Source organism: Zosterops lateralis (assembly GCF_965231275.1).
Source record: "Zosterops lateralis genome assembly, chromosome: 6".
NCBI classification, from domain to species: Eukaryota; Metazoa; Chordata; class Aves; order Passeriformes; family Zosteropidae; genus Zosterops; species Zosterops lateralis.
The window spans coordinates 43,441,844-43,513,932 of NC_139761.1; the positions used below are offsets into that span (position 1 = coordinate 43,441,844).

At 38.7% G+C, this 72,089-nt stretch overlaps 3 protein-coding genes across 4 annotated transcripts; 1 reads left to right on the top strand and 2 right to left on the bottom strand.

The window, feature by feature from the left end:
* Positions 1–15,133: 15,133 nt before the first annotated feature.
* IFTAP (intraflagellar transport associated protein) lies at positions 15,134–46,518 on the bottom strand. Of its 2 annotated transcripts, XM_083863430.1 has the most exons (7): positions 46,420–46,518; positions 43,907–44,062; positions 32,072–32,229; positions 30,449–30,520; positions 29,451–29,505; positions 23,103–23,230; positions 15,134–16,570 (listed from the first exon to the last, which is right to left on the bottom strand). In XM_083863430.1, the coding sequence occupies exons 2-7, from the start codon at positions 44,013–44,015 to the stop codon at positions 16,409–16,411; spliced, it is 684 nt and encodes a 227-aa protein (XP_083719556.1). In that variant the 5' UTR covers positions 44,016–44,062; positions 46,420–46,518; the 3' UTR covers positions 15,134–16,408. The 2 variants fall into 2 exon arrangements, with proteins under 2 accessions (XP_083719556.1, XP_083719557.1); XM_083863431.1 differs by lacking the exons at positions 43,907–44,062; positions 46,420–46,518 and adding an exon at positions 33,785–33,862.
* An 8,615-nt stretch (positions 46,519–55,133) lies between these two features.
* RAG2 (recombination activating 2) lies at positions 55,134–56,987 on the top strand (the record flags this gene model as incomplete). The annotated part of the gene is made up of 2 exons (XM_083864413.1): positions 55,134–55,192; positions 55,373–56,987. Exon 2 carries the CDS (start codon positions 55,380–55,382, stop codon positions 56,985–56,987), a length of 1,608 nt encoding a protein of 535 aa, XP_083720539.1. The 5' UTR covers positions 55,134–55,192; positions 55,373–55,379.
* An 8,012-nt stretch (positions 56,988–64,999) lies between these two features.
* RAG1 (recombination activating 1) lies at positions 65,000–67,165 on the bottom strand (the record flags this gene model as incomplete). Its single annotated transcript, XM_083862618.1, has 1 exon — positions 65,000–67,165. The coding sequence occupies one exon, from the start codon at positions 67,163–67,165 to the stop codon at positions 65,000–65,002; it is 2,166 nt and encodes a 721-aa protein (XP_083718744.1).
* Positions 67,166–72,089: the final 4,924 nt, after the last annotated feature.

Sequence of the window (72,089 nt, forward strand, 5' to 3'; positions counted from 1 at the left end):
CAGTTGTGTGCCCAGAAATGATCAGGTGGCTTCAAAGCAAGTTATAAGTGTTTGCTAGGAGTGCTCAAAGCTTTAATTGTGGAATCAAGTTGTAGTAGCAGTAACAAAAAGCTGTTCAATACATTAGGCAATAAAAAATGTCATGGGAGACCTGCAGTTTTGGATGCAAGTTTGTTGATGTTCAAATCCATTGTATATATATATTTATAAAGTCTAGTCCAAAAAATAAAGCGGAGCCAGTCCTTTCTAAGGGCAAAAGACTTCTTGCTAAGTTGGAGAATGTTACTTACCTGCTGTGACCTCCTTGATGTCTGCTCTGTATTTTCCTGCATTCTCTGTGATACATTGATCTGGTACTCTGCCAAGGTGTGGGATAAATTTGGCATGCCCTTGCTTCTCACCAGTATTGATGCAGTAGCTTTTCTTACACTCGCTTTCCTGAAGGAATGGCTGTCCTCAGCAAAGATCTATTTCCTCCCTTTCTTGGTTTGGCTTTGGAATACAATCAAAACTTTGTTTGATTCTGTGGATTCTCACACATATTTATTTTTTTCCTCAGAAGTCAATTATATCTGTTAATCATAAAGAATCTGGCAATATTATGTGATGAATGTGTGGGGCAATATATAAATGTCAAGTCTTATTGCTGCAGGCTAGAAGGGAAATGCTGCTTATGAAATATGTTTATTTTATGAACAATGTTGAACATGAGGGCAAAAGTATGATTGCTCCTGGAACTGAGAATCTCAAAATAACAACTTCTGGGAAAGAAACAAACCCCCAGTGATCACAGTAAAGTGAGCCAGATACACTTAATCCCAGAATGACAAGAAATAAAACAGATTGAGTCACAAGCTGAGCAGTAAGGATTTTTAATAAATTTTCAATTTGGAAAATATTATATGACTACAAACAGAACGACTATTCCTTTATGGAAGGGGTAAAAAATTACTGCATGATACAGCTGGTTCACTACTCTGACCTCAATAGCAAACTAGAACAGATTTTTGAAGTAAGAGGGGGAAATGAGGTCTGCATTTTCTTTATTAGGAACTTATTTTCAAGATAATAGGTTAATATGACTGGACAAAACATCTGTCATAGAACATCATGGAAAATGTTGGAATATACTTTAAGCACCTTGCAGCCCCCCCATATTGCTGCATATGCCCAGACCACCCAAAACAAGTAGCTTCCACTAAGAGTAATAAAACATGAAAAGGAAGTTTCCCACAGACAACGCAATCTCAAATAGTGTTTGCTACAAAACAGATTGCCCAGTGATTGCAGCGTAGTAGAGAAGAATAAAGTGAGATAATCAGGATAGCAGAGCCATTGTCTCCACTAACCATTTTCTAGCCTGTGTCACTTCCTATGAGGACAAACTAGGTTTAGTTGCTGGACAGGCTGGACAATTGCATTTCCATGGTTCTGTCTGGACTACTCTGTGCCTTTGCCTCTAAAAGAGCTTATATTACATCTGAAACCCACACAATAATACCTTTCTATGATGCACTTCATGGAAACCAGACTGCTATTTCAGCATTTAAATGTGATATTTACACTTTTTCCATGTGCTGCTCATGCAGGAGAGAAAATATATGATGTACTATGGATTTTGTTGCTTGTTACCATCAAACTTTGACCAAGTAAAATATTATCAGAGTAGGAGAGTAAATATACATCTCTCAATTAATGATGAACATTAAATATCACAAGCTCTGTAACTTTCTAGCCTTCAATCAGTACTCTACAGCATCTGCCTTTACTATCTAGAGCTACTGCATTTCTCTTCAGCATGTTTCTCTTGCTGAAATACTTCTGGGTGCTCAGTGGAAATACATCTGCACAACAATGAAGCCTTGCTGAGACTGCAAGGGACTTAAGGCCTCAACTGCAAAAATGACACTTGTACTGGCTTTTAAAAAAGATTGGCAAAAGATGCTGCAGAAGATCACCGTGCCATTAATACAAAGTGGCAAATGCACAATTTTTTAGAGCAACTGGCAAATATTTCGGCTTTTAGCGCCTGTTAGAGATTAGCAAACAGATATATTACTTATGTGAGAGAAAATGAGCAAAAGCCAGCAAGTTTTTTATGGACCTTAATATCCTTCTTGCTAAATTACGAATGTTTAGCTTAGCTATTTCTCTGCACTTCCCAGATGATAATTTTTACAAAAGGGGTTTAACATTTTCTTACTAGTAGTGTTTGAGTTTGTTTCTGTCATTTTCAAGCTCAATTTAAAACCAAAACAGAAAGATGAAGGTGAACTAAATCTCTGAGGGAAACAGGGTGGTGCATTTTTTTGCCTTGTGACTGCAGGCAGCTGAGCCAAGGGCTCCTAATGAAATTTCACTGCATTGTTAATCTCCAGCAGTGTGGGCTGTAAAGTAAAGAGCACAGAAAATCACACAAAGTTGTTCAACCCCGACACACTATTGACAGGTGTTGGGCAAGTGGGACTTGGCAGATTCTGAATAGGGAGAAATTAAATTAAATAAAATTAGCACTGGGTATGGGAACTATCATAGCATTTCTGAGGCAGGAACATGGCCAGTCTCAAGAAGCTTCACCAGAAACACAGAGAGGGTGGGTAATAGGATTGAAAGATTAGGAACTGTGTCAGTCTGGCCCAGAGAGTCAGTCGCACAGGCAGCAGGTCTGGTTCATGTGCACAGGTTGAATTGGGACATTTACAGTTCCAGCTGGATCATTCAAAGATGACATATTTTGAGAAAATTCATTACCATGGTCATTTCTTCTTATTTATTTCTTTTTCTAAAAATATTGACAGTAGAAATAATGATCATAACATATGGGCTATGTTACACATCTGAAAAATAACTGTATGGCACAAAGGTTTCCCCATCAGTACATTTCTGAAGGCCTCCATCTTGGTTTTTGGATGCAAGGAGAGACAAGACATACCATAATCCTGATTAGCAGTTATTGGCCAATTTCCATTCCAATTTTTCCACTATCACTCAAGTTATCCCTCTTGTGAATAAACAAAGAAGACATTGAATTGTACGGCTCTTGATTTTCATCCAGAAAATGTACACCTAATAAAGGTCTTTGACATTGAAAAAACCATCATTTCTCTGCTATTGCTGCATCAATTACTTCAACATATTTTCAGTGGTTTTAGAAGGTTTTCATTTACAGTAACCTTAACAGCAACATGATACAAATATTTGTTTAATTTCTAATATTTAGGTTTTGATGGTCTTTGTGAACATGTGTTGCTCACAAAAATCAACATATCAACCAGTCTGAATGCACTTGTCTCCTAATAATTGAATCCAAGCAGTTGGTTGAGTGTGGTTTACCTGGAGTGCTTGCTCCCACACGTTGACATTTGCTTTTTGAAATTTTAGTTTACAGTTGTGTCTGATAGAATTAGGAGAAGGGAACAAAGCACGATATTGCTTGTTAGCTGAAATAACCTGTATTTAGCTTCTTACTCTATAAGAAGGTGTCTTGACATCTTGCAGCTTTGTTTTTCCCCTTGGGCTCTCCCACTCAGAGAGCAAGAAAGCAGTGTGGAAATACTCTGGGGATACCTGCTGACTTAATTGCTCCTGCCATCAAGATCCAGAGTTGAATCCAGACTATTTAAGGAGAATTAGAATAACCAGGCAGTGGCTGATACCATGTCTAGATCTAAAAAGCCAAAGGAACAGAAGGAAAAAAACCTCATTCGCCTTATGTTGGTGGAATGGAAATCAGGTTAGCCATGACAGCCACAGTGTCTGCCAGGGCAGAGATCATTAGAAGCACAGGAACACCAGGGAAGACCGTGGATTGGGAACTGGGTTGGTAGAGCTGCAACAGCACACCAAAAGTAAGACAAATATGAAAGACAACAGCCCCAGAGACCTGAAATACTCAGCAGTGTTGCCTTTGTAATGCAAGCACTCTCCTACTCGGTCTGCCTCTGAAGGGCCCTCCTGTCAGGCTGAACAGAGAAGAAAGGCAGAGGTACATGAATCCTTGGCTGCTCTGCTGCAGTGATCACTGAAGAGTTCAGCCAAACCACACAGGCTCTCAGGGGTTTGTGCCAAGAGCCATCCACAGCAACTGAACCCAGGAACTCACACTTATATGTGCCTGGAATTTCTCCAGCTAAGGAAAAGTTTCCTGACACTTCTTTGAAGACATTTAGGAAAGCTTATATTTTGGCTAGAGATATTTTTCAAAGAGAGAGTTGCTGGCTAGCTTGTTTAAATAGTAAAACCTTCTTCTGAAAGTGAGAAACCGTCAGTTTCCAATTTCTGTGTGATGGGTAGAGGGTTTTATTATCCTAAAGTGCTCCTCTAAGGTAGGTGTACTTGTTTTATGGAACAAAACTAAATTGTCATATGTTTTTCCAATACCAGCTACATTATTTCTGCAAAACTTGAACTGTATCTCTGTGCCTAGGACACATGCAAATAATACAGAAGTGGTAAAAAGAAAAAAAGAAAAATTATTTTTCCTATACCTTACTCTTTATTTTACCAGAAAACACAATCAGTGCTACCATGTATAAGTATAATATTCCCTGGGTAAAGCAGCACTCTACTGCATCTATCTATTTATTGCACAGTAAATGAATATGGCTTGGGTAAGTGCCACATGAGAGCTGCTCAGGAGCGGTGCAACATTGCCACCATGTGCTCTGCACTGAGAACTGGTTTTATGGAGTCAATGCAGTTACCCTCCTTTCTGCGTTATTTTAGAGAAAAAGAAAAAAAAAAAATAAGGCTAAGTAAGTAATTTTTTCCCCCAAAACAATTTTTGTCTTACTGTGAATTTAGGCACAGGGAAACTATGTCTGGAGCACTGCCCATCAGCCACCAGTCTCTTTACAGAGTCAGCCAGAGGCAGCGCACTTGGGAGTCTCCTATTGGTCTGTTGTTCTCGTGGGACACACAAATTGCATTAGGAATTAATGATCCCAGGCTTAAGTGGAAAATTCAGGAACCGAAATAGATCAGGAGGGACTTTTTTTCTAAAAATACCGTAGTTCTTTAACATTTTTGCTGAAACTGCCAAGGAGCATCTTTCCTAGAATAATCCAATGAAAATCACATTCTAGTTACACTGGGAATGATTAGCCATACATGATTGCTTTTCAGGATCAGTGACATTTTCAATCACCTTTGACACAACCTTGTTTTTTTTCAGAGGGGCTAGGTCTTGAGTAAGTGTGGTGCTGATCTCAGCACTAACAGAATTCACAAACAATCTATCTTTGCCTTTCAATAAGGCTAGAATGTATTTTCTTTCCTCTTGATGAAATAGGCTAAACATTAAGCATAGAACCTTAGTGCAATCCAACTACAGTAGAGTGAAGGCATGCTATGTTTTTGGTATTTTTCACTTGGGAGAACTGAAGAAGCACATAAATGTCTGGCATCTACAACAGTAGGAAACACAAATTTAAATAACAAAAAAGAAACAAGATTTTTTTGCTTCATAATCTCAGTTGACGGGAAGGTGGAGGGCTACATTGAACCATTCATGCCACATTGGAAAAAGCAAATAAGTGATTGTACCAGCAGTGTAGACACATTTACTGACTACACACAGTCAATTAAGCCTGACCACCACAGTCAAGCACTGAGAATACAGTCCTCAGCTGGTCCAGAAGACAGGCAGAAACCTACTGGAACCAGGGAGGGGCAGGTACTGAACTGGCCCTTTCACCCTATGGACACCCTCAGTGAGCCACAAGCAAATTTGAAATGCATCCACAAGGAAGAGAATCTTTATTGAATTAACTGGCACAAATTGCCTCTCTCTACCTAACACCAGGCATGTCGTGTAGCCATTCTGGTTCCTGGCTTTGCCATTCTGGTCAACACTAAATATTTTTGTTGGTTCACAAGACGAGAAAGTGCATCTGACAACACTCCTTGCTTACTGTTGTTTTTGCAGCCCAATTCTGTCACAATTCAAAATGTTAATTATGAATCTAACACTTCTAATTAAATTAAATCTCTAAATAATTAACATACTAAATCAGAATTTACCTGTCCTGTGGTACAGTGCTCACAGTCACAATTTTGCACCTCTGAAATTCATTCCTAGTACAGATTCTCCCTTACACTGCTGCTAGAAAGCTGCCCATCCCATCTCAAGTCTTTCCATAACCACAGTTACAAGATTCCTTTTATAAACAAATCCCTCATCAGCTGGCCCTTCTCTAAGAACCCAGAAAGGTCAGAAAGCATGCAATGAGAGTACTGTTCCTCTTTTGTACAGCTTGTTATTTTTGATTGTTTATGGCCTTGAGACATTAGAAAAATCTGTGATAGTATTTTATCTGAGTTTAGACAGTTACGAGTTAATTCATGAGACTTTATCAGGTGATGGAATCTTTCCTTTATTACTCAGCTCTTGGATATTTGATTCTACAGCTCACCAGAAAAGACCCAGCCCACCTCAGCATGAAAAGCAGGATGTAGGCAAATACATTTTCAGCAGACAAGATCCATCAGGAAAAGAGATGTGACCCAGTTCCACAGGTTCAGCAGGAAAAGAACATGTCCAACATCAAACAGACATATCAAGAAAATTCCTAATGTTATTTTCTTTCAACAATATACTGTAATATCATTATAAGAACATGCATGATTGGCAAAAAAAATCAACTGTGTTGTTTCTGGTTATATTTAGAATATTTAAATTAAAATTGTCATTCAAAAATCCTATTCTCAGCAAACACAATAAATGTAATTGTTTTCAGCTTGAGGTAAAATTGGTTTCAGAATCAGCTAGTGTAGCAACTACTCAAGATGCTACTACAAATTTACTACCCATTGTTCTTAGCTGCATGTGAGTTTGAGGATCATATCAGTACATTACTAACAGACAATCACTTCCACTCCTCATTTCAGTATTTCCATAGAAAATAGATCTGAAGCATGAATATTCCCAAAGTAGGGGCTGTCTCAGGGCTTGAAAGGCTTGGGTTCAGCCCCCAGTGGGGGTACAGGCTCTGAATTTTCACTGATTCTTCAGTGAAATGGGTTTTTTGTTTACTCCATTCAGCCTCTCTCCTATATAAAAGGTCCTAATAACTTTCATGTCACACACTCTGCGATGAATGGATAATTGCGTCAACCCAGCAAGAGCATGACTCACTAAGTGAGCAATATCCATTTTCAACAGGGCAAAAATATCAGTGTAGACCCACTTAATTGTTCCATGATACAATTTAGCACTACTATAGCATGTATTAAATTAATTAAAAGACTTTCCTTCCCGTCAAAGGTATAATCAAGGCAATTTGCTTTCAAACATAATCAGAAAACTATGCAAAGAAAGCTTTGCAATATGAGCTATTTTTTCATGTGGAAAGTTAATTGATTTTCTATCATTTTTCCCCTTTGGGATTCAAATGAAGCTTTACAAAAGTTGTTGCTCTTTCATGTGTAATTGGTGCACTTGAACTTTTAGAGCTTACCTGAAAGTAGACCAGCAAAGCACTTCTTTTCTCCCCTTCTTCTGAGAGATTGTATCAACAATCATTTAAAAAAATAAAAAAAATGCCTAGAGGTCAGAGAAAACTCCAGAGTGCTTAAAACTATTTAAAGCAGAGAAACTTTATGGTGAGGTAGCAATCAGTTTCCTCTCCTGTTGAATACATCGGCAAACATCTTTCTGAATCTTATTAATATATTTGGGCTTGAAGAATCATATTTTTGTTTCCTCAGTACTTGGCACCAGAGGAAAAATTCCATCTGGAAGGGAAAGGCTGGGGAAGGTGAACTGAAAAACAAAATTGAACAGTTAGACCAACAAGTAGTAATCAATCTAGATGTTGCTATTCTCCCCTAGTCATTCCTTTGGGGAGGGCAGGGTGAGGCAGGATTACACAGGGCCTTTTTTGTAACAGAAAATAAATAAAAACTCCATGCTCCTCTGGGGAGTCTCTTGGTAAGCTGCAGCTCCCTGGAAGTGTCCCAGAGAACAGGCAGCATTATACAAGAGCCAAACTGAAAAAGACAGGGAGTGTTCACGTGTTTGTTGTGTTGATTCTGACAGAGCCACAGTGGGATGGGAATATCAAGGGGAATTTGAAATTACCAAAAGACAATTTTGAAGCTGACTGAGTTTTGCTCTGTATTATTTCAACCAGCACCACACCTCTCTGATTTGGGCAGAACAAATGCCTCACAAAAATACCCGTTTACCCCAATATGCATCTATTCAAATTTACAGATGGTCAGCCAAAGGGTTTCAATGGCTTCTTCAGCTCTCAGTACAGCAAAGACTCCCTTTTCCTGTTGAAAAATGTAGCAATGCCATAGCTTGTTCTCTGTACCCTATATTATATTGATTGCTGTATAGTAGCAGCTGAGACCAATAAAGGCAAGGAGAGAAAACAGTAAAAGCAGCATGCCCTGCAAAATATATCTGACAGAGCTTTTGGATTCTGGAAAAAAATAACTTCACTTATTCCAAAGTAAGATCAAATGTGATGATATTTACTTCAGCAAAGAGCTCAAGGCTGAGCCATGTACTCATGAACCAAAGATATACATATAGACACAGGTTTTCTCAAAGCCCTGATGGGGTTCTGATCCAACATTCCACTTCCAAATTCTAATCTAAGTTGCTTTTTTAAGAATGTAAAAAAACAAAACAAAACAAAAACACACCAAAACCAAAAACCATCTCTCCTATCTTATTGCGCAATTGTAACGCAATGAGACTGTTAAAAAAAAAAAAAAAAAAAAAAAAAAAAAAAAAAAAAAAAAAAAGCAGAATATTTAAATAATATATCATTGCTCATTTTTGCAAATGCTGGCAGTGACGCTTCACAAATGGGCTGCCAGCCTGTGTACAAATCAAGAGCTGGTAGAGATGCTCCGGAACTAAACTGATCAGACTGAAGCTGCTTCACTAAACTGAGCCATCCTTTCTTCCATCACAGGAATTGGAATTCAAGACAAAAAAATCTTAACAAGCAGAATTCTTCAAACCTCAACTATTCATTCTCATGTACCTTAATCTTAGAGGAAAAATATTAATGAAATCCAGCTCCTGGCTGATGGACTACTGTGTCCCTAAAGCATATTCTCCAGTATTTATTTCCAGATTTCTTTTAACTGACCTTAGCAAAGCTCCATCAATTTCTCTTTGTGGTATACTTGCAGAGTCTAGAGAGTCTGAACTTCAACATGTTGTTTTTCCTAAATTTAACATTACTTAATTTTATTTCATTCTTAATTTCATCATTTCTGTTCAGAGAACTCAAAGTCGTTTTTTTAGTATCATCTTCGAAGGATGTCCTTGATCTGTTGATTCTGAGGCAGCAAGTCAAAAGTATCAGAAGAATATAGATTTCAAAAATTAAATTTTGGGAAATATAGAATTACAAGCAGTGCCAGATAAACACTCATTTGCACATTTGTGAGCAGAGCCCAATCCTGTCACTTAGTAAATGGTATCAGTTGCCAGCACCTTGTAAAAGATGCCCTGTAATGAATACTATTACCCTTGAAATTCAGTAGCCAGCTGAATTTGGTTAGCTTGCTTGCCAGGACCTTCATACACGGGGTTTGGAGGAGTGTTATTCAGCTGGCTTTTGACAACCAAGCTTCTCACACAAATATTGCAAAGAATCAAAAGTAAAATATTAAGCATCACATCCGGAGTACAGGCACCTTTGGCTGCTCAGCCAACCTCTCTTCCCACTACCTCTCTTCTTCCTGCTCTCAGCAGAAGGATATCCACTGGGTCATTGGGGATTTGTACAGTTTACATCACTAATGTTCATGAATGGGGAATAAATCTGGAATTCAGGCAATATGTCACAATCCAAAACAAAGAGCCTTGAAGGGATCACACTTTTGTTGTGGGAAATGTTCAGCTAATGAAAGCTGTCACTATTTTTGGCAGTCTGGATTTTGAAGTATGTTAGTTAACAGAATCCTTGGTGAGCAGAGGAGACGAAGTGTAAGCAGCTGATTTAAACAAAGGCAATTTGCAATTAAATTTTCATTCAATAAATAGGATGACCATTATTTGTATTTTCCTGAGTGTTTGTTTTGACAGCTTTGCAAATGCTAAGCTTGAGCATGAAATCCTAACCATGCTTTGATGCTTCCTGGCCCACATACCAGCCTTCCATCTTTTTTTACTTTAAAATTTTATCCAGCAGGAAAGTAGCTCATCGGATTAATGTAGTGTCAACTTCTGGAAAGCTATTTGCAAAACTGACATAGGAAAGACAAAATCAAAAATAAGGAAAAGAGGATGAAAAATGCACTCCAGCATTTCTCTCTCAAACGCCAAATGTACAACCTGCAGCAAATCTAAATGGCAGAATCAAGACTTTAGGTAATCAGTAGAATTTGTCCTCTTGCTACGTTATTCTGAGGAGCATAAGCAACACCATAAATGACACTCACTTCTTTCTAAGAAATATGCACATCATATTGCACCTTACAAGTTTTTATACATCTGGACATAAAAGAAGATAGATTCAAAAAAACTTAGAGCTTATTTGCTACAAGTACACACCTGCTCTCCAGAAACTACCACAAGAATCCTCAACCACAACAGCCACAGAAGAACAAACTTTGTTGTAACATATGATAGAATGAGGCTAAAGCCTTAATTTATGCTGTTGTGTTAGCACTGCCACAAAGTGTACTGAAGAATCTCACACAAATTTTAATCTCATTTTAATGGCTCAAGAGATAACTGTGTTGTATATCCACATGAATTACAAAATGATTACACTAATTTTTCAGCTGGGCATTCAAAGGCTTTCAACAAAGATTGCATGAAGTCAACAGAATATTTTAGTATGGTTCACTCTCCTGAAAAATAACATTTGTCATTTAATTCTACTATCTTTAGAGTTCTTTTATCCATTATCTTCATACAGAGTGCAGTTATGCAAATTTTTACATTTCATTGGTTCTTTTTAGATGGGCAGGTCCCTTACAGCTTTGGGTTTTTTAGTCCAGATCAGTACTATGTGGTGCCTAGAGAAATGTTTGGTTACTGATTTTTAAAGTTAAGCATCCACTTCCCCAAAATTTGGGAACATTCAGATCAAAGAGAGCTTTGAATAAGGAGAGAGTTTCTACAATCTGAAATTCAGTGTGAAGTTAGATTCAGGAATCTTATTCAGATCTATCTTTCCTCATTCTTTTGGAATGTTTATGTGGAGAGATGTACTGAACAAGACACCACAGAGTACATAAAATTATAGATCATAAATCAGGGGAATTTTATTATCTGTCCTTTTTGGAAGTTCTGTAAATGAGACAAATATTTCTGCATTTTCATAAGGCATTAAAATTGATTTCCATTTTAACTGTGGGGCACTGCAATAGCAAATAAAGTAGCTTGTCTATAAAAATGACAGTACCTTTTAGTACTTGCTTTTCTTCTTACAAACTCGTCACAGACAAGCACTAAAACCATTTTCAGTCTAATCTGTGGTATTGCACAGCCCATACACCTGCAACGTGTGCTTACAGTATCTTGCCAGCAAAACACAAGGTGCCACCTCCAACAGCCAGCAATCACAAACTTACCAAACTCATCGTCTTTTGAGATGTTCTACAATTTAGCACCATTACAGAGAAAGCCCTCTGTCTCATTTTCCCAAGGGATGTGCAGGCATTTAGCACCTGGGAGAGCCGCTTGTGCCCAGGATGGGCCAAGGCAGGCAGCTCTCAGTGGGAGCAGCCCGGGACAGATGTGACACCCCGGGCCCACCTGTGCTAACTGGCACTGGCCACAAGAAAGCGCCCCACGGTGGGAATGCCCTGGGCTGGCACCAGCGCTTGGCTCTGCGGGCAAGGAGCTGCTTCCTGAGGCCAGCAGAACCTTCAGCAGGGGGCTCTTCGCATCACTGGGGTGTTTGGAAAGGCTGGGGCTGAGCTGCAGCCTGGGAAGGAGGGTATGAGCTGCCTGCTCAGCACGGCCCAGGGATCTCTGTCCCAAGCTTTGTCAGCCACGTCTTCACAGCAGCAGCACATTCACCACTGCTGTAACACAATCTCTGCTGAACAGAGGTGAACAGCCACACTTGGCTAAACTGCACTGAGTGTGCATGGTGCCCCGGCACAAGAGTGCTCCACCTGCTCTGGTCAGTGTAACTCAATTGTCTCATCTCTTGCAGGGCTGTGAACACTCATACTCTGGTGGGGCTGAGTACTGCTTACATTCCCAAGTAAAACTGAAGGTAGAGGATAACAGGATACAAGTCAGCCTGCTACCCAAGCAGACACTTGTACACCAAATGTCTGTTTACCCACACTATGATGTAAACGAAGTTGCTGAGCAACCAGGAATTTGGTCCTATTTTTACTTCTGCATTTAGAGTTAGCATCACTAACTGAGACTCTACCTTTATTTTTAAAAGTGTATGTTTTTATAAAGGATGTCAGATATTTTAAAAAGAATTCCAAGATAGAGCAAAGTCCACTTCCAATCTTTGTCAATATGCAGAGGGAAAAACCACTTTAAAAGAGGTCAGAATCTTTAGTAGTTATGTATGTAATCAAGTTTCATGATTTGCACCTGACTTGAAAATGTGATATTTTTGTTAAAGCAAAAGGCAGTTTTCTAAGTACACACAACTACAAGAAACTCAAAAAAACCCTGTGTAGTATCTGAACAGTTACAAGATATGTTTTTTACATTTCATTTGCATTGGCTCTTCATTTAAATCTTTTCCCATAATGATAATGGGTCATATACATAACTATATATTCAGTGAAGTTAAATCAGGAATTGATTTGGCTCCATATTCTTTCAGCTAAGATTGTAAATACCAGACTCCTGTCTGCTCTGTATGAATACAAATGGCCTCAGTGGAGTTCTGCCAGTTTGTAGCAGCAGAAAATCAAGGCCAGAGGATCAGTCTTTTCCATAAGAACAGGGATTTGTTTCCACACCATCTTCTTCATGAGGTTCTGAATAATCTGGTAGGTACCCTCCATACTAAAATTATTTTCTTTCAGTGGCATTGTGTGTATCTAAGTGTATACCAGGATACCTCTGTGCATTAACAGAAATATGCCCATAACAATGTCTGAGTCAGGTATCTTTTCATTTCTTCAGCCTTTATCTCATTCTTCCACAACCATTATCTCAACAACTGCTCCTTTTACAATCATGAGAAGTGAACATTAACCCTGAACATTAACAATACCCCAGCTTTCACCTCAGCCAGCCAAGGAAACAACCCTTCAGGTTCCATCTCCAGTGGAAAGATTATTTATTTCTCCTAAAACTCCAAGAGTTCCTAAAACAAATAGTTTCTCCCCATAACTGAGGATCCATCAAGACTGTGGAGAGAAATACTCAGTATCCTTCTGGCAACACCAAAGGTAGCCACAACTTCAGCACAGATAAGCTCACTGATAAGGATGCACATCTCTGCTGCACTTTAGACATCAATGAAGTCATTACTACAAAGGGACTGGGGAGATGGATCACACAGCCTTCACTTCCCACGGGTCCACCAGAGATTGCAGTTAAAATCCTTATCAGTGTGGTAGGGAGAAAGCTGTTCCCTACTGCAGCAGCCCCTAAGTCAATCCCAAGTAGCACTTCAAGTTTCCTGTTCCATGTGAGAGTTTTGCCTTTAATTCTTTTGGAAAACAGGAAAAATGTTTAGAAAAGGCCATAAATAGAAAAGATTAATGTCCCTTGCCAACCCCTGCTGAAAATATTAAATATTAAACAGAAAGCAAGCTACAAGAGGAAAAGATATATATTATTCAGACTTCAAACCACCTCACAAACACTAAAACAATTCCAGGTAACTAACTCCATGAGCAAGTATAAAATTTAACATGCACATAAAGTATGTTCTTAAAAATGACAACCTGGTAATGGCTAAGAGGAAAATATGCCTCCTCTGTGAAAGGTAATCAAATTTGGTACAAGCCAAAAACAACCACAGGGGCAGGCCAATAAAATGTCATGTACAGAAAATGTAGCCTATATTGCCTAATCTTCACTGTGATATTCAGGCCTGTTAACAAAGAGTAAAAATCTAACTCATGAGTGGTGTAAATGTAAGTGAATTATTCCCATTTCTCTGCGGAAGATGAATGTCAGTGAAGAGTTCCAATTTTGTTGGGTATTCTGCAGCAAAGTGTTTCTTTATATCAAAGGAAACTATATAATGACTATACTGAATGACACTTATGGAGCATAATAGGTACTCCGAACATTTGGTAAGAATCATCTGCTTATAAGAGAAGGAACTGAATGGCTGGATGTATCCCTAATGTACAGTGAAAAATTGATAATGAAATGAATAGAAAATGCACTTAAGAGATTCCAGAGCTGATGTGGCCTGAAGAATATTATAAACCCCTAGACAAGTTTTCTCATTGACTCTACTGGCAATATGATTCCCACAGGACTGATCTCTACCTTGTGTGACTCACGCCTTTCTAAAAAACCACACACACAAAAAGCACTTAATTCACCATTCCACAAACCCACAAATGTTCACCTTTATGGCTGATACTTTGTCTTCAGGATAGCAAACCCTGTACAGAGATCTTTCAGACAGAAGGTTCCTTACTTTATCTTTGCTATACATACATATGTTAATGAGGTTGTCTCCCTTATTTTTCTGTTGAGGCTTTCAAAGGCTGACCTTGCTATCATTATACAGCACTTCTCCATTTCTTTCTCCCAGATTTGTTATGGAGCTCTTCCAGAACTTACTTCTTATCCTTCTGACTTATACACATTATCTGTGTCCTTCAGAAGACGAATTAATAATTAGATCTGTTCAGAAATTTTTAACTTTAAGGTTTCACAGGAAAACTTTAGTTGGATCTAAACCATTTAATTTAAAATACCTTGGGTCCAATGAAACACTTTATTGAATTAAAATAAATTCACAATTTAAAAAAGTTTCAGAAAACCCAGCAGAATTTGCCCCACATTACATTAACATTTTTTAAATGTACAGGTACACAATTGCATTTTTTAAAACATTTTAACTACAGGACAGGCATCTTTTTCAGTGTAGGTGTTAAAAAAAGTTTTCATTACCTTCTACCAGCAAGTTCCCCTACAAACCAGTTTTTCTATACAACATACTTGTAATTTTGTATCAGTCTCCTTAACTATCTTCTATGAGAGTTCTTTCTTTTCTGGTTTTTGTTTTTTTGTGGGTTTTTTTTTTGGAATCTCACTCTTAAATTATATCCCCTAATCAAGGTAAATACCATTCCTCAAAACCAATGCTATTCAGATTTCAATGGAGCAGGGTTATGGTTTACAAAATCACTGATCCAGAAAATCTCCTTTGCAGCATCAGAAGACCTTTCTTTGCTTTTATAAATTACTGACAATGAAGCAGCCAACCGGCCACCGAAAATCCATCCACAGCCTTTAAACAAATCTATGGTTTGGTGCCCTGTCAGTCTGCTCAGGCACTCTTCCCATATTTATCATGCTAACCACCCACTTCAGAAATAATAGAGAGGGGTCAAGGACAAAATGTTGGTCAGTAAAGTCCAGTGAATGCAGTTATACCAGAAAACAACCAAAAATACAATGCAGCATTGTGATGTTAAACCAAGCCTCAACAGCAAAACTTCTACAGTTAGATGAAAACAAAGGATTCCAAACTCTTCAGGGAAGGAGTACATACTATCTTGTGCCAGAGATGCACATTCTTCTCTCTCACCCATATAGCTGACCTTCACTCAACTCTAGCTTGCTGTATATTTCAGTGATGCAGACTGTAAGCTATAAGCTGTTATTTGGAACCATCTCTTGTGAAAAAATGTAAAATCTGACAGCCTTTCAATGCCAATTCCTTTAATGGATGAGATAGCTATTTTTTCCTCGGGGGGCGGGGGGGGGGGGGGTGTGTTTGAGCAGTTCCTGTTTTAATTTTAGGAGTTGTACCACGTCAATTTTGATCAACACTGAAAGTTTGTTGGAAACAGGAATATTTATTTTTTGACAAACTGAAGTAACTCAAAAGACAGAGAAAAAAAAGTACCCAGATTTAATCACTCACGTATCTCTATACATTAAAAGAGTTCATGGACTGGTTTTTCAGCTGCTTAAAAGCTCTTAATTGCATTACTGAAAGAATGAGGTAAAAGGCAGCTTTAGGACCAGCTTTGTACTACTCAGGAACCAAGTCAGTACCAGATATAAGCAAGAGTAGCCACAATGGTGTTCTGAAATCCACCAGCTTGTCTTGCTCCTATGGAGAAGTCACTCCAGCACACCTATCCTGAGCCAGTACAGATCCAAGGCACCCAGACAGAATAAATGGCAAATCTCAGGGATGCCATTTACTGACCCTGCAGATAAGAACACTAAGTAAGGGCACAACGAGGACCTACATTCATCCCATAAAAAGGTCATTCCTACAGCCCTGCACAGAACATCTTTGACTCAGTCTTCAGTTGGTGCTGGTTTGACATCTGTACCCATTTTCTCTTCAGACAACTCTATAATGGCCTTCAGCTCAGCTTCAGAGAACTTAGGGGTCAGTGCCACATTGTCATAATCAAATTCTTCATCAAGTGAGAATGGCTGAACATCATCGCCCAGTAGCTGTAATGAGGAAAAACAGATACATAAATAATATTGCTGCAAGTGATAATAAGGGAGCTCAAAATATAAACTTCTAATTAATATTTAATTAAACTATTTTTTCTGACTCTAACACTCTCAACTGATTAAGCTCTTTTTAAGTAAAAGAATAAATTCAATTATTCGATTTGACCTAATTTAAGCCATTTATTGTGCCCCATTTGTACTATACTGTATCTGAATGAATATCATTAACTAATTTTGCTCAAGGCAAGGAATCTAAAAACCTCCCTTGCACACATTTATTATATTCCTGCCACTTGTAGCAGCAAGGCTGTAGGGATATGGACATGTTATATGCAGCTGTGTTAAATTTCAAAGACAGATTCTGTATTGTCAAAATTTGGGCTAGCATTACATAAAGCTTCACCATACATGCATCTGATACTAATGTAACATGCTCCCCTGAACACAGCCTCAGTGAAGAAAAGGCCTGCAATGAGCAAAATGACACATAATCAATTTTCAGACTCCAATAATTTTTTTCACCATCTCAGAGACATGGAATTGGCTACTTTGCATTTCTTGCATGATAAACATAAGAATCTTACTGCATTTGCCAATATGTGCGTTGTTGACATATTGTATAGCATTTCTGCATTGCTTCTGGTTGAAATATCTTAGAATAAACACTCTGCCTATAAAATAAAGCAATGAAAACAAATAACTGTGGCAGGGTCCATGCTGATAAGAAACTGCAGGGGGCCAAGACATGAAAGGTTTATAGTAAGCAGTTACATAAAATGAATTCCAGGGCAACACAGGAGACACATCTTCAATATTAAAGCTGTGTAGGAATGTTCCCTATCCCGTAAGAAGTTAATATAAATTGTCTAGAAATGTATTTCAAACATTTAAGTACTTCAGCACCAAATCAGCAAAACGTTTAAACATATGCTTTTTTTTTCAAACTTCTGACAAGCCCTTGGTGAAGCCCACGACTACTGATGTACACGAAATTAAGAATACATGCACTACTAGCTGAAGAGCAGTACATGAAGAACACTCAGCATCCTATGATCACTGCTCAGTTTAGAAGGCACAGTACCCTGCACAACTTGATGTGACATTTTGTAAGAAGCAGCACTGACACAGTTGATGCCAACTAGTAAGTCAGAGAAGTGGTAGCTGGATTCCTCTCTGGTGGCTGAGGACATGGCAGATAGCATTTGGGTAGTACCTACATCCTTTATTAATAAACTGTAATGTTGCATGAATAAAAAGAAATATTTTTTCTGGAGCTGTATAGTTTTATTAATCATCTATATTGCTTAGTTTTCTAGGGATCTGGCTTACATGTTGGAGCAGCCAAACAATCCTAGATGTGTAGATCATGGGTACTTATAAATGGGAAAAACTTTGTCAATAGAATTGGTCTAGAAAACACCATTCATTCTGCACACAAAGATTATCTTGGTTATGTCCACAAACTACTTCAGGTAAACCATCATTAACTTTTATAAATAGCCCATTTGAAAAATGTTAACAGGAGATAAAGGCTGCGCACAAACTCTCATTCCCATTAGAGATAAAGTCAACTCCTTGACTTCCTCAGCATATTCATGCTCATTTTCATCTTTTCCACAGGCAAATCCTTGTAGAATTCCTTGTCAGTAAGATTACCAGCAACTGGATAACAAATGGTAGCAGCAACCAGGGTTCTACTAACTGTCTTTCATTTGCAGAAATCCAAAGTGCTCTTCTAAAATACAACGCAAGGCACAAATACTTTTCTGTTATTTTGGTTGTAACAATACTTTTTACAACATTGTGCTGGTTTTGACCAGGGTAGAGTTAATTTCCTTCACAGAGACTGGTATGGGGCTATGTTTTGGAATTGTGCTGAAAACAGGGTTGGTAATACATAGATGTTTTTGTCATTGCTGAGCAGGGCTGACACAGAGCCAAAGCCTTTTCTGCTTCTTGTACAGCCACAGTAATGAGAGAGTTAGGGGTGCATGGAAGGAGACACAGCTGGGACAGGTGAGCCCAAGTGACCAAAGGGATATTCCACACCACATGATATGTTATCAGTGCATAAAGTGTGAGGAAGAAGAAAAGGGGAGTTTGGAGTGATGTCCTTTGTCTTCCCAAGTGACTGTCACACACGGTGGGGCACTCCTTTCCTGGGGATGGTTGAGAATCTGCCTGCCTGTGGGAGGCAGTGAATTAACTCCTTGGTTTGCTTTGCTTGTGTGTGGCTTTTACTTTCCCTATAGAACTGTCTTTATCTCAACTCATGAGTTTTCTAGTTTACCCCTGCCATTCTCTCCCGGTCCCGCTGGTGGGGAGCAAGCGTGTGGCTGTGGGGCTTGGTGTCTGCCCAGGGTTAAACCATGACACACATCTGAGGTAACTGAGCTAAGAAGAGTTCAAACTACAGTAAGCCTTTATAGGGATTTTATAAAAGCAAATTTTCCTCTGTCAACAGTTACAGAAAATATGCACACATCCACTCTGACCTTGTCTTGGCCTTCATGTCATTCCAGGAACATTTTATGCAGAGACAGCAAAATACTGGAAAAACTTTTGTTTACAGAACTCAACCCCACAATGCTAACTTAAGTAAGATGCCAAAATAAAACATACCCTACTTCACCCTGTTAACAATTTCTCTGTTACCCACTCATTGCACATTTGAAAAGTTTATTCACACTGCATATTTACCAGTGTGCTTCATCTCTCAAATGAATACTCAAAGCGATAGGGATTCCTTTTTTTCTTCTTCTCCCAAGATGCCACTGACTTCAAACTTCCATGAAGACAAGCAATCTAAAACTTATATACTGCAAACTGCAATTTTGTTCTATGTCAAAAGGAAGACATTTTACTATAGAACACTGAATCCTCCAAGCTGATCATGTTATTATCTTGTTATTTTTGCCTAAGGAGTTGAGAGAAATATGTGAATTTCAGGTGTCTAATTTAACATCTAATTGAAATCTTTTTGAGAGCTCTCTGGGAATAGAATCCTGCTCTATTAGAAAACTGCCAGTTTGCTTAAGATTGCTTCTGTGATTTACTCTCTGAAGAAAAAAATCACTTTCATTTAAAGTTCCTGCATGTCCAAATTAAAGGAGGGAAATTGTAATATTCATATTAATAACTGAAATATTTTGCTGGAGGTTGTTTTACAAAGTAATATTGTAAATAAAACACCTTAAAGTTGACATTTTCAAAAGTCTATTAATAATTGGCAACTCAGTTCTTTTATTAATCTGTGTGGAGTTACACTTAGCTGAACAGCTTGTCTCTGTCCTAAAATTTGTATTTCTGTGTAATTATGGCACTCTATGATTCACTTGTTCAAATTATGTAAAGCTTGCACATACACTCACCAGTGATTTCATTGCATGCTCAAGGGAAAACTTACTAATTCACTAACAATAAATAAAAAAAAAGAAGTGGGAGGAAGGCGTATATGCTCTGATCTCATATAAGCTTACTATATCCTGGGGTACCTGGGAGAAAAAAAGTTTGTTTGAGCTTGGGGCACTGGACTAGAAGTCAATAAATCTCAGCCAATTTTCAACTTCTGCTTCATCATTCTGGACAAGTCATTCAATCTCTGTGTCTTTCCTGGCCTCTGAGAAGATATAACTCTTCCATCTTCTTTGACTTAGTCAATCCTGTCTTTAAGTTCTTCTGTGTTCTTGTTGCATTTATGCATAGCACGTAACAGAAACAAGCCTCAGCCGAGGCCTATCAGTAAAACTTTAACCAAAGGAACCAATGGAAGTTGTATTTTAGGGGATAAATGCTGATGTGCCACAGATTAAGATAAAATGACAGACATGCTAAATACTTTCTTGAATGCTCAAACTACAGACAAAAAAAGTAGAATAGAAGGGCAGAATTCTTCTTTCCTAATCCCAGTCACACAAAAATTAGGTTTTTAGACTAAGGTAATCAATTAGCCAAAAATAGCCCAGCCCGAGCTTGTGGATGGAGATGCATTACACCCTACAACAAATTCCTACAGCAAGTGGGATTGATCACTTTCCAGAGTTGCTTATCTCTGCCTCTTGGTGACTGGAGGACTAAAACTAAATTTAAAGCTGAAGTTAGGTGAGATGAATCCCACTTTGAATGCATGTTTATAGCAAGTGGATGAAAATATGCATCAACTGCACTCGTGTATGCAGAGAGAGAAATAAGAACAAATGAAGACGTGAGGAAGCAGGCATTAAGACATAAAAATACTATCATATCTTTTATGAAGGAATATATTAAGTAGAAATAATGGAGAAAATAAATTTCTAGGTAAGGGAGGGAAATATTCTGTGATAATGTACTTCAAACATAGAATAAATGCTGGTTCAATTTGCAGTAGCCTGTGGGAGGGCATATATGCTCCACTGTTGATATTGAAATCCTGAAATATATTTATGTCTAAAGGGAAGAAAGAAAGATGAAGCAACACTGGAGGACAACACAAATAATATGCTGTGTCATTCAATAAGCCACTTCTTAACACCTTTTGACAGAAAAACATTTTCAAGGAGACAAGATGCTCTTTAACAATTATCCAAGTTATACTTGGTCTTAGCAGAGCCTCTTTTTTAAAACTTTCCCTAGCAATATGTTGAGACACACAATTTACCCTAAAGTGCCTCACAGGTGTTTCCACAGCAGACATTTCTCATCCTGCTATTCTTCATACAGAATGGTCCTCCACATTCTAAGAAAACCAATTAGGCAGCCACATTATGTTGCCCTTCCCTAACAGATTTGTTTTGATGGACAGAGAACAGTCTCATTTTAAAGCAGAGATGCCTTCAGGGAAAATCTTTTTCTCTTTCTAAACTAGTCCTGCCATAAGCAATGCAAGACTTAATTTTCAAGGCAATGACAATTTGAAGCACTGAGGGACTTTAAAATGGACCTGTTCAGTCTTGACAGTTCTAAAAATCAGGCCACAGTTTTATTATCTAAATGAAGGCAAAAATATGTTTATAATTTAGGGGAAAGACTGCCTTCATTTTACGTAGCCTGGCACCAACCAAATGGTTGTGAAAATTGTCTTTCTTCTTGAAAAATGCAGCAACTCATAGTCAATGTAATAATACTCAGTTTCTTTCATAACCCACATTTCCCTCAAATGGAAATGAATTTTGCATGCAGTCAGATCTTTATCTATTTTTCATGAACTATAGTTTAAAGAATCATATGCAGTCCTTTATGAACACTGCAGGCTGCTACAACCCTCCTTCTTCTCTACAGAAGTTATGAAATGAGAAAGCTATAAAACCTCATTCTAGTTTTTCGGTGTTATTTTGTGTCCAATGGATATAACTAAAGGCAAAAACCTTGAATTATGTCAATCCTTAGGAAAAAGTGTGAGTATTTTTATTCACAGAATGTTAGGTATTAAAGCTTGAAAGGTCATTTTAGAACATCTACTTTTTCCCAAAGCAGAGTTCTTCCTTATAGTAAAGAGTTTATTGCAAGGAACTAAACACAACTGAGCCCAGGAAGGGAGGCACCATATGCAGCGCTCTAACACCAAACCCTCATTGGTCACGCATCATTTATAAACTTGATTTAAGCCTCATGGGAACATCAATAAGCATATGAAACTATCAAAACTGGCCCACTTTAGCTGGAAGCTAACTTCAGCTTCTGTTGCAATGATCAGGCAGGGGAAAAGAGCAGTGAAGAATTCTCTGCAATAGAAACACCCCCAAAAGTTAATGCTCACGCCGACTATTCGGATAGGAAGCTTAATGACTTAAAATAAGCCTGTGAGCAATCCATACCTTCTGTTGCAGTTTGAGAAGAACTGAATTTCTGAAGGAAGACAGCAATTCTAAATTAAAGCTTGCACTGACTGTGTCTGATTAAAAGGCTCAGAGGCCATAAAGCAAACCTCTCCACACCAGACCCTGACAATGAAGTTTCTCAGCAGCATCTTGCAACTACTCATTTCCAAGGGACCAGATCTTAATTCTGACCACAATATATTCTAAATTTTTTTTTTAAATTCATTTAAGTGTCATGTTAAAGGGGTCATTCACTACCTCCCTGCTGCAGAAAATGGATCCTATATTAAGCCAATGAGTATACCATAAGATCATGATATCACTGGAAAATTAAATGGTCCATCATTTTACGTAAGTAAGGTTTGCTAAAAGGCTTGAAAGTGCAAGGGCTTACTTGAATATTCTGTGAGTTACACAAATTAAATATTAAAAAACTCACATACCACTTGAAGTATTGAAGGGCACATTTTGAAAATGTAAGATTATATATTAACAGTGTGCTTATATATTAACAGTGTGCAAGACAAAATAGAGTGTTTATTTCGATTCTTAACATATTTAAGAATTCATTATTCATTTAAAAATTAATAATATGACTCGTTAACTCACAGCAGTTCCACATAGTACATCTATATCCCTCTGTTCTTTTGAAAATAACAGTAAAAGCCAATAGGAGAAATAAAAATACCCCAAACCCCCAAAAGTTTGAATGAATACATCTGACCTCATACCTCTTGGGTTTGGCTGTCTGGTGGCTGGGGAACTGACAAGGCTCTGAACTTTGGCTGAATAGGCTTATCAAAGAAGGGTGTGCAGCAAGTCACCATCTCTTCCACCTCTCCTGGGAGAATTAATGACCCTGATGAATAAAAAAGAGTCAACATTAACCTTCCACTCGATGCATAAATTAGCAAAAATCCCATTAAAATCCTGTAGTGCAGACATGGGCAGTAAGTAGCTTGTTAGAGTGTGATGTACTTACTGTTGCATAAGCTATCATTAAAACAGATCCACGCAGTCCTGAGCTAAAATCTAGACAGTAATACTGTACTAAGGAAAAATCAAACTTGTCTGAAAACAGACAGGTAGCTCTTCTTTCTTAAGGGTGTTGAATTAAAATCTGGATACAGATGCTCTTAAATTCAGAGAGCACTTGGGATTACATTCCTTTCTTTCATAACAAAGATGGAAGGTCCTCAGCAGAGACGTCTGCAGTAGAAGTATAAAACACCTTGTCTATCACTGATGAGCTGAGCAGACTCATCCATTTCTCTTTAGCTAGAGCTTCAACACCTCTACATTGGGCATAAAGAATCATTGCAAAGCATCTTAGTATAACTCTCACAGAACATTAAGTAAAAATACTTGGTAGGATTACTAATATTCTCTACTATAGTGCCAGATGACTCTCTTGTCTACAAGTATTTCACAGACGTTTGTTTCTCCCTGAGCTTTCCAAAAAGAGGCACTTCAGAGGACTTCCCCATATATGGGATGGAGTGACATTTAACCTTTCCATATGGGCAGGATTTGTTCCACATTTCACAAATGAACAGCTTTTCTGAATCATTTTTCTTTTACAAACTTCAGCGAAGCATTCATACCGGGACCAGTGCGTTTGCATTCTGTGACAGATCAGAAGGATATGCCTCAGGTTTAGAAATATCTTCTAACATGAATCAATCTCAGCTCTGCCACAGCACAGATGTGTCCATCGTGTCTCAGTAATGTTTTTATGAAAGAACTTAAGGGGACCATATGTCTTGCAATTTAGTCAAAGGAATATGTAAATCTGCCTACTATTTTTTTCAGCTGATACACAAGTTTCTTTACAGTTTTATACTACATTTACATTTATCTTGTAATCTCAGAATAAATTTTCAAAGCACTGCCTAAATGTTACTTAATGGAAGCAACAAGAGAGTACATAGATCCAGGGTGAAATGGATGAAGTGTCTATTTATCTCTACCTGCACAATTTTACCACAGTAGTGGAGTTACAGACCTCTCATTCCCCTGTGAACCTCCATGTGAAAATGAAGACTTCCTAGCTAGGTCTTCGTAAAAAATCCATGATCAAATTCTTCATTTAGTTTTCTTCCGGGAATAGTGTACTACTTAAAAGCCAGCAGGGCTTTGAATTGGAAAGTAGAATGCTCTTTTAAAAGGAGTTGAATTAATTCCCTTGAGTATTTCATTTCTGGATTTTTGTCTCTTGTTTTGTGATTAACCTATAAGTGGGTTTGTTTTCATCCCCAGTCTCTTGGTTGTTTATGTCTATCTCCAGCCATCTAAGTGCTCTCAGTCCTTGTTCTCAGCATAGCATTTGTTCTGATTTTGTGCCAGTTATATGAGAAAACTTTCTGAAAAGGACAGCACAGTCCACAGGTATCCAGGCTATGGTCTACACATGCTCTGCAGCTGCTTTTTTTCATAATTTGGGTCAAAAGTATTTGTAGGACAGAAGGGAGAGGTGAATGCTCATTTGAAGGCAACGGCATCTTCCACTATTGTTTCAAACTTGCAACCTAAATCTACATCCTTACTAAAGGAAGGGAAGTCTGGACATCAAGATGTTTTTATCACCTACTGATACAAACACTGATTATTTCTGAACTAAGAGCTTCTCCCCCTCAACAGACCAATCGGCAGAGAGAAGATGAGGAGGAAGCACTGTTATGCAACAGCCTGGCAATGGCTCAGAAAGATAACTCTTAAGAATTAGGACAACAGAAGGAAATTTATTTTTGCTTTTACCAAGAAGTGCTTGTCATACTCAGAATGTCAATTCCACGTTTTAAGGCTTGTTAGTAATGCAAACAATGTTTCAAATTCCCTTCAATCACCCCCTAAGAATGTAATCAACCTTTGTTTGCCAGTAGACATGCCAGAAATGAGCTTTGTCTCTCTCTATCCTGGCTGTGTGACAGCATATGAAAGTCTAATTGGTAAACACTGCTTTCCCTGATAATGTTTAATAAAGAAACCCCTTCAGAGAGAAAAATTAGAGAGTTTTGACAGTCGTCCTTCTCAGTGGGAGCACCCAAAGGAACTCCAGGCTATTGTAAGTTCTAACCAGTACCTCACAGCTTGTTTAGGCTGCTGCTACAGCACTACTGGATGATGATCCTAATTAAGGAGCTAATTATGTTCTCTGTGGAGGTGATTAATTAGCAACAGGAAAGCCTTGGATACTGCCAACAGCACCATATATAGAGATAACTGAACAGGCAGTGATACCAAAAAAACTGAGAAGACATTTTGAAATGCACCTCTTATACCATGAAGAATCAACTCCCTGGATGATATAGCTGACAATTTTACTCAAATCCAGCATACTCTAATGATGGCATATTTGGAAAGTGAACAATTCCCTTTATTCCCTCCCTACCACATCCCAGAAAGTGATTACTAAATCTGTCAGCGCCGCTGAGTTGGAGTTTTTTGCTTATTGTGTACCACAGACATCAATTATGAGTATAGAAAAAAAATAATCTACTGGCACAAGTCTGCTTTTAACTTTCAAGAGTGAGGAAGTTCAAAGTTTTGTCTATAACTTTACTGTAGCCAAACGATGCCCAGCTATATATACACTGACAGCTATATATACACTGACACAGGTTTTACCACTTTCAGACACTACATTTCACAAAAATGCTGTTGATGGGGAGTTGAGAAGAGAGTGATAAAAAAAGCTTAAAAGCTAAATTTTGCAGTCTCCTCTAATTCTCATGCTTCAGGCTGTTAGTCCCAAAGAGCTGCCTAGTGTGAAATCATCTCAAGGCAGTGTTAAATGGATTGCAGAGACTGGAGAAGAAAAACAAGAAAGGGATTCACCAGCTGGGGGGGAGCCCCATACTTTAAAAAATCCACCTCATTTAACTCTGAATCCTCTTCTTCAACCTGATTTTTCTGGATTTAAGCATAGGCTCAAAATATAAATGGAGAGGCACAGATTATGAAAAATAACAGATGTTGATATAATTTGCCTAAAGAATTTTTAAATAATCAATAGTTATGCTTGGCCTCAGCTTCAAAGTAACTGAGTCAATCAGGTTCTCCTCAGCCTCTGTGGGGTTACAGACAACTGGGATCTTGAAAAGACAAGTTTGCAGTACTTCAATGCTCCAAAATGGATTAGGATGAAACAATTATATCCTTGCCTATGAAGCCACACCCACACATTTCATTAGCCCTCTTTTAATCTTCCCCTGTATTTAATCAAGAGCACACTCAAGATCTCCGGACATTCTTTTACATATTTGGTACTTTATTCAAATATTACCTATTATTACCAAGCTATCTCTCAAGCCCTGCAGCAAGAAATTTTTAACCAGTTCTGGAAAGTCCTGTTGCCAAAACAGAGGAACTAGGCAGGATTCATCCACTACTGGAGAAAGCCTGATCATCTCTATCGTTGCCTTAAGCTCCTTACGGTTAGAGATTAAATTCAGGGAGAAAGAGAGATTACAGTACACTGTGCCCATGCTGTCTCTACATGATGCATTAAAGCTATGGTTTAGGGCAGCAATTTCAGTTTGCCAATCATGGTTTACTGTGCCAAAGTCCCACAATGCAAAGCATTGCCCCTGTTTCAAGCTTTCAGCCTGGTGCCATCAAACAAAAAACATCTACAATGAATTTGCGTACTGGCCAAATCTGTGGGCTGCTTTTCCTACCCATACGAAGCAGTCACATTCATTCACACCTTAAAAGACACTGAACTTTGCAAGATAAATTGGAAAAAAAACAAACAAACAAAAAAGCACTTCACTAGAATGACTCTTCCAGGACACCTGCCAAATAGCCCTGGTTAGATGGGATGTTTTCACGCCTATTTTCTATCATGCTTCTCATACTGTCAGCTTTGAGCCAGTTGCCCTTAAGTGTGAATATTTATTGTATTAATGTACAGTTGCTAACTCAGCTAACTGATCTGCCCTTTAAAGCTAAGTGAAGCACAGAGATACTGAACTGCTGCCAATAACAAGGACAGATAAAGGCTTGTTGCAATTACTAGCAAGGTATGATATTCTTACTGGGTAAAATAGGCTATGATATTTTTAAGTTTCTTTTGACAATATGAAGTCTTAAATCAATCATTTGTTCTGACATAAGGTGGCAGCATTTAAAAAGGTCAACAACAGAATGTCTCTAATTTGTGTCACAATTTACCTCATTTATAAACTAACTGAAGTTCTTTAGAAATAATCTTTCATTACAGTATTCACTAGTGATATTATTCTACATTACTTTAACATTACAAACAATAGAAGTGACATAAGTGTATATTTTAAATTGCGTTTTGTTGATATGGTTTCTATAGGACTAAGATTTTACCTCTCTTAGTATGAAGCTATAGAGTGGATTTTGATGTGTAAGACAACTATCAAACTCTAAGTGCTATTTTCTGCACTTAGGAGTCAAGGGGAAATTTTTTAGCCTGACTCAACAACTATCTTCACCACAGAAGCCCTGAGCAAGACCCAGGCTGTGAGTTTCCCAGGTATAAATTTGGATGTTTTTCAGTTTCCTTGCAGTATTTAGAAGGAAAAACTAATTTCTGGCTAGGCAGTATTTCAATGTTATAAAATACAATCTAAAAGCCTAATGCTGTTAGTGAGCATTGTTGATGCAGTCTCATTCTTCACTGAGGCAGTCTGTGTCACATGAAGTGGGTTTTACCCAGGCTTTCTATATGTATGTGATTAACATTTACTCTTGGAGACACACAAATACACAGAAATGATCCAAAAGCTGGAGAGAGGCAAGGTCTGTCAGAGTACTGAACTAACTGAGTTATCCCCAAGTTTAAGTAGAGCTCCTTTTCCTCACTGTTCTGCTGGGTATTTTAGCATTGGGCTTAATTCTCATCAACCAATTTGTGGCCTGACTGGAACCAGAGACATCTAACAATACTTTAATGAACTAGATACAGGCATTTCTCCTTTTATTATTATACAAATGAAATGTGGGTTTGTGCTTCCACCAGTAAACTCCAGGGAAAATAGAAATTACCAGAAATTAAGACATGAACATAGAACAATGCCCTACAAAGGGAAAAATGGGCACATATGAACACTACACTCAAAAGAAATCTTTGACATCTGTACCTGAGCTGGGACTGCAGTTTTACTGCCTCCTTTCTGAAAGGCTGGAGAAAGAATATTTGCCCTAAACCTGACTTACATTGGTATATTATGATATACTGGAAGTGTCTAAGCCCTCAGACTTCACAGGAATTCAGGACACACAGAAAGGAAAGACTAATCCAAACTTTGCTGTTAGAGTGGATAGACCAACCAAGTGGCAATAACTAAGAAACCAAGCATCAAAGCCTTGCAGCTTCTGTCTGTGACCTCAGGCAAATCCCTTAATCTGTGTGGCTTGGTTTCCTTGTACAGTCACAGGTATAGACGAGGAAAATTAATTTAAATACCAAAAGGTTGTCAGTTATAGCTGTAATAAAGACCATACAAGGACCTATGACAAACAAATAATTATAGACATTAGTATTCAACTCACTTTTTGGACGTGGGAGAGTTAAAATTATTATAGATGTACAGAACAGCTCAACACAACTCAAAATGCTCCTAATTGGAATTTTTAAAGAAGTTCACTGTGAATTCAGAATTAGTCTAATCTATTTTAAGCCCAGGATAAAATTGTTTTAATAGGCAGGGACAGCATTTTCATTAAATATTTCCACTTTACAGCACTGTCTCTTAGCACCCACATTACTTTACAAAAAAAACTTTTGTAATCAAAGTCATTTCAATACAAAATAGAAATGCATAAATATGGAGAGATGTTGCTAACAAGAAAAGCTTGAAAAACAAACCCTGCTCACCAGGACAAAATACAATAAATATTCCTCTTGATTTATTATTTCATTACCTCTTAAAGTGGGGAAATTAGTACTTCAGTTTGGGGAACTGGGGCAATATGGGGAGTTTTCTAGCAACAGAAGAACTGAGGAAGATCATCTCTTTTAGGGAGAAAGCAGTTCTTTATTCAATGCTCACACATTTCCATTCAAAGACAGAAAAAGATGGTGAATACGAAGTGAGGAAACCTACCATTGCACGTCTCTTCATCTGTGTCTACATCTTCCAACTTTAAGTACTTGTCCACCTGCCATAAAAAGCCAAATTGGAAAATAGATGAAAATATATCAGTTCCATTCCTTATAGTACACTCTAGAGCAAAGCGAAAATGCATTAAATTGTCTGCTTCATCTTCTCCATTTTCCCCTGCATTTTTCCAAGAAAGTATATGAATTTTCTTTGAAATGTGTAACCCAAAGGAAATACTTTTAGGTATAGTCAAAGACTTACTGCCAAAATTGCCACATATCAACTTAAGTGACGGGAAGGAAGCTCAAGCTGTACAGTAACTTTTTCAGGAACTTAGTGGGAAGATGGAGAAGTAAAATATTTTCATAGGAAAATGATGCATGATAAGTTACTATGCAATTTTGCAAGCTCATTTCATATGGCACAAAGAGAGTACATGCTGTAGGCAAACTAGAGCTTGATCCTTCTGTTTTGACACTAATGGTGAATTGATTAGGAAATAAAAAAATGAAGACTTATTACATTTCTAGTATTTCACCTGGGGCTTTGCTCTACTGTTTTCTCAGGCTAATGTCCCTTGAACAATCTAAACTATTTAAAACGTACCAAAAGACAAGACATTTCTCATTTCAGGTAACACTCTGAATACATACACAGGATGAGAATGAAAGATTTATTCCAGCCTATCTGCAAATAGTGTTACCACAGAGGATTGACTACATGCCCTGGATTTTCTTCTTTGTTTCCAAGAAGTAATTAAAGATGCTCTCAGATAATTTTTTCCAACCTGGTTGGAAAACAGTCTCATCGAGACTTACATAACCTTTGCACTTTAAAAATATATACTCATTAACATTAGAAAACAATTTGGATTGCTCTCATTCCCACCAATGGGAAACAAAAGCATCAATAGGTTGCAAGTAATTTGTAAATTAATACAGGAAAAATCAGCCAGGTTCTGCTGATAATCCCCACTTTGAAAAAAACAAAGAAAACCTCACCTTCACACTTTCAGACAGACTGAGATTATTTCCATCAGAGACACCAGCTGTTGAGCTCTCATTCACTACTGTCTGTCAATAGATGAGCAAAAACACTTACATGCATGAAACAGAATCAAAATCACAATCAAACCTCCCACTGATTTATACATAGTTCACAGAATCACAGAATGGGTAAGATTGGAAGGCACCACTGCAGGTCACCTTGACCCTGCTCAAGAAGGGTCCCCTAGAACACATTACTCAGCTTTTTAGATGTTGTATATAAAAAATTTTAACAAGTGGAAGGAATGCTCCTGAAAATATAACAGGTACGAGTATTTCTCTGGACACCTACATGAGACCAGACTGAATCAATTGGAACAACAGTGCACATAATCATAGCATGCCAAAAAGCAGCACTTAGAACAGTAGCACTGTTTTCAATAGCAGTGTGCTCCCCATTTTCCTTTCTCAGGGCAGGCTTAAAGGTTTCAGTGGTCAACTTCCTGCACTACAGCCTCTTACTGCTACTACACTGAAATTTTTTTTGATGAATTATACTATTACTGCATTTGTTTCTTAGCATGCACACTGCTAATGTGAAAAAAATGTACAGCCATGTCTGAAGCTTTTTATTTTTCAGAAACAAAAACACACATAAAGGTTTAGGGCAGTTCCATTACATAAAGAATAATGGAAGTTGTACATTGCTTTATGTGGCAGAAAGACAATTCAATGCAGCTCAAGTAAGAGACACAAAGACAAATTATATCAAGAAGGAAACAATACCTCTTATGAAAAAAATGGCAAAAATATTGTCATTATTATTACACAGTCAACTGACAGAATGTAATTGTTTTAAAAGCCTTGATTGATTCTACCTCAAAGACATGTCCTAGTGAGGAGGAAAGTGGCAGCTTGTGCTCTGAAGCCTGGCAGGCCCATCATTTGAAAGCACTTCAGTGTGTTGCTCTGTGTGTTTCACAAAAGGACTTGCTACTTCTTTTTTAATAAAAGTTTAATGAAGGGAAATTTTGCGTACAGACTAGATCACAGCTAAATTATTTGTTATTCAGGCAGGAAGGCAGAAGTTCTTAAGAAGTTGACTCAGATTTCCATCTCACTCCCTTCCAGATGATGTCTGGTGTTTTCTTGTCCCTACACACTAAATCCCTAATCCCTTATGTTTCAGAAGATCAAAAATGCCCCTGGCCTGCCTGTTTACTTCAGGCAGCAACATAACTTCAGTAATACAGAACTCTGTACTTCCTAAATCTACAAGAAACAAAATAAATCTGTCCATGCTGTAATCCATACTCTCCAGATTTTTTTTTCCCTTTTGCCAACCTCTACCACAAACTGCAATCTCCAGTGAAAGAACTACTTAGCTCATTGCAGGGTGCCTTATTTTTTAGCTGGATTATGGCAGCTCTTCAGCAGGGCAAATGCCACTGCCAAACATGATCTCTGCAGATGCCTCTCTAAGCACTTAACACTTAGATGTTCTAAGTTAGTGTTTTAAATATTTGCCTCAAATAGGATAAATACCACTAGCCTCTAACATTTGGACAGTGTATTTCTTCATATTTTCACCTGTTTAAATGTGGTGCTTGTCCACATGGACAAATGTTAACTCATTACCTCATTCTCATTTGGCGTCCGTGGTGGAAATGACACCCACATTTCTTTGCTTCTTTCAGGTGAGCCATCCCATTTATTTCTGTTTGGTAACTCAGAAGTAGAACATTTTTTTCTTAAGGAGTCCTCTTTACTTCCCTGAATTGTCTTTCCCTCTTTCTCTGCAAACAGAATCACACCAGATCAGATAACATAATGCACTATCCAATAAAAAGAAAAGCATGTATTTAATTAGATTTAATACTGACTTTTTTACACATTCACTTTTCCTCATGAAAGCTTCCATGTACAACATATACATGTGTTTTATGTATAAAATAAAAGTTTACCACAAAACTTTACCAGACTTCACCATAAAATTGAATATGCAGTTTGAATTTCAATTGCACAGAGTCCCACCTATTCCTCAATATTGAAGAATTCATTATCACAAAAGCTTATGCAATTTTATCAACCAAGAATTGAAATACCCCAAAAAGCAAGACAGTAAGGTGTAACCTTACTGGATCTAGAAGCTGACTACTATGAGCATGGAAGTACAGATTTCCAAACCCAGATGAATAGCTGAGGTTTTTTTCTTCAACCTGGAAAAAAATAATCACAGCCAAAATAAAAATGTTGTACTTTTTATTTCAAAAGTCCCATTATCAAATTAAGAGCAGCTATAGGTCAATCGATTAAAATGAACTTCACACCACATGCTCTTAATGAAAAATGAATGCTCATTTAATTAAGCTTTCTGGGTTTAGTTTGAAAAATTTGCTTTGCAACAATAAGAAACACTGCATTGCATTTCTAAAGCATAATTATGTATTATAAGCATTGAAGTAATTCTTGTGGCGAGTTTTAATTATGCCTTTGGGGTTACTATGTTGAGCCACACAGCAAAGAATTATTAATCCCCTGGGACAGCTCTGTGCTGCAGTTATTGTGACACACAGAAAGGGCTGGCAGGCTGGGCATGACCTGAAATCCACACTTACGAGAGCCAGGGTTCATAGAAAGCAAACTGCACCACACCAGAAAAACCTAGCAAACAGTTTCTGATGATCAGATAACAGATGGATCATCTGAATAATTCCTAAATCCCAGGTCTCTGTAACATCTTGCTTCTCCCTGTTTCTTTAGCAAGTACTTTCCTAAAACAGTATTTGGATACAGCAATTCATATGAGCCATCACTTTTTCCAACATATTCTCTTTTTAAGCCGTGGAAATGATGCAGCATTAAGACATGAAACGGTCTTTTAAATTCATGACTGGTAAAATGGTCACTCACGATTTGAAGATAATTTTACTGTCACTCTACTTTACAGGAAGAACTAGATGGCTAGCTCAAAAAATGTCAACCTTTTTTTACTTTAGCAGTAAAACCAGGATGGGCTTCCTGTTTTATCCTAAGAACTTGCAAGTTTTATATTAAAGACTGACAAGCCACAAAAGAATATTAATGTATTTTGAGGCAAATGTGTATTGGGACATAAGGCAGCCAAACGTGCAGACCAGCAGAGTACCAACAGGGCCTGAGGATCAACCCAGTGTCCTCCCTGTGCACATCAGGAGCATTTCTGCATGAGAAGTGATAAAAAGATTCTGAAAGCTGTACATTTTTCTCATCAGACCAACAGAGAGACAAAACAAATCATCACTGGAATGATCAGAAGCATAATTCATAGAGCCAACAGACTCTGAGTAAACATGATATTACTGCACTAGCCCATGCTTTTCTTGCATAACACTGTGGTCATTCTTCTGGGCTATGAATCAGATCATCCTTCTCAAAAATATAGGTTCTCCAAAGAATTCTCCAAAGAAAATAATATCATTTTTAGCTTCAAAAGACCTATGACACATAGTTAAAATTAGGCAGTTATAATTAGGTGCACATATGAGCTGACAAACTTGCTTTATTAGGTTATATATTTTCTGGACACCTGAGCTATTGTCACAGCTAAAAAGCTAGATAGATTAAATGAGCTAGTAAGAAATCAAGTGCTTTCAGAGTATTTATGTTCCATTTACCAACCCCAGACTGCAGTTTAGAAGCACTATGCCTTTTCCTAAGAGATCAGTCATAAACTTTTGACAGAAACCTTTTTCAGGTTAAGGCCATTGCAAAGTTATTGGCTTAGAGAATATTAAACATTACATTTGGTGAAACATTCAGCACTGCAATGTGATACTAGATTCATGACTGCTTGTGAAGAAAAATTCAGAAGAAAAATGTCTAAGCAACCCAAAGCAGTTGTTAAATGCATTTCTGTGGACAGAATATCAACTATGCAACCATAATGAGCATAATGAGGTCATGCAATATAAATTAAAAGGGGTAGGTGATTTAAACATTATGTTGCCAGCCTTCAGCACAGTCCCTCAGGACCAGTATGAGCCAACTTTAGCTGCCAAAAGCAACAACTGGCACCTATAGTCTCCCAATGCATGCATCACATAACTGGCTCCTTTAAAACAGTAACTGTCATGAATTTTAAAAATATTATTTAAAAAACTATATAAGTGGTTTTAAAGTTAAAGAAACTACAATCTGAAGACAAGCACCACAGGTGTATTTCTTTGATAATGTTCTGAATTTCAACCATTTCTGTTCTTACTTTTTAAAGAGAAGGGGAAGAAGGAAGGATCACATTCAAGCCAGCAAAAGGATCACTCTGCCTTTCCCCTGACTAAGTGATAATTGACTCATTATTCACAGTCACAGCTCTCAACCTGCCAAGATCCTGTTGTAGAACACTGGCCTTCACAATATGTGATAAAAATCAAAAATAAGGGATACAAACACAACAAAATGTGGCAGAGGAAGAAAGTTGCAATGATATAAAGATTCACATATTTATTCTGCAGACAGATTCTGTCTCACTTTTTAGTCATTTCACTGTCAGTATCTTAAAAATGAAATAACAAGCCAACTTAGGTCTCTAGAAAAGTACATCTGAGTCTCTCAAGAGCAGCATCCATCATAATTGTGTGTCACTAAGAGTATGGGGCAGACTTCAGAAACATGTTTCAATCAAAAAGGATATCCAACCTGATAAATTTTTTTCTCTCCTGCTATCTATCCTCTACATTGCCTAAAATTCTCTTTGTCTTCCAATGTGGACAGGAATTTTTTGAGAATGTCTAGTGATCACCCACATATTTCAAGGAATAATGGAGCCACTTATCACAAAACCAGAGAAAAGAGCTACGTGTATTATCAGGAAAAAACTTACTGTCAGCAAAATCTCTCAGATGACATAGTAGCCCCAGAAGAATGATAAAATTCTCATGGTCTGAAGCATTTCAAAGCCAGACTAGACACAGCAATCAATAACACACCATAGAATACCTGGCTTGGGATAATACACTGGACAAAACAACTCAAACTACCAGGTACCTCCCACCTTTTTTCAATTGGATTAATTCATTTCGAAAACAAAAACTGGTTGAGATTTAGAAACAAGCCCCTTTAGTTAGAAAACAACAACAACAAAATAAACCCATACAGCAAAGCTACTATTTTAAGTTCCAATCTACTTTTTTGTCCTCAAATCCTGGACTGAGAGCCAGCAGAAAGCCTGTGAATCCCTTAAATCTCTTCCAAATTTTGCTTTGATGGAAAACCTGGAATTCAAGTATTACAGTGACTTTCTGCAGGACTCCTGAACAAAAAAAAAAAAAAAAAAAAAAAAAAAAAAAAAAAAACCACCAACAATTTTACTCAGAGTACCATAATAACTGTCTTGAACAGAAGTCACAAGTACAAATGTCATGTTCAGTCACTTTCTCTATTCTTCAAACACACCATCAGCAAACATTTTAAAACAAGAAAAAAGGCTGTCACTGAAATGTTTTCATAAAATACAACTTTGACATTTTCACAAGGCGGTAACATACTCTAGAACTACCTGTATTTACCTGTTTGCAACTATGTAAATCATTATACAGAGCTGCATTCAGTTACCCTAAATTACAAGCTGTAAGAGGAAAACAAGACATTTCAAGGCTGAAAATTCAGTTTGCTGAAAAGATAATTTTTGAAGCTTTTTATTAATTTTTGTTAACTCAAGCAAAGCAGCTCCCACATTTTCTGTAGTAACCCTACCAAAATTTGCAGCCTCCCTATGCTTGTATGTTGTCCTGCTGGGAATAGAACATAGTGTTTTAAAGTTACTCAGCCTAAAAAAGCCATTTTGATTTATGTTAACCAGATACCTTTCTGTTTCCATGTATTTTTATATATAAATTGCTGTAAATCAATGCAGTTTTTCCTGCTTTTCAAGAAAAGAAGTCCAATTATCTCATATAGTATGTGCCTGGAGGATTTCAGTATTAGAGTCCTATATGCCTGTCCAAAATTAAGAGCAATTCAGGTGTAATTCAGGCCCCTAAACATCATCATGCAGTCCTGTTTTAAGAGTCTAAGAGCTTAGCCTCCTGATGCCACCCAAACAGGCAGTGGATGTTTTATAGATATTGTACCATATCTGCCCACACTCAGCATCTGAACTGTCTATCCCACAACTAACTGAATTTCTGTAAGGTCCATTCCAATCTTATTCCATCAAAATCCACACTAATTTCTATGGCAGTGAACTCACAGTAGAACTGAGCAAGCAAAACTCCTTTACAGCAAAGAACTTGCCTAAAACATTTATCTCAGTGTGCAAATTGGTATTTGAAACACAAAAATTCAGCTGGTGCAGCCTTTTCCCCTAACACCTTTGATCTTATAATCAGCACAAAGTATTGTTTTGCTTTTTTTTCCCCTTCAAAAAAGGTCACGTTTTACTATAATCAGTCATATGGGCTTGACTTTTTTAAATTTAAATTTAGCCATTTCTTAAAGAAATTCCACTGTATTATCTCCCCAGCTAGGATAAATACACATTCCATGGACCGGGACGAGTAATTTCAGTGGGACTAATTCTAACCTAAAAGTTACTTTTGACTGCCATTTTTTGGATACTTATTGTAGGATGTTTAAAAATAAGTCAGGAAAGGACTTTTTTATGTGCTCCTTCAGGGGAAAGATGAAAGACTGCTACTCTCAAGTATATTTCAGCCATTCTCACAAACCTGCTGTAGCTTAATGTACAGCCATACTTCTCTAAAACTAACTGAGCTCCTAATTTCAAAAGTTTAGCTGTTTTTTTATTGTATCAGTATCTCTCCCTTTGTACTTAATGGAACCTATGTGTTCTGGTTTTATGTAGGGTTTATCTGTATCAATATCTATGTCTCTGTTGTGCTTTTGATAGTCTCAGTGTTAGAAAAGAGGCAGTATTTCCTGTTTATTCCTCATTCACCCCATCTGATCATTTAAAAATTCATATGATTCTTTCACAGCTCAGCAGTGTTGCTGCTGGATACCTTCTCCATTTGAATACTAATGCTGTCACTTAAATAACAAGGCAAACATGCACTTCATCATTTCAGTACCTTGTACAAGCAAAATCCTGTTTCTTTCAACAGATGTACAAGAACTCCAGACTTCTTTCTGAGTCTGGGTTATACTAAGCCATACTTTGAACCTTACCTAGAAAAAACAGAATGTATTTGATTTTATTTCTTAAATACTTGGCTTTTGGGGTTTTTTTTTACATTCAAAGAACACAAATTTGCTTAAAGTTCTCCTCAGCAGAAGGAAACTACACTAAATACATATGTTGGGAGCACTTTAAAAAAAAAGATGTACTAATAAATCAGGGCAGACTCAATCTTGACGACTTTCTGTGTGCTTGTATCCTAGAATAACCCAGCACTAACAGGCATGTAGGTAAGTGCTGTAAGAAACAAGCAAATTGTATATAATTAAACACATCTGACATCTTCATACAAAGGATTCCTTTCTTAACAAGTAATATAAAAAAGATGACAGCAGGTGGGAACAAAATAAAATGTCAGAAAGCCCATGAGTTTCAAAAATGCTGGAATTTGGACATTATAATCACAACATTAAGGCATACCTAAAAGGCTTGACTTTTTTTTTAAAAGGCAAACAGCTACTTTTTTGAAAATAGGCATTTCAAAATTTTTATTTTTAATTTTATACTGAACACTGAAAAGTATCCAATTCTACAAAGAGTTCAGCACTAAATTGGAAGAAGATCACTCGCCTTCTGTTTCTGATTGTCCTGTTGAGTCACCTGTACACAGCTCTGATCTCTGACATTATTTTTGTGCCATTCCCACACATGGAAATAGGGCTTCCTCAGCTCACTGCAATATATGAAACTAAGCCAGCAGCTGCATTTAGTGCACTTTGATGCCTTTCTAGACAAGGTGATGAGGTACAGCAGAGTTCACTCTCTGTTACTGCTTTTTATATTACTAGAATTCAATCACTGCCAATATGCCACTATAGGATAGAACCTCTACTAAAGTATCAACAGCAAAATTACTAAATATTTCCCTTTCTATGTTCTAGAAAATCTCTGTTATGCAAGAAAATCAAAATCCTTTTATTATTTTTTTTTAATCTGAAATACTCGTCAGAAACTGTTTAGTAATAAAGGCATCACAGAAAAGAACAAAGAATTGCTATTAGGGAAGCACTACTGTTCAAGGCTGTTCAGGTTTCCAGGAGTCCAAGTGCCTCTGTGCTTATCTGGTGCTGCCACTGAGCTACTGGGCAAATGCACATGAGTCATTTCCCTTCTTTAGGCCTATTTTTTTTCTGTCTATACAATTGAGATGAAGTATCTTGCAGAGCAAATACCAGGACAACAAATATCCATAAAACAGATCAGTTATTATTATTTCAAAAATAATCTATTAAGTTTGCATCTCTATGTCTGGGATTTTTTCCTGCACTTAGGGGCTCTGCATGGTATTTGATTTTACACTATATTGAATAAAGGCTACGTAGAGATAGCTACTGAATTTATGATCAATAGAAAATTGCAAATTTTGTCTCCCAACCAATTCTATCAAATGATCCAGCACAACACATCAATAAAAAGCTCTGAATTGATGCTGTTTCCCTATTTCATGCCCTGTTTAGATTCCCTGGGGATGACAGATTAATTTAATTAGTTTTACTGAACTGTCTAGTTGCTTTTACTGGCCAATTTACTCATAGGCTGAAATTTCTCTTGGGGTTATCATTGTCTTACTGGTCCATTTTTAAAATAAAAGTGCATTTACTGCCACTTCTTATATAGCTCTCTGCTATGCTTTTTGCTGTGAAGACTGAAGTTTGTAAAGTGCCTCCACTGACACTTATAGAGGAAGTTTAAAGTTGTTGTTTTTCCTAAATGTGGTTAATGTAAAAAGGAAGCAGATAGCTACAGTCAAACGGACTGTGAACTGAATACCTTGCCCAGCTTTCACTGGGGAATTAAGTTAATCTGAGCACAACACAGAATATGGCTCTTGTATGCCACCTGTAAGCACAGAAGTGATCAGTCACTTCCAAACTTCCTCCACTTGACAGCTTCTTCAGCTCAGAAGCATCAAAACAACAGCACCAAGGCTACAGAGTTTCAATCCAAGCTGTGGCTTGCTCACATGGGTCTGATCAAAGTTCCTGGGCTTTGACACACTGCCAGGCAGTGAGAGGTGTATGAAATACAACAAAAATAACAGCAGGAATGGAATTCACTTAATCCTAGTGGTCAAACGCCCAGAACCATGAAAAAAAAATGCAAATCCTAACTTGGATTCGGGTAAGAATTTTATTCATGGCAGCATTTTCCTATCCAGCTGAATGATCCCTAATCCTGTATTTTTAGAAGTGGAAGAGGAGTCACTTAAATTCTAGATGAAAATTTTGAAGCTTGGGCCATTTGGGGTTTTTTTTCCTGTATTTTTTGTACAAGGTCAAATGAGATATTTTACACTCCAGAGAATTTCCCATTCTTCCTGTGAGTTTTAAAAAATAAGTAGATGCTGCCTTCTGATTTTGAGCATCATAGCTCTGCACTAGATTTCAAACAATCTTCCTAAGATTTGAAAGAGGCTATATGGTCCTCTGTGGCCATTTTTCAAAAGTGAGGTTGGATGGATTTCCATGAGATTTTCTCCAAAGTTTTTCTGCGAAGTGTGTAGTTCTGAGCATATCACTCATTGACCACATCTACAGAAATCTGTATCATGCACTGCTTTGTAAATTCAGCTCTTCTGAGGCTCCTTCAACTGCAAAGCTTTACAGTGAGTACGAAAGATTTCATCTTTCTGAACTCGTGCTCTAATTGCTAAATTACATTCCCATGGGCTCACCAGCCCTTTCACCTATGCATTCATCTTGTTAAAATTAACCCTGTGACAAAAAAAACCCCACACTTTAGATGCTCTAAAGAGGAAAAATAGAGACCACTAGAATCTTAACCTGCCCATCCATTACAGAATCAATGAAAAAGGTTTAAAAAAATTTCCACTTCTAGAGTAAGTACTCCTCTAATTTTAAAATATTATTTATTTAAGCTATATAGGTCAAGTTCTGTTGGAGCAGTATGTTTTAAATGCTGAGATCAGAGTTTCAAAAATATATTTATGTATGTTTATCCATTTTCCATCAGATCTGTAGAAGTGAAGTAGTAGTCTTACTATAAGATTTACTTGTCAATTAGTCTATGAACTCTAATTTTCTCACTGCACCAAACACATTTGAAAAAAAACAGAACCACTGGGAATTTTTAGGAATATTAAAATCTGGAAGATTAAAATCCTGTATCAAAGATGTAATTTTATGGTCCAGCTAAGTTACAACATATCTCTGTGCTAGTTAAACCAAACACATCATGAAACCAATTACAGAGAATTTAGAAAGACTTATTTTGAGTCCAGATCTTGTTCTATGCAAACTAAGAGAGTATCTTTTCAAATAGCACAAGGAAGAATACAAGTAGTCAAAGGTAATATCACACATTCAGATACAATAAAAAAGATAGCACTCTAAAAATGTGATTTTCTTGATTATGATATTAGCAATTCTTAAAATGCCAAATTGAAGTCAAGAATGTAAAAATTCAATAATCCTGTTTCCCACATCTATAAGAATTAAACTATACTCTCAGCAGAAGGTCCTAATGTGGTCATAGGGGGTCACTCCATGCTATTTATAGCATCAAAATGTTCTTTTAAACTAGGCCAGAACAGCCAAGGATGCTTGGGTCCTTCTACTCAAGGTATATTCTTTACAGTTTCACTGTCTGTAAATTTAACATATAAAGAAAAATTTAAAAATCACTAGGGTATCAGATTCTTATGAGATAATTTCATGAAAAACACAGAAACTTCAGCTGAAAATATCCTTGCAATGCCAACTGCACACCTAGTATAACTTCATGCACAAGTGAAAATTACCTTCTGTAAATGTTACCCTGTGCAATCAATTGGATCCAATTAGTTTTGTGTGTTTTATGTTTCCAGTGTTATGACAGACAAAAATCTATTAGATGACAATGTATGTTTTATGCTGTAAGTAGAATTTTTGCAGGTCATTAGTTTATAAAGCAAACCAGCATGCTGGGTACTTTTAAAGGAAAATGAAAGTGAGAGGAAAACAAGTTGAGCTGTTCAGTTCGTGCCATCATAAGAACCTGTATTTCTAAGCATTTGATTCAGGTAAAGCTCTACCTTTTATATGATTTTAGTGGCAAATGCCTACAGTGACAGTGAAAGAGACTGAAATACACGCTGAGGCTTTTTGCAAGTAGCGTCATGATATGCAGCATGTTTCTATGATAGCAGCTATCCCCAGAGTATCAATCATACATAAGAAGACCAGAACCGGATTTTCAATCCTCTTATCTCATCCCCCAGTGTCTCTTTTCTCTTCTATATTTTATAGGGAGGAGAGACACAAAGTTGCCATGAGATTATTTCTGTGGCAGCTTCAACTCGCCCACTGGTTTTCTGCTCAATGTTTGTGACTGACACTTAGTTCTGCCTAAAGGAAAAGGACAGGACAGACTTCTGAGTACCAATCAATGAGGCATGCCACATGCTGTAATTGAAAAATACAGCGCTTCTAAATAATATGAGGACATATCATTTTTAGCACTAAGCAGTGGTAAAGAGAATTGTAATATGTAGTTTGCACTTATTTTTATGGCACTTGTCTGGACATGGTTAAAAAATGGGAACCTGAGCTACAGAATTGGAATTCTGTAATTCAGCAATTTTCAGATCAAGGTTAAGCTCCACATTTTCTTTCACCCGCAGAGCATGAGATCTTTTCAGTCTAATCATCTGTCTGATGTCCTGCTGTACCTTCATCCAAGTTACCTGTTAGCTTGTCATTAGTTAGCATGGAAGTGACCACAGTGGTCCAACCTGGTCCAACCTCCCTGCTCAAGCAGGGCCATCCCAGAACACAGGGCACAGGATTGTGTCCAGAGAGATCTTGAGTATCTCCAGTGAGGGAGGCTCCACACCCTCTCTGGGCAATCTGTTCCAGTGCTTGGTCACCGGCACAGTAAAGATGTTCTTCCTCATGTTCAGGTGGAACCTCTTTGCATCAGTTTCTGCCCATTGCCTCTTGTCCTATTGCTTGGCACTGCTGAGAAAGGCCTGGCTCCATCCTCTGATACCCTACTGTCACATACTGGGAGATATTGATAAGGTCCCCTCTGATTCATCTCTTCTTGAGGCTGAACAGGCCAGACTGCCTCAGCCTTTCCTCATTAAGTGAGAGGCTCCACTTCCTTAATAATTTCTGTAGTTCTCTGCTGGACCTGCTCCATGAGCCCCCAAGTCTCTCTTGTCCTGAGGAGTCCAGAACTGGACACAGCACTCCAGATGTGCTTCGCCAGGGCTCAGTAGAGAGGCAGGATCACCTCCCGTGACCTGCTGGCAATGCTTTTCCTAATGAACCCCAGGATCTCATTGGCTTCTTGCCTCTAGCTGGCTCAGGGACAGCTTGTTTTCCACCAGGAGCCCCAGGTCCTTCTCCACAGAGCTGCTTCCCAAGAGCTCAGTCCCCAGCCTGTGGTGGTGCAGGAGGTTACTCTTCCCCAGGAGCAGGACCCTGCACATATCCTTCTTGAATTTCAGAAGGTTCTCTCTGCCCATCTCTCCAACCTGTCAAGGCCCTTCTGAAGGGTTGCACAGCCCTCTGGAGTATGGGCCACTCCTCCCAGCTTTGTGAGGAGGCCTCTGCCCCTTCCTCCAAGTCATTGATTAATTAGTTAAACAAGACTGGTCCCAGTATTGAATCCTAGGAGACACTACCAGTGACTGGGCTCCAACCAGACCCTGTGCTGCTGATCACAACACTCTGGGATCTGCCACTCCGCCAGTTCTCAACCCACCTCACTGTTCACTCAGCCAGTCCACACTTCCTGAGTTTGCCTATGAGGATGTTGTGGAGACAGTATTGAAAGCCTTGCTGAAATCAATTTAGACAATATTGACATCCCTCCAGGTAGTTGTTTCATCATAGAAGGCAATCACTTTGTAGAAGGCACACACACGGGCACAGCACAGTGGGCTAGTGTTAGTAAACCTGTTAAAGCACCCAAACTGCACACTCCTAATCTCAGGCCATCTCACACTATTAAGTACTTTCCTTAGGCTCTTCTTTTATGGAGACTTCTGAAGCAAAACAATGCAAGATGTACTTAGGAAACATCTATCCTTCCAAACAGTGCATGTCCCCCCTGCCTCCCTAAAGCAAGCATAAATGGCTTATCACCTGTAGAGACACGGCAGCCTGGGAACCAACCTGTATAAAGCTGTCCTTAGGGTTCCCGCTGGTGAGTGGAAAAACAAAAGCATCATAAAGATTTGCCTAAAGTCACGAAACAGGTGAGTAGCACTACACTAAATACCACTGCTTCTGTTTTTTACCTCTCCTTCTGTCTGTGGTATCTAATGGGAGATTTGAGAAATTACATACCTTTCAAAAGATATGTGAATGTATTTAGAAACTCTTCATATGACTGCTCATGACTATTAATAAACTGATCAAGGATGCTGTTCTTTAACAGTTGTTCTCCCATGATCATCCACACCTTGAGGGTCAAACAGGTATATCTGTTTTTGTAGGCTGCTTCTGCAATAGAAAGAAAAGAGCTATATATACCTGCAGGCGGAAAACAAATCAACAGAAAAGTCACATAGATGGGCACTAGAAAGTATAATTTTTCTTCTCTCCTTGTGAAGTTCTGATCTCATCAGCGGAACTTCATTGAACACTTCTCCCAAAATTTACATGGACATAGATTTTAAGTACAAAAGGAGAAATTGTGACCACTTATGCTTGAATTTATGACCTTGGGTAATATGGGCCACAGAAGTGCCAGCTTCTCTTGGTGTCGTTCATTCCCTTAAGTTGTTCAGTCTTACAATCCTTGCCTTTTTTCCAGAAACAGTAACACCCCTCATCAGCATGTTGTATTTAACAACCAGGACACACCTGTACATTCAAATTTTGGATTGAAGCCATTATCTCCAGGTGCACTGCTCACTGTACCATCAAAGCCACAAAATCAGATTTTGGACCACACATTAAATCATAACGACACACACGTGTGTGTGGATGTGTGTGTGTGTGTGTGTGTGTAAGTGTAAGTGTAAGCTGAGGCAGCACACAGGACAGGGAGAGCATGCTGGAGCTGGACAGCCACACAGGAATGTGAGGACCACTCTTGAGAAGGGAATAAATGCTGAGAGCTGAAGGAAGGAACCTCCACTCTCCAGTCACACAGCAACAGCTTTGCAGCCTACCTTCATCACTTAACCACACTCCGTGGTCCTGAACAATCCTTGGTGAAGCCTGCTGTAGTTAACCTTGCCCCTAACTCATAAAATCTGTGTAAGTGCACGTTAACAGCTGCATGATGCTAAACACTTACCCATATTACCTGTATTTTATACACATAGGTCCACACTAATAGAATCAATTTAGTGTATAAAGAATGCATTATACACTAAGTGCTTGATTTGCATGTGTTCCTTTGTTTCCTCTCTTGATTTACCACAACATTAGGAAGTGGATTTTGGGAAGGAAAGCTTAATTTTCCAGCAAAACTTCAACAATACTAAGGAAAGGCTGCCAAGTTGGTACTGAAGTTAAGTAAGATCGAAAAAGAATATTCTTGGGGACCAGAAAGAAAATAAACCGTGACTTCTAACACAAAACTCTAATTTTGCTGCATTGCCTGCTTCCAAGCAAGACTAATGTTCTGAAGATATCAAAATACCTGCACACTCACATGACCTAAAGTTTAAGTTTTCTAGTATTTTACAAAAATCCTATCATTATTAATCTCTCTGTGGACTGACCAGGCAGAACATAACCCACCAGACTCTCAGAGTTGTTTATGTATACTATAGGGCTTTGAGAGGTAAGCAGTGCCTTCTATTCCCCATTATGGTTAAGTTATTAAAATCATTACTTGAAATAGAGCTGTTATTTGTAAAGCTATTGTAATATATATATATATATATATCTAAATGTATATCTATATATATATATATATCTAATCAAGAAGAAGTTGATAGCTTTTTGTTTTCTTTTGGAGTCTGGTGTCTAGAATCTCCAACTCCCTTACAAACACTAATGAAATAAACTTAAAAACATTCCCAAAAGAAAGAGCAAACAAATATTATTCCCAATAGCAGATTAAAAAAATGAGTCACCAAGAATTTAAATTACTTAAAAACAGGTTAGAGGAAGGCTGACAGCAAATCTTAGATTAATTCGCTCTAAAACGCTCTAGGAAACTAGAAAATTAATATGCAATTTGAGGGCATAGTCATATCTTTAACCAGCTTCATGACAGCTTTGTGAAAGCCATACTCCACAGCCACCAGACCACCAGCCTGAGATTCAGCACCCAGACCAAATGCTACCAAAGCCATATATCTCAATTCTTACTCTGCTGTGCAGCTTCTACTTCCTACAGATTTTGGGAAACTTCAGTTCAGATATTCCCTTGCACAGATGTTATGGAGGTCTACAGAACCATCTCCTCACGGGGAGGAAAAACCAGCTAGGTCCTAATGAAAGCCTAGGATCTGTCAGAAAAACAGCCACTCTCTCAGACAACAGAGAGGAGAGACTGGCAGCCAGAACTACCTGTTTCCTGGTTTCAATAATTTTCAAGAACTGCCTGGTGCTGCAGCATGGCCCTAAATAAAAGCAACTGCAGAGGATGGTATGTGGGGAATATCTACTATCCCTGAAACTGAACATGTGGTTAGGACGGATGGTACAGGGAGGATGTTCAAAAATTTATCTCAACCCATCAAGGCTTTCATATTTTTCATTTTGATTCCACTTTATTTTCTCCGGCTTCCCACCTACTTTATTCCAGAGTCTCTCTGAAATGATCACCACGCTATGTCAGTCACAGAAAAGTTTTGTGAGGTGAACAGCTGAAACCAGGCTGACCAGAAGACTCTCACCTTTGCTAAGGAGCTAACCAGCAGGTTCTACCTAAGTTAAAGGCTTCAGCAACCACCCAGTTCACAGCCTCCAGGCAACGACTTCTTCAAACTATCCTGAAAAAATGAAAAAATACACAGTAAAGGATTGGAATCCTCTACAATTTATAAAATTGATACCATGACACTTCTAGGAATGAAATTTTAACAGAATATTACAAATAAATTTTCTGTTAAAGAATAGATACTACTAAAATCAAAAACTTATCTTCTTTTTTCCCCTAACTTGGAAGCATAAAGGAAAGTAAAGCAAGGGTATCTGATTTTTTCCTTGTGCTGGCTTTGGATACTTTTAGAGTAAAATATCAGTAAGTGATGCACTCAAGCAGCAACTATGCTTTCTTCTTTTTGCATTTCACTCCTGCTCATCCATCCAAATTACTTTAATGAGGTTTCTTGAGGCAATCATTCATTAAGCCTTGCTGATCATCAGCAGATTGTGCAAAATCAATTTTATTTCTCAAAACACAGTCTTCTTCCAAGCAGTTTAAGACAAATCAGAAATCTCTGCATGGAATCACAGAGGCAGGTCAAGTGAGTATTAGCATGATTTCAATTATACAGTGATTAATCCTATTAAACAACACAAAATGTGGTGGAACATCAACTTCTTGGTTTATGCTGCATTTTTAAGTGCTTTATGTTTCTTTAAAATACAACAGAGGCAATGAAAGTAAAATCAAGATTATGAATTTTTTTAAGGAAAGAGCAGTAAGTTAATTGTCTCTACAAACTCAATAAAATCTTACGTAATTTAATTTTTCAGGGAGAAAAAACCTTCACTAGCATTTCTGGCATAGGTTCAAGTCAGGTTTTCACACTATGGATTTGCTCTCCTAGAAGTCATTCTCAATTTTTAAAAAAGACTGATGAACGAATGTGGTTTTTTAGTAGTTCACCCATAGGTTAATGGAAAATATCCACTAGGTACACCTGTTATCAAGATTTTATAATTTATGTCTGCAAAAACCAGATTGAACAAAACCACACTATTTTTAAATCTTACACTATGTTACCACTGGACAATGCCCCATTTTTTTCCCTATAGAGCTATCACAGTAACTACACCTTTAGCAATATTGTTACAGCAATGAAAAATGAGGCAGCAGCTTTGCAAAAAGAATGATTTTTTTAGCAGACAAGTGCACCCAGAATCAATTTAAGTCTATCTAGGTTCTGACTGCTCCCAAAAAGGCCACCACTTCCTCTTCACCTCCTGGCTTACCACTGCAGTCCATCTCTTGGGTAGACAAAATAAACTACCAATACAAAACCTGAGAGTTAACAGAGCAAATGCACATAGCCTGCTTTGAAGATGTATTTTCTGATCTGCCTTTCAGCTGTATGATCGTGATTGTCTGTACAAGGGGACAGTGAGAACGTGCAGTGTGAGCAAGGGAAGGATGCAGGATTGCCCTTTTGGCAGCCTGTCATAGTTGCTTATGCAACCATGAAAGCACAGCCTCATCAGAAACACTCTCACAAATGGCCCAGAAAGCTGTGCCTCCTCCACGCTGCAAAAGCAGATGTCAGCAGGGCACTCCTACACCCACTGCGTCGAGCTGGAGCCTGCAGTGCAGATCATCAGCCCCCACGGTGCAAAGAGGCAGCCAAAGCTGGAACTCAAGCCTGTCCTTAAGAAATGCTTGTTGTTAGCTATGGACCGTGGTTGCTGCCTTAACAAACATCCCAGGATGGTGCTTTAAAAGTAGGCCAGGTGAAAGGCATGATTCTGGGAATTCCTGCTCGAGAATGACATAAAACATTTTGAGTCAAGCAGTTACCCATTTTCCTGAAGGCAAAAACTTCTTGTCTAGACATACGCAAATCTGCAGTTGCAGAAGAAAGCCCTCCCTGCTCTACTGTCCTGCCCTACTTTTCTCCCTCCTCCTCCCTGCTACCACCACCTGTGAGGAGGCAGAGCTCCAGGAGCAAACATAAAGGCACCAAGTTCTGGCCACAAGCAGGTGCAGGTCAACCCAGCTGGAAGAAAAAAACTAGAAGCTACAAAGGACAAAAACTTTCAGATGAGGTTCCTTCCAACATCTCGCAATTCAATGTGATCTATGACAGCTAATCCTGTTAAAATCAACTGGATGTTTGCCATTGCCTTCAGCAGGAGGCCTTAAGGGCATACACTTAATGTATCAGCAGTTCCTGTGGATGGGAGCTGCATCTGCTTGCCTGAGTGCATTACTGAGCCTGAGAGCTGACCTTTAGATAGACAAAAACATGTACCTCTCATGCCCAGCTCATATGAGCTTTTAAAGGATATATCCAAGGGCTTTAATTGCAAGCAAGCATATTGATCCTGCTGGATTTGAGTGCTATTATGCCAGTCCTGTACCTGAGAATTTTTTTTAATGAATTTCCAATGGCTTCAAGAGTACTGCTCCCTTTAAAGACAACCTGGAGGCCTCACGGCAAGGGTAACATTTTGTCCAAACTGCAGGAGTCACTGCCCCTGGAATGTGATTGTCCAGGATCTGACAGTCAAAGCACAGCTGGACTCAATCAGGTATTTTAGATAAGCCCTCCAAATAAAGCCCTCTCCCTCACAAGTTAAATACTGTTTACTGTCAGTTTTAGATGAGACAGAAAATTGAAGATTGTAGGATGCTGGACTCCCTGTGCCCTTTTTTACAGGTTTCAGCCTGTGGGTTCTGGCTAAGTATCCAGTATATTTGCATTCTGGCTGGCAAAACCTACACAAATGAGTAAGGCAGCCTTCCCTTTCCCTGCTGAGCTGGAGTGCATTACTGCAACCCACAGAAAGCCAGCTACATTTCAGCTCAGAGATGACTGTATTTTACTGGCAGAAAATATGCTGAAAAGCCTGGAAATATCTCAATGCAATTTGGAATGATTTGGGATGAAAAAGATGCAAACAATATATTACTTTAAGAAATTAATTGTAGAAGAAGAAAAACAAGTGAAACAAAGCATTTCCACAACAGCGAGCAATCTGCTGAAAACATACTACCTCTGTCAATGTTATTAAAATAGAAATTGTGAAGGAAAAGTCTATTTATTCCTTTTCACATGGGTTCTCTGCCAGATTAATTCAGGATGGAAATCCAAGATCTTCTTGCTATGACCAGGATAGTTTTGAACGTAATTTCCCTACCATGTAGACAAATTATTCTGAAGCTATTTGCTACAATTTCTCCAAAGCTTTTTGTCATTGACAGTTAGAGACCATTTTGGACAGACCACGTCCTCATCCAAAAATGACATGCTGTCGTCAAAAAACTTTAATTTCTCCATCTTCTCAACCACAGTAATTGGAAAAAGAATTTCTAAAGATAAGGCATGTCAACTGGTAGAAAGAGTCTGAAACTAATGTAAAATATTAAAGTGACACAGCTGGGGGACTGGATTTTTCACTTAAATATTTGTTTGGGTTTTTTTTTTTTTTTTTGCCAGTAGATCTTTGACCACAGACCCAAACAAGGCTCAGAACACCTCAAACAAGCTGTCAAGTATTATCTAGGCCCTATTGAAAATTCAAATAAATGTGATGTGAATGCTCTTAAATTTAGGGGAAGTTCTTCAGCATTAAACTCTGCACTACAGTTTCCTTTTATCTTTGTTTCAGTAGAAAAGGCCCATATGGATGCTACAGGGCACAGTGCCTTAGCACTGCTGTATTTCAGATGAGAAACATCACCACATCCTATCTGCATTACAGTTATTCAATGTCTCAAGACAATTTTCGCAAACATTTGGTGTGTTTGCTTTGCTGTACTAATCAAATTCCATTTCAAGTTCCTTCTATTTCTATTCTCACAGCAGTTTCAAATGGGAGTTGAGATCTTTCTAAAATACTGTGCAGCAGATGTTGTAACTCAGGAGTGGGTGAAGCAGGGCCAGGAAAACAAAAGCAGGGAGCTATGAAGAGTAAATTGTTTTCCAGGTTTTTCTGTTTATTTGTTGTGCTGTGTTATGCAAGTGGCTTATCCTCTGTGCCCCAGCACTGCTAGCTCTTGAAAGGATATGTTCCCAGTGGACTTCCCAGCGTCTCATTATTTGTTGTTGGAGGAAAGCACTGTGAAACTGATGAAAAATGCCACAGAAGGGTGCAAAGTTTTATTAGTCTTTCAAGGTCTGATCAGAAGGCCACTGAAGGAGAAAAAAAAGACATTTCTAATTACTTTAGTGGACTTTGAGCTGGACTTTTTAGTCAGCCCTCACTCGGTGAACTGCATGCATTTGTCATTTCCTTTCCTCTGTTTCAATGTCATTGCCCGCTTGCAGCACAGCACTCCTGGGGAAAGTAGTATGCCAATCAGCAAGAGTTGTTCTCTTGTACTATCAATTGAAATTATTTTTTAACTCAAAATTTATTTTAAATTACATTTTAAAATAGCACTGAAAAATTCTGATGATGATCACAAGGCTGACAGGTTTACCAGCATAAAAAAATTCAACCATGAGGAAGCGTATGCTGCAGATATTTACAACCTAAGAGGCACCTGCTGTCACTCTGAGTGTGCTCCACACCAAAGAGTTAAAACTTCTGGAGGCTGGTGGGTTTCTTGTCGTGCCATCTGAAGGCAAGAGAGGAAAGGAAAATAAACCAGTCACAGCCAGTTAGCCACAGTAGATCGAGTTCTCAGGAGCACATCTGCAAATTAAGCAGATAGATTCCCCTCCATCAGGCTGTCTCTCCATGCCACGGGCCCCTGTGCTGTCACAGAAGATTCCTCACATTGCTCACATTTGAATCTCAATTACACAGAAAGATTACGGAGCACGAAAAAAACTGCTATCAGCCAGGTACGTCTAAATTACTGTTTTGCCCAAAGCAAACTTGGTTGATACACTTAGCTAATGCTTTGAGAAATACTATATAAGAAATTCCTTCCTTAAGCTTCTTTATGGAGGACTTGAAACTTCTCTGTGTGTCTGGAAATGATTTTGATTGTGGAGAATTTGGAAACAGCAATTGCTTTTCAGGGGTATGCTTTTCTGTTTTGGAAATGAAAAAACAAAACTGTCAGAGAAAAGAAACCCCATAATACTGTAAAATCAATTTAATTCTATAATAGATATCTGTGTTCATGCCAAAATAACTGCAAACTAATTAATGGTCAGCTATAGGCATTTACCAGCTAAGACTCCATGTTATCCTGCATTCCATTCTCTCAGTGTCCAATCAGTACAGCTCAAATATCTTATTTTTGTGTAAATGAAAAAAGGTTCTTTGTGTTTGCTATAGTTCATAAGATCAACTCATTCATCATTCATTATTTTGCAGCATTCAAATTACTGTGAAATTATTACAAATAATACTTTCAATATTGAAAAATATGAGATGTCACACTAAACAGCAGCACTGATTAGTCATTGTTCTCCTGATTAGAATGTTTTTGCTGCCTAGCTGGGTAACAGGCAAAGCACATAGGTGAACAAACCATTTCTGCATGGGGTCAAAGAGGACAAAAAGTAATAAACACAGTTTGGGAGTGATTCAGTGCCTAAACACTGTCATCTAGTGACATTTCATAAACCCTAGATTTACTAGGATATAGGACACAAAACAATGAGAGACTTGCTTCCATAGGAGAAGCTAGAAGACAAGGAAGACTATCCAAAGGTATATGAAATGTCACTTGCTGTTTAGGTCACTCACTGCTACCCCCTGTCTCTGAAAGTTTTTCATCCTGTACTTCCCTGTGAACACCTAATATGGTTTCTGAAAAGGTACACCACCCAAAATGGTCCATCAATTTCCATAGTAAGCACATTTCAAATTACATTATCTAGTGCTTCTAAAAAACACCTTCTCTCTTCATTTCACCCTTCTATAAATGTATCTCCTAACGCATCGATCTACATCTGAATTCCTTATAATCTCTTCTTGCTATATAAACAACTCTTACCTGAAAAACCTGCTCAAAATACAGTTTGATTTTAAAATAAACACAGGGAGAATATTAGTTTTCTTCTTTCTGTTAGCTTAGCTTCTAGCTCAGGTCTCTATTGCTTCTTAAATAGGGAGCTTATAAAAGTAATGCTGAGATTCTCATTTATTTGTATAATCGTTACAGCTTAACCTTTTATAAAAACACTAAATATGATGAAGCATGACTCAAGTCATCATAACTGGTAATTGTTCATGTAACTCCTCCCTTCTCCCTCCTCTTTTCTCCTTGTAATGTCTCTTCCCTTGTATCTTGTGTTGCACCACAACAAAGGCATTTATCTATTTCCCTCCACACTAGCTGTAATGCTAATCCAACTCCAGTTTTGAGCATAAAGCCACAAAAAAGCACTTTAAACTCTTTGCTTATAAGGTTAGATCTTTTGGGTTCCCCGAAGCTGTTCAGGGTTAGATAAGCCATGGCCCAAAGGCATCAGTGGTATTGGAAGGTTAGAGTTGGAGGTCAGCATAGCCAAAGAGCAACCACACTGTATTGACACACTGTAATTAGCATGAAAATACACGGAAAGCCAAAGCAATTCCAGTCAGTGCCTAAGGAGCTACTTCTGTCCAAAAATCTCAGATGAATATTCCCTCCATTACATACTAGACTTATTTATGTAATTATGTAAAGTTCAAGAAATATTACGAGATGTCAAGGAAGTGTGCTTTAAGTGTTCTTAACCAGTATGTTCTGTATGTCTACAAATCAAATAATTTTCACTGATCTTCTCTCCACTCTGTATCTGCAGACTCTTCAGATAGTAAACTCTTCAGAACTGAGTATTGCTCAATATTTGGGAAATAGTTTGTGATATTATGGACACTAATAATTGCCCTATTTGGAGATTCTTTAAATATATATAAAAATACGAGATGCACACTAATATGTCAATTAAATTGTTTGCCACTTTTAATAGCCTCATTAGATTTCAAATATAAATTGGTCAAATGTAGAACAGGAGTGGTACAAGATAAAGAATTCTAATTTTCTCATGTAGAACAGAAATTTTCTTACAGCATTTTCAGTATGGAAGACATTTTACTTTTCTAACGATCCTGTAAACCAAAGAAGCTAAGTAGCCAGACAATATGAAAGAAGAGACAAATGACATCTAATCTTAGTGCAAGCTCCTCTGATGATCCTTTTTTGAATGCTGGTAAGAAACAAGCAGCAGATTCCTGTTTAGCATATCACCTGAAGGTAAATAATTTCGTAAGTCTTTCTTCATGCATAATAAGGACTAAACCTGCTGTGTATACCGACATGCCTCGAAAAGGGTTCACTAATTTAATTAACTTATAACCCAACTTCACCCACAGTGCAATACTTCTAAAAAGAAATCTAAATGTAGAAAAAACTACCACCTTCAGGGCAGAAGCATTAGGCTATACAGTGAGCAGAACTCAACTATGATCTTTGGATGATTCCACAACATCAGACAGCCGTTCCTTGGACTGTTTTTCAAACAGACTCGGTAATGGCTATGCCTACCCTGTCTGTGTGCTCTGGCCTGAAAACATCTCACCTTTGAAAAACATCCCTATTTCAGCACACAGAACACTTTGGAGACAGGCAGTGCAGCAATATGGTACAACATGGCAATTGATGTCATCAGTGCCATCAGTTCCCATGTTTTTACAGCGACTCTTCCTCTACACAATGTTGTTCAGATCCCCCCAGGTTCTGATGTCATGTAATTTGAAGATACCAAATCCTTCCTTAAAAGAGAAACCCCATGTGTTTTGGTTTTTGTTGTCACAGCAAAATGAAAAGCAGCAACAAGGAAAATACGAATCTTAAAGATTTAAGAAAAGTGATTACATTTTATAATGTAGGATTTAGTGGGTTTTTTTCTAATATTTAGTTCACTTTTAAATTCTGGGGATTTCGCAAAGGCTGGGACAGAGAACTTGGACATTTACTAAAGGGCACAAGGCTGCTGTCACCAAAGGACACTGCCAATGAATCAGCCAGTGATTTCCCTCCTTGGCGTCTGTGCTCTCCAAAGCTATTTCACAGTCAATATCAGGCTGATTACATAAACTCCTTTCAGTCTTCAAAGAAACAGATTTATAAGAGTAAAAGATTAAACCTACTCATGAAAGCACGAGCAAAGCGCAGAGATGGAAGACAAATGATGTGAGCCGGCTGAGGCCCCGCGGCGGCGGGACCGGCAATCCCGGGATCCCGCCCGGGCTGTTCGGCACAATGTGAGGTTCCCCCGGCACCCGCCGCTCCAGCCAGCCCGGCACGGCTGCACAGACAGCGGGCACCCCCTGCTTAGAAACGCGGTCAACAAACCCTGACGTTTTCCTTGTAAACAAAACGCGCAATCGGAAGTTCCCGCGCACGCCCGTGCTCCAGCCCAGGACTGCGGGCCCTGGGGCGGGCTCGGGCCGGGGGCGGCCTGGCCGGGGCTCTCCTGCCGCCCGGGCCCGCCCCAGCCCCGCCGGACGAGGCTCCAGCCCGGCATGCAGGCGGGGCGGGAAATCCCGGCTTGTGGCATCTCCGGCGCTGCTCCCTGCGCCCCGGGGACGAGCCCCGCCGCCCGCAGACCGGCCCCGGCCCCGCGGCCGCACTCACCGCCGCCGGCCCTGTGAGCTGAGCCCGCCGATCCCGATCCCCACGGCTGGGCCGGGCCGGGCCCCCAGCGAGGACTACGGGCCCCAGCAGCCCCTGGGAGCGGCCGTGCCCGCCCCGGGAAGCCGCCCCAGCCAGCGCAGGCCTCGGCCGCACCATGGGCGGGCTCCCTGTGCCGTAAATCCCCCATGGTGTGCCCTAAATCCCCGTGGTACCGCGGCAATGTGCGCCCTTGATCCATCAGTGTGTTTGATCCACGTCTTGAGCCTGTCTTAGTGGGTTTCAGAGAGTGAACTGCAGCGCATAGGGTTTAGAACTTCCGTAGGATTTCCTCAAGTTCTGTTAAATATTTGTGTAGGATCTAATGAATGTTTGATCTGTTTGTTTTGTTGGGTTTTTTTCAGTCACGGTATGGCCCAGTCAGCAGAGAAGATGTCTCTGCAGATGATCTCCACCGTCAGTAACTCGTCCTTGCTTCAGCCGGGCTTCTCTCTCCTGAATTTTGATGGGCATGTTTTCTTTTTTGGTCAGAAAGGATGGCCAAAGAGATCCTGCCCCACTGGTGTTTTCCTCCTTGATATAAAGCAGAATGAGCTCAAAATGAAACCTGCTGCCTTCTCTAAAGACTCGTGTTACCTTCCCCCTCTCCGCTACCCCGCTATTTGCACGCTCAGGAGCAATGCAGGGGCCGATGAGTACCAGTATATCATCCATGGGGGTAAAACACCTAACAATGAACTTTCTGATAAGATTTACTTCATGAGTCTGGTAAGCAAAACTAGCAAGAAAATAACATTCCAGTGCCTTGAGAAAGACCTGGGTGGAGATGTCCCTGAAGCTAGATATGGGCATACAATTAATGTAGTTCATAGCCGGGGAAAAAGCATGAGTGTTCTATTTGGAGGCAGGACATATACTCCTCTTGCACAAAGAACCACTGAAAAATGGAACAGCGTAGTCGATTGTTTGCCCTCTGTGTTTCTCATTGATTTTGAGTTTGGATGCTGTACATCATACATACTTCCAGAGCTTCAAGATGGGCTTTCTTTCCACGTGTCACTTGCCAGAGATGATACAATCTACATCTTGGGAGGCCATTCACTTCAAAATAACACCAGGTCCCCCAACTTGTACAAGCTAAAAATTGATCTGCCCCTGGGCAGCCCGGCTGTGACCTGCACCATCCTGCCAGGGGGGATATCAGTGTCAAGTGCTATAGTGACCCAGATCAGTGACACTGAATTCGTCCTTGTTGGGGGCTACCACTCAGACAGCCAGAAACGACTGGCATGTCACACCATAGTTCTGGAAGATAATAAGATAGAGATTGTTGAAAGTGTGAGCCCAGAGTGGACACCAGATATTAAACACTGCAGAATGTGGTTTGGCTGTGATATGGGTAAAGGGTCTGTTTTGCTGGGCATTCCGGGGGCCAACAAACAAATAATCCCAGATGCAAACTACTTCTACATTTTGAGATGCAAAGGAGCAGATGAGGACAAGGAAGAAGAATTGATAACACAAAATTGCAGTCAGACATCAAGTGAAGACCCTGGAGACTCTGCTCCATTTGAAGATTCGGAGGAATTTTGTTTTAGTGCTGAAGCCAATAGCTTTGATGCTGATGATGCTGATACTTACAATGAAGATGATGAAGAGGATGAATCAGAAACAGGCTACTGGATCACCTGCTGCGCCAGTTGCAATATTGACATCAACACCTGGGTCCCTTTCTATTCAACAGAACTCAACAAGCCTGCAATGATCCTGTGTTCCAGTGGGGCTGGCCACTGGGTCCATGCACAGTGTATGGATCTCTCAGAAACCATACTCCTACGTCTCTCAGAAGCAAATGTTAAGTACTTCTGCAACAAGCACGTTGACCTTAATAAAGGGCTACAAACTCCCCAAAAGGTGGGGCGCCTGAAGAAGCCACCCATGAAACCATTGCGCAAAAAGAAAACCATGAAGTTACCAACATCAACGAAAAAGTCCTTTCTTCGGAGACTATTTGAATAGAGTTACACTGATGATTTGTATTCACCTGGGAGGAAATTAAATTCCAGGCAAAGGCAACAATGGTTGAAGCAAAGTGGGTAATTGGAGCTTGAAGAAATCTTATTTCAGTTATCTCAATGTTTTTGTTAAATTTCAAAGCACATTAATTTTTTCTGTCTTTTATGTGTATTTTTGTAATACTCAGACAGGGACCCCATCCTAGAGGGCACTGTGCAAACACACAGCTAGACGTTGGTAAACTGTGTGCTGAATTTTAAGTTATAACTTAGTCCCCAGGAAGTTTAATAGAACTGCTGGTAGGACAAGACATTATCCCATGTAGTCAGTGCTGTTACCATCTGTCCATAAAGAACATTCTATTGCCCATTTTAATTTTTATCTTAGTCAGTAGTTCTAGAAATATTTGACCTAATTTATAGCTGCATTACTCCCATTTTATGTTGGTGGAATGAAACAAAATGAGACTAATTACTTTGATTTTAAACAAAAGTAGTGGTTTAAGCCCTTGTGTCAGAAATAATGAAATATTCAGATACTGAGGGTCAGTTTTCTTCAGGGATTTCCATTATGGAAAGCTTACATATGGAACATTTAATTCTGGATAATTAATTTTTTATTTTGAGAGTTATGGAATGATTATATGTCAGTTTTGGCTACAGTTGTGGAACATCATCGCACAGTAAAAATTAAATTGCCTTTTTTAAACTACTGTGATCATCAACTGCTTTGTGTTTGTATTTTTAAAAATTTAGTAAGGTAATAAAGTTTATAATAAAAATGACTGTGTTTTTTCATGTATTCATGGGTAAATTCTAAAGTTTACAAAAGGACAGTGTGTATGCTTGGGAGGTCTATATGAGGTCTGATAAGGGGTCTAGCTTCACAGCTGGCCCATGCTGTGAGCTCCCATTGACTTCAGAAGAAATTCCTTCTGATGAACAGGACTTTTATCATTTACTCCAGGTCCTTCACTACCCATTTCTTTCTCTGCTTTCCCAGGGTGACTGTGTAGAAGTGTGAAAGCTTAGAAGTGCAAACTGTAGCTCAGAGTGATTCATGGAGCCAGTGGAGCATTGTGAGGGTAAAAACAAATGCAGTCGGCTGCTCAAAACATGAGGAGAAGATTGGATTCAGATTGAAAAGGACATTGTCAAGGTTGAATAGCCCAAGAGTTTACTAAGATTTTTGTGGATTCTTTTATTGGCTATTTGTGAAGCCAATCATTCTTGACTTTATTTTTTATTCTTGTTACTGCTCCAAACATCTTTTCAGAAAATCAATACCAGCAGCTCAACATTTGTGAGCCAACAATAATAGCTCAGTATTCACAGTCCAACTTGCATGCTGGATCCCTGAATAAAAAAGAAAAACAGGAGCAGCTGTCAGCTATTTGATCACTATGTGCAGACCCTGAGCAGCCACTCCTTTACAAAGCAGTGTGTGGAGCACAGTATTCCTGTCAACACAGACGTGTCTGCACAGTACTCCCCTTAAAACCTTACCACCCCAAGTCAACAGCAAAGTAAAGGGCAACCATACAAAGTTTCCATTTACAAACTTTTCGTGTGTTGAGGGATTTTAAATTTTGGACTGAGCTTTTAAAGGGGAGGTATATCACCCTGATTGCCCTCTCTACAGCCTGATATGGGTATGAATTCATAGATTTCAATGCCAGCTTCCCATTTGCATTGTCATGTTACTTTAAGTAAGCTCAGAGTATATAGTGCTATGTTTTTTCAAGGAGTAAATTAATATCATGTTCATGTAAAGTCCCTTCAAACTGATGAAATTCAATAGTCAATGTCCCCTTTTGTAGGTTAGTCATAGGTCTTAGAGAACTGAATTGTCATTAAAATATATCTTCATCATGCACAACCAAAAAAATCCACACCTACATTAAAGCTACATTATCTCAACACCAACAAAAAGGGACAATATACTCACACAACAAAACTCCACCCTTGCCAATTTGCCATTTTACATCAACAAAGGACTCCCCAGAATTACTGGGCTTCCCATAATTGTTGAATTCCCTGGGAATACCCAGTCTTGAGTTTTTGCCTGTTACCTCTCTCAGTTACTGTCATTATCTCAAGTTCCTTGCACAGCACACTGTATGACAAATTTGTCTGCTAGTGACATCTAACCTGAGATAAAGCCTTGTAGCTTAGGCACTGGTGGTGTGGTTGCAGCATGTTGGGTGCAACTCTGAATTTTGAGAACTGACTCCTGCAGCTGCAGTGACTCCCTGAATCCCTGGGAGCTGAGAACAGATGCTCAGCATGTGGCAAGCAAAAGCACACATTGTGGCCCCTTGCAAGCTCTAACCTGAGCTGTTGTTCTTTACTTAACACTGTGGCTATGAAGAAAGCAATTCACAGTCAGACCTCATGTTATACCTCATTGGCACATAACATAAGTGCATTGTGTATTTGAGCTGTGTTTTTTAAAATGTATGGTTTATTTGAGTAGGAGGGGAAAATTTCTTGGTTAAACCATGTCCCAGATTCACAGTGAAAGGTTGTACAAGCAACATTATATCACATCTCAGAGACTGTAGTTACTGCAGGAGAAAAAAGTTGTAAGTAAAATAGAAAATATTTGAAAGGACTTGAACATAAAGAGATATACAGACTTCAGCCTGTAAAGAAGACACTTGACATAGCATTCAAGATTGCAGAAAGTACCTAATTTCCTGAGTCATGTACTTCAAAAGCATTCATTGTCTTCAAAACCAGCTAATCAATACAAAATGTTTCTTGCTCAGGCAGGTTAGAATTAACAGATAAAATGAAGTAGATTTAAGTGCAGAAGTAAATCTCTATTGTATCTGCATCCAATTGGCCTGTGTGTTTTGTGACCACATTAAGTAGCATCATGGTTCCCAGACACATTTTAGTAACCCTGTATTGCTATTATCAACTTCTCTGAGAAGAATATATGGATTTTACTGCTATTGAAAGGTGCTTGGACCTTGAAGTACCTGATTAATTTACAGGAAAAGCACAGCACAAACTTTACTGGTAGCACTAAAGTATGTGTTGTAGTTCGGAGTGACTCATTGCACCGATAGACCTTTGAAAGGAAAGGAAATAATGCAAGTGGGAGCTCAAGGCAGAAGGAAAATATTGAATTCAGATTGAAAAGGAATTTGTAAAGTTTTTTACTGCTGGATCCTATGCATTAAAGACAGAAGGATCGGCTTACTTCTTTTTTATGATTGGTGGCTATAGCTCCCTCTGTATTTGATTTCCTACGCTATTCCATTTCAAACAAGACTAACTTTTGGGAACGGCCTGAGCCTTTGAAATTCAAACTCCATTTTGTTGTTTGAAAACTGTGGCACTGGAGCCCATATTTACTTTGGAACAAAGCAAGACAATAACCTTACAAACTCTCCAGTTTCTCAATATATAAACATGTACAGGAAGGACAGGGCACTGGCCATTCCACAGATGTGGACAACCTCCTTTGTAGAGGTGGTAGTTACTTGTCCACTTGCCCAGAATGCCCATCTCCAGAGAAAGAGTATTAAAAATGCACCTCTTGACCTCTCTCATGATGCTGCTAGAAAGGCTGCTAATTAAATCCTCTCTAATGTGTCTTTTTATATCATGGACAATATTAAGCTTGATGAAGAAGGTACAAAAGCTCCTTAAACACTTAAGGAAAAACTCAGTAGTTGCAGCTGGTCAGCTGCTTGACAATTACAACATATTCAGTCCCCTAAAGCAGAACTGTGAAGAGCTATGACAGGCCTCAATTATTCTTCATACCATCCCCACAGAAGTACATGGAAAGTAAAATTCAGTCAGTTATTACAGATTTAGGAGGGAGTTATATCATCCTAATTTGCCAGAAAACTGTCTGATGCTTAGGTTTCTGCTTTATATGGGCTCTGTTGTTTTTTTTCCACCCAACAATCTTTTTACTTGAGGTCAGATGAAAAAGCTAAGTTGGTGATATATAGTCCAGATATTAGAAGGCTGGTTATCTGATTACACAGGAAATCAGGTAGCTTAATTTACTCATCATGAGTTCCATTCAAACCAGTTGGTTTACATAACTCTTCTAAATTCTAGATATCATTGTAAGGAAGAAATAAAGATTTTTCTAAAGTAGAATAAAGCTAAGCTACAAATAATGGACTGAAGGGTAGATTGGAACTAATCTTTACAGCTTAACCTCTAGTGAGGAGCCAAACTTTGATGCAAAAGACACTTAATGTATTAGCATAGATAACAGTGCAAGGCTGATTTTACATAAAATCTGGGATGGTATTTGTAAATGAACCAAAAGACATTTATAGACTAAATAAAACTGGGTTTATATCAGTTTAGTGTTCTGTCAAAAAGTTGCCTGTGAGGAAGGATGCTGAAAGGACTGCTGAGATTCACAGAGTAATCTTCATTTGTGTTAATTTAGTAACTTCCAGAACAGGGCTGGAATCTGCCTCTGGGTATTAGAAGAGCCTAACTGTGAAAAGCATCCACAATTTAAATGAAAACTAAGACTACCACCAGGAAATTATGTGCATAGTTGAAAAATTGTAAGAAAGAAAAAGTCAGAAACTTAAATATTTATAAGACCTTTATTTTAAACTGGTTTAATGAAATAATAAACTGTAATACAGTAAGAAAAAGTAAAATTATGAAGCCATGCAGTGAAACAATGCAAATAACTCAGTGTAGTCAGAAATTGGGATCATGTAAATATCTAGAGTTGGTTTCTGAACTACCTGACTAAAAATCAAAGCTGATTTGTTTAAAGACATAGAGTTATTCCTGTGAGGAAGAAAAACATGTGATAGCAGAATCATGGCTTCTAAGCTAGTTCGCATTATTTATAACATGACAATTCACAATACAAAACCTTGGAATAAAACAAAATAAATCAAAACCAAACAAAACAGGTATGCAATGTGATTGTATGAAAACTACAGTCAATACAATTTCAGAACAAGGTGGTAATTATTTACTGTGAATTACTGAAGGATTTGTACTAGTTATTAATGTAAAAAAGAGAATGTGAAGGTTTGAAAGAGTACCATGAATAGAAGTCTCTCCATATTTCTAAAGCCTCTTCAAAGTCAGAAAGCTTAACAACAGGCTGCATAACCAAATGATGCACCTGTCTGCAGTCAGGATTTGTTTGCCTTCCAGTGCATGGCTGTGTGCATGTAGCATCGTTATTTCAGCTCTGTTTACAAAAGCTTCACTTGCAGGTACCTACCCTTTCAGTGTTTGTTCTAATGAGCTCAAAATTCTAAACTTATTTACAGAAAGATGTCAACAATGGGGAAATAGAGGATTAAATGATATTCAAGTCTGAAAAAAAGAAAAAAGGAAAAAAAAAATAGTAATACCTCTCTGTGTCAGCTATCCTGCCCAGAGCTGGTAGAGTGTGAAACGTGACTTTGTAGTTTAAAATATCTCATATGAGAATACTGCCACATGGCACTGCGTTCCTCTGTCCCCACTCACATTTTGATGAGTTACCCCAGGATGTAAGGCTTGTCTTAAGAAATCAAATGTACAAAGATCAAACTTACTCAGCCCTTTCAAAGACAGTGAGACCAATCACTTGCTGTTGTATCGGCAGTCTGTAAAACTGAATTTGGAGCTGGACAATGTTTCAGTAAGAGTCACTGAAATTACATGTGCAAAATTAACAAAGTCTGGTCCCTCATCCCATGACACATATGCATATTGGTAACAATGCATTGTTGTGGATGATTTTGGATTACTTGAAATTCACTCCTGTGCAAAAGGCAATGAAAACTGTATATACCGTTTAAATGGAATGAAAATCACCATGAGATGAGTCAAGATTGTTAAAGAAACCCCTAATTCATTCAAGCAAACTCAAGGATACAACATAAAGTAAAACAGCTGTCCCAAATATAAAGAAAAATGTGCAACTATTTGTATAATGAAATACATGCTGACCAAATATGAAAACTATATCTGCAAAACTATAACTACTAGAGAATGTTCTTTGTACCTGCTATTTAAACTTCCTAGGCAACAGCTCTATTTGTGGTCTGCATTTATTGGTAAAGAATGATACTTACGTAAAACTAGTTTTTATGCTATATAGGAAATACTTATTTTCAAAGAAATTTGAAAGAAAATTAATCTAGAAATGAACTCTCAGTAAGTGCAAATATACTTGATACACCATACTGAAAATGCTGTAGCCCTCATAACTGCTTAGAAAAAAAAGACATTATTTCCAACCACAGATTTTGACATTGTGTTCAATTATGTTTAAAGAAATCATGTTAAACTAAAATCCTAAATTACAGACTATTTTTAAAATAGTGATTTAATTAGTTGAAACAAAAAAGGTATAATTAGAATAACATTAATATTTGTACTAATTACTAGCTCTTAATTCTATACTACTATAAATGGTAAATTCCAGACCCTTAAAAATATAGTAAACAACATGAACAAGATACTACAAAAAAAACCTCAGACCGTTCATTCTTTTAAATTCGCTGTTCACTTACACTCAGAAACCAACTTCTGCCACATCAAAATGAAAAAATAAAAGTGGATTCTTTTAGATCCGTGCTTTGATTGTTTCCGCATTTAATCTTGTTTCAGAAACATTACTCTAAACAAGTAACACCCTAGCCACAGATGCAGATCTGAAAGGCTGGATGATTTGGAGGCATCTCAGGTACTTGAGTATGTTTCATGAATACGGCAGTGAACTAAAGCCATAATTTTATTAATTATGAATATACTAAATATCACTTCAGAAAGACAAATACCAACTAAACAATGCTGTAATAGTGAAAAATATGGCATGCAGAAATTTCAAGAGAGTTTATTGCTTTTTAACTAATCATGAAAGCAACTATCTTTGAGGGTAATAAATATTATCCCTCTTTTACAGATTTGGAAAATGAGGCTGTGCATGTGGTATATCCGAGGTGAGAAAAAGTTTGGTATCAGATACAGCTGGAGTACAGCAGCAGCAGTCAGGGAAATATCCTACTGGCACTTATCTGATCAAGGTAATAACCATCTCCTGAGGAATGGGACTGCTGTGACTAAAGTCACTTGGTGAAACTGTGCACCTACTGGTATTAATGAGGATTTACTGGTGACTTCAGTGAGGCTAGGAATTCATTCAATAAAACTGTACTAATGCAAATTGTACTATATACTGAAGTTACCATAGAAGTCTAAAATGCTCATGAAGCAACAAGCTACACAGCAGAGCTTGAATGTACTTTATATAATAAGATAACCACAAGGTACTGTAAATCCTGATTTAGGAGCACAAGTACAAGTTTATCTTTCAGAGTAAACAAGCTATGATAAAAATACCTTTTAAAAACTTCAGCTAGCTTTACTATATCTTCTTATAATAAATTAGCATGATGATACCATCATCTGCTCCTAAGCAGTATTACAATATATATGTGAAATAATAATATTTCTAGAGTATGTGACATCAAAGTTTGCATCTTTAGTAAGTATTTTCTACAAAAATAGCTGAACTTTATCTCAAAGCAATTATCCAACTGTCTCACTGATGAATCTTTACTTATAAAACCAAAGAACCATCAAGAATAATCAAGCCCTCTTAAAAAGTAAATAGCAAAATATTCAACAAAATGCAAACAAAACAAACAGCAATCCTTCTTTGCACCAACTGTCACAGCTCTCCCCAATCATATTCCCTCTCATCTAAAACTTGCTATAAAACCTTGTTTCCTTTGGTTTTATCCCTTAGAAACAATATGACCAGAACAAAACAAAGACCCTTCTTTGCAATTTTTTCTGCTTTCATCTCATCTAACAACTGGTAAATGCACCAGTGCCATGCCTCTTGGAAATGCCCAACACACACGGCGTTTATTAAAGGAACTCCTCTCAGCACCTTAAGAGGGAGTGGAAATTTCAGACTTCTCTGTACCTCTACAGGTTTGAAGAAGAATCTGATTTCTTGCAAGGAGATACCATCACAAACCCAACAACAAAGGCGCTTTACATTTAGAGCTCTGCTGAATCACTGTTTTCCAAGACCTCCAGTGGCAAGGAGTCACCTAAACTACCCTCTGAATCAATGGTGAAGCTCTGGCTTTTTAATGTTTTATGAGCATTCATGAACTTCTGGAGGTACTTGGAGGTATATAGCCAATGGTGCTTTAAGACATCCTCCATCTCATAGACTTTGGACTGCCTGGCATTCATTTTTCGGAACCTCCTAAACAGTTTGTTTCCAGACTCATTTCCTTCACTTGCCCAGGCCCCAATGGACCCATCTCTTTCAATGATTTCAGGAACATGAGCAAGTGTTTTATGGAAATAATTTGTAATCTTGCCCTCATATCTGTACTTGAACTTTGTAGATAAGAGTTCTGCAAAACGCTGTGAATTATAGCTATACTGGCACAGCAGTTCTGGGCACTCCTTGGCAGGGCATGAGGATCGCCACACTGGCTTCATTTTCAGATAAAGGTCCATTAGTTCCTTCAGGGCTTCATGCCTTTCCTCACACTTTATTAATTCACATACTGCTTCTACAGTCTCCTTGGACATAAGCTTTCTAGCAAAATTTCCACTCATCTTCAACATAGGCTTCAAGTTCATCTTCTTCCTGAGGTGTTTGTCAAGAGCCAACTGCCACCTCTTCTTCTCCTCTTTAGACACATCAGGATTCTTGTAAAGTTCACCAATCTCCATCTGGAAAATCCTGTAGAATTCTGTTGCATTGCCAATGTCGCAGTGCAATGCATCTATGGAGGGGACAGTCTCAATAAAAGGTTTGGCTGAAACACCCTTCACTCTGTCACGGAGCTCATCAACAGACTCATGAAATGGGTTGGACCTCCATATTTCATATCGCTCCAGATTTTCAGCATGGCTCCTGGTTATGGAATGGAAGACCAGATTCTGGGATGCCTCCAAGCGGGTTGCATCACACAGGGTACAAATGTAAGTGGAACCTGAGGCCTCCAGCCCTTCCACTTCTCGCACGAGTTTCTCATCATATCCTGTACCCCTAAAGACAAATCTAAATGTTCTCAGGATGCCTCCCATTTCAAGCAGCAGTTCACTGTTTTTCATAGCCTCTCTTTCTGCTATGAGGGGGCTCAGGATTGCTGTCAGAGTTTCATGATCTGATTCATCAGCCAGCATTAGGCATAAGGGCTTACAGCACAACTCTGAATTGGGCTTTACTTCCTCAAAGATCCTCTTGCTTTCATTCTCATGTGATATAGAAATGTTCATGACTGTGAAGGAAAAGCGAACAGCCTTCTCTGGGACAGCAGGCCCACTTCCATGCTTTTCACTGACATCTCCCATTCCGTCACAGGACTCTTTTACTACCACAGTGAAGGGGCCACTCAAATAGTCGTCCAGGTTTTTTGCTTTCATGCCTTCCAAGATCTCCTCCTCCATGTCTTTTAAGGCACAAACTAAGGCTGCATCATATCGGAACCTCTTTGCAATTGTGTCTACTGGGTAATCATCAATTGAGAGTGGCAGTCCTGATAGTCCATCTATAATTCCCACTTCTGTGTTAGTGGATACATTTTTCAGGGGAGGTTTCCACTCAAATGGGTGATAACCTGGTAGAAGGGCTTTCTCAGCAGTGCGAAGAGCATGCAAAGGCTGGAAGATCTGCCTCCCAGAGACAGCTTTTACTGTTCTATACATTTTATGGTATTGACTGCAGCTGAGAAACGTGTTGATTCGGATGGCCAGACAGACAGCAGGATGAAGTCCAGATCCTCTCCCTTGCATTATAGCCTCCAGTTCATCTGCTTGTTTGTGTTCATTTTTTGCTCTCAAAGCTAGTAGGAACAAAGTCATGCATACAGCCTTTATATCACCACCCTCTTCTTTCTCAGCAAAAGCCTTGACTTGACGTTTTAGTTCCCTCAGACGATGTTTCTGAGCTCTCCTCGTCAAAGACAGGAGGTGCTGCCTTGGTCGGCCACCTTTATTTATGTAGCTGTAGAGCTCTCCCTCTTTCGTCTCCTTGTGACCAGAGAGGTGTTGGCTGTATTTTCCATGCAAGATCTCTTCATCACATTCCTTTACAGGACATCTTATACTCAGGTTATCAAGGATGTTCAGGAAGGATTTCACTGGGGTAACCAGATCTGTAGGAAAGCAAGGATACCAGCAGGAGGGGCAATAGCTACCCATAACCCTGATACATTTAAGGATGCAAGTTCTGCAAAACAAGTGTCTGCATGTTGTTTCCACTGGATCTGCCAAAATATGATCACAAATCTGGCAAGAAATGGATTTAATGAAATCTACTGGGTAATCAATTGCAAGCAGCTTGATGCTGAGATGTATATCCTTGCAATTGATAATCTCTTTAATTAAATTTTTGTTGTTTATCTGTGCTTGGTTCTTTACACCTCTGTTTAGCTGAACACGTTGCCCAGTGGTTTTGACACGTTTGCCAGATTGTACACTTGCAGGCTGTTTCTTTCTCTTGACTCCTCGTCTGGTAGTATGGCACACATCACAGTTGGAGGAATGGGGTTGCCACTCCATTGTGCTGTTCCTAGGAAAATATACTTCACATGGAGTATTACTGAATTTTCTGTGTATAATACTCCAACAGTTGTGACAAAATCGAGTGGGATGGATAGTATCAACATCCGCTCGCACATCTATCTTGAAAACCTTAGCAATAAGATCTGGCCAAGAGGTTGCTGTTTTTTCTTTCTTTCTCAGAAGCAACAGAGTTTCATCATCCACTGGCCCATGCACTGGGTAAGTTCTCTTGTAACAATCAGTTTTAAATGAAACTCCACAGATGCGGCAGAGTTGCTCCAGATTGTTCTGATGAGCTCTATTGTCTTGTGTTTTCATGGCATGGGCATCTTCCTCAAGTCCCTGCCTATTGCACATTAACTCCATCTTTTCTCCTCTTGGCACTGTTTCATCTTTATGCAGGATGAATTCTTTGTTTGAAGAAACAGCCTCTTCTGCCTGGTCTTTGTTTATGTGCTGGCTGTCATCAGAGGGTGTTTTTTCAAATGATGGCAATTTAAAGAGCTTGAATTTCCATTCAGAAAATTTTGTATATGTATGCTGAAGTTCTTCAGGCAGGTCCATTTGTGATGCTACTGGTATCTGCAATCTCACAGAAGCCACAGCACCTGAGAAATAGAAAAATGTAAGTTACCTTATTTTCCAAAATTAATAATAATGCCATGATTTTTAATAGAGCAGTTCTAATCACTTTGACTAAGAAATACTTAGAAAGTCATTACTCATCCAAGACATCTGCTGAACTGACAGGCCCAGAAAAAGCTGTGCACTCAATATATGAGATGAATTCCCAAATTTATTTTGACTTTGATCCTGAGGCATCACATGTCTATTTGATCACCTGTGCACCTTACATGAAGCTATTAGTCATCCTATAGTAAACATCCAAATCTGCCCCTTCCTTCTTTTGCTTGATGGAGCTTACCATAAGTAAAGCCACTGTAGACAACAGCACTATGTGCTGAAAGTCAGTGATTTTTTTAATGGGAAACTGAACTCAATTGGTGTCTGAAAGGTAGAATTTTGTGTGCTCATGCTATATTACCTAAATCAGCAAACCCACAGCTCTCATGTTACTTCTAAGTTCTGAATCTGATCAGAAGTGTTTCACAGGTGGCATTCCACATGGGCAGAGCAGCACATACCACTCAATCCCAGCATAGACTTTATTCAGGCCCCAGATTTGTAAGGTACTTTAGCATGTGCTTAATGAGTACGAGTAGTTCCATTAAAGCGGGAGGAGTGTGTCCTCTCTTGATGCAAAGCACTACAGTTCCCTGAACTCCAGAGGGAATACAGCAGTGCATAGTGGCTTCAGATTTGATCGTGAGAGAATATTTATACATTGTACATTAGTCGTTCATTTAAGTACCTTGCTGAGATCTCTCTGTAAGGATTACTGATACTGGAAATCTGAAAATGTCTGTGTAAATTTGACCTTAATTTTAGCTTTCATAGAGGTGCAGCCAAAAGTAATATCAATGTGGTTTCCATGGAAATATGGTGTGTATAAAAATAAATACAAGACTTTCACTTCAAACAGGGAAACTTCTTGCTACTGCATCAGACCCAGAAAATAAAATTGTATAGAAACAACAAGAGTGGCTAACTTATTTTTCATTACCTGGCTATGAGAAGTGCACAAGGTAAACAAACAGTATAGAGAAAATCCAGTTATGTTTTCTGACTTATTTTGGTTTTATTGCTCTGGTTGGTGTAAGTAACAAAAATGAGGAAGACTGTACCTTAAGACAATGCATTAGAACTAGAAATTACACAGCTGTGATTTCTTTTACTGATTTTATCATCACTTAGTAATCCACATAACTTGCTAGAAATCTCAGTTTGGTGTCTTTTCAGAGTGTGTCCTTCATTAGGTAATATATCCAAGTCATGGTCCAAAGTGATGATGCCAAGAGTTTTTGAGATAATTTCATCGATAACCTTTCAATAAAACATCATTTCAGTACAGACCTTCAGAGTCTGTTTGGAAAGGACTGCATACATTCATTCAGTTCCACATCCAGAATGACATACCAGTCTGATTAGCTCTTTCCTGAAGAGCTGAGTTTTACTTTAAAATCATCCATTTGGCTTGGCAACTAAAATTTAGGTTTGTTTTCTTCCCAGCTTCCCTTCGCTCCATCCCACTGAGAACAAGCTGCCCATACCACTGTCCCCATCTGCCCACATTGCTCTGTCCAGCTGCCTGTACTCCTAAATATCTCTGTCTGCACTGCAGTCCCCTGCTGTCCATTGCTGATCCAGCCTGGCAACACGTGTGTTTGTATTGTGCTGTTCACAGATCTGTGAGGTGCAGCTGTGCACAGATGTATTCAGAGCATTACTACCATCTCCCTTCCTTGTCTGCATCTAGTAACAGACTTGGTGAAATTTATGCCCTGAGCAGTAACCCATTTCCCCTGAACAGTTCTGTGTTCCTACCACCTGCAGAGTAATTGGATACCTAGTTGCCCTATACTGCCCACAGATCCTTCTCTTCTACATAACACCCTATGCAATTTTGTGTAATTTTACCGTCACCAGCAGCACCTTCAGAATCTCTTAAACCATGTGTAATGCCTCTTCAGGACGATATCAAAACCATTGTAAAGAAACAGCCAGCACGGAGTATATTTAATGCAAAATACTTAATACTTTCTCTGCTCTTCTGACCCTTTGAGTAAGAGCCACTGCAATGCCATACTCATCTCCAAAGCCATGACCTGACTCTTGCTACTAATCACCAGCTCAAATGAATCAGACAGGGTTTGCCCATTCTAAAGGAAAGTTCAAGCAGTTTTTTCCTTTCCTCTTTCATTGAATATGTCCTGGAAGAAATGAATGACAAAGATGCCCCCTCAGGTTATCAGACCTTCACCTTCTGCAGTAGTTAATTGTTGCCAACAGGCTGCTCATCAAATGCTTTAGAATTGTCTAGCTCCCAGGCAGTGGAGATTACAGCAGCTCTCTTGGGAGAGCAAGAAATATTCCCAGTGCTAGGAATATTTCATGCTACTCATGCAAAATGTGCCTGTGTGCTGTTATTCTAGTTGGGGGTCATACTGAACAATCTTTTTTCACCTTGCCTGCCCTGCTCAGATTCTTACAGAGGGAACCCCAGGCATGAATCTCCAGCCATGGTTATTTAATCAACTCAAACAGCTGTGTTCAGTATCGCCTCTTTTTCTCTTGAAAAGGGAAAAGAAATCCCTTTTTTCCCCCAGATCACAGTATTTCATTCATTTCTGAAGACAAGCAAGATTGCAATACTTTTGTTCACATCAGGGAAGACTTTGCTTTATAAAAAGGCTCACCAAAATGAACAGAACAACCTTTGAAGTGAGGAAGCACATATAAAATCATTGACCTGCCCATTAAACCGGGACAAGGAACCAACACTGGGATGTCCTACAAGCACCTGGGATGCTGTCATTAATACTGCTAGCCTACCTTCAGCTCGCTGTCAGTTTGTAGAGCTGCTGCTATGTCTGCCCAGTTTGTTCCAAATGTCAAGCTTGTTTGCTGTCTCTCATGCATGCTCTCACTCTTTCTGTGTTCCCTCTGCTTTTTAAGGACACTGCAGTGCTGTTTATCTCACTTATCCCTCTCCCTCTGAGTTCCCCGTACAACACTGGTGCTAACCACAGTTTATTTGAACTGAACACAATACAGAACTCTCAAATCCAGGTGGCACCTGGCAATTTATGAGGCTTAACCACAAAATTCGTATAAACAAGGTCGTCTTGTGTGAGACTCCTGGGCTCTGAGATAAGTATGCAGACACTCTCTGAGGAGCACCTGCACTGTTTTTTAACACAAAGTTTGCATTTAGCTTTCTTCTTTGTAGTTTCATAACTGTTAACTCTCTGAGAGGAGAACCTAGTCTTGGTCACACTGGTGTTCCACATCAAAGCTATTTCATTGAAGGCAAATGTCTCATTTCTCCAGCCAACCTTCTGCAGTTTGGGTGAATCACAACAGGGATAACAAAATGTCCGTGCTTCTGATGCCAGTATTTAATTTTCATCTCTTTAGTAATGTGTATCTGGCGTCTTGAAGGCCCAGGGCAGGTAGGACAAATCAACAATATAAAAATTAATTACATACTTATTGAGTAGGTATTACACCAGGTATGGGCCACAGGTGACCACAAACAGTGGCCAGTAGAGTCTTCTTCCTGAGAGCCCAGGAAGAAAACCTATACTTAGTCTCTACACAGCAACTAATTCAAAAACTGACTGAAAGTGGAAAGATGCTGTATAAGACCACCCCGAAAGTTTTCAGTCTCCACACACAACATTGTGCAAAAATTCTAGTGATCCATCAGGTCCTTTCAAATGTGAACCTAAGTTCACACTCCAGAAGTAGGAATTTGCAATAGCAGAAAAACTACATAAACACCCAGGCATTTCCCTTTTTCTGGAGACTTTGTGACCCTGCAGAACTCAAGATCCATTTCTGACTTGCACACTTCTCCCTGAGAAGGTAGCTGAGGGAGGCCACTGTGCTTACACTGCAGCTCAAGATCTCCCAGTTAATGCATCTCTTACCTGATAGA

Coding starts and splice junctions, on each gene's coding strand:
- IFTAP (XM_083863430.1), bottom strand. CDS start 44,015: ATGATCATGGGAGAACAACTGTTAAAGAACAGCATCCTTGATCAGTTT. Junction 29,506..30,448: donor GTCTGTCTGAAAGTGTGAAG/GTGAGGTTTTCT, acceptor TTTTTATGGCAG/GTGGACAAGTACTTAAAGTT. Junction 16,571..23,102: donor CAGACAGCCAAACCCAAGAG/GTATGAGGTCAG, acceptor TCCTCATTACAG/CTACTGGGCGATGATGTTCA.